The sequence below is a fragment of the Lissotriton vulgaris genome, chromosome 7 (genome assembly GCF_964263255.1).
Source record: "Lissotriton vulgaris chromosome 7, aLisVul1.2, whole genome shotgun sequence".
NCBI classification, from domain to species: Eukaryota; Metazoa; Chordata; class Amphibia; order Caudata; family Salamandridae; genus Lissotriton; species Lissotriton vulgaris.
The window spans coordinates 388,214,567-388,286,655 of NC_141695.1; the positions used below are offsets into that span (position 1 = coordinate 388,214,567).

Here is a 72,089-nt window from a genome sequence, read left to right on the forward strand (position 1 = left end):
AGGCCTCAGGGTAGCCAACGTGCTTTAGAAATTTCATTTCATTAATTAATTCATTTGGATTGAGAAGGATAGCAGAGGGATAGAAGAGGGAAAAGGTTTGCATTTATATTGCACTTGTTACCCCTGACGGGATGTTATAGCGCTTTTTTCTTTCTTTTTGGCGAGTAGCACGCTACTCTGGAACCTATTAAAGTATTAGTGTTGAATTAGTATAGTAAAATATGAAAGTAATTTGAGTGGATTATGTTAGTCAATTATTTGGATTGATAAGGGTAGCAGAGGGACTGAAGAGGGACAAAGGTTTGCATATATATATATATGTATACAGCGCTTGTTACCCCTAATGGGGTTTTGAAGCGCTTTTTCGGCGAGTAGCACGCTACTCCGGAACCCATAAAGGATTAGTAGTGAATTAGTATATTGAAATATGAAATTTTTGAAGTGGGCATGTTAGTCTGTGATTTCAATCGAAAAGGATAGTAGAGGGATATAGAAGTGAAGGCTTTAGTTGTATGTCTTTTTGTATGGAACTTATAGCAGTAGTGGGTGCGTTGGGATGAGTAAAAAGGGATGTGGAGGGAAATAGACAGAGGGAAGAGTTTAGAAAGGCTTGTTTTGTGGGATCAGTATAGTAAAAGCGGTGTCAGGTGGCGCAAGGAGGGGTAGAGTAGGGGAGAGTCTAGAAAGGGCTATTTTGGGGCTATTAGTAGTGGTAAGGGGTTTGGGATGAATGAGAGAGTGGATGTAGTGGATATATTGATAGAGGTATAGGGAGAGAAATAGGCAAGTGCATTGGAAAGAGGAGTAGAAAGAGGTTAGTGATGAGTCAGAGAGTTGAAGTAGAAGATATATTGAGAGAGGTATAGGGTGAAAATAGGGTAGTTCATTGGATATGCTGAATTAGAAGATAGTAATAAATATATAGATACATAAGTACATGGAAATATAGATGCATAAAGGAAGTAAGTATATGTAGATTAAAGATATTGATAGAGGTATAGGGTGAGAAAAAGGGTAGTGCATATAATATTTATTTTTTGGGGAGGAAAGTAATAAATATATAGATGTAAGTACTTGGAAGGTATATAGATGCATAAAGGAAGTAAGTATAAGTAGATTAAAGATGCATTCGAGAAACTCTGGTTTTGAAGTACTCAGGGCAAGAGGTTAGAGGGATTTTATAAATAGAAATCTACTTTTTAGGTCTCACCTACACACCAGGTGGTTTGGTGAGAATTTTTATCATCACATAACACACACTACACAACATACACATAAATACATCTTAGAGGTATATAGAAAGGACCTTTTATTCAGTGCCTTTCTGCCTTTGGCTTCCCTGGTTCCTCTGCCTTTAGGCACTGTCACAGGGCTGTCCATCAGCCAACAGCATTTCACAAATGTTAAACAGGAAAAGTAGTACAAGAACACTCACAGACATGCATAAGCACGAAAACACACACAACGTTGGTTGAACTCACTCCTGTCTCATCCCTGTCCCATCCATTGCACAATTGCCCTCTTAGTCCTGCTCTGGATACCCTCTACCATCCCCTACCTGCTCCGGAACTCGCCCTCACTTTATTCTTTATTTTCACATGTACAGTGCTTGGAAGCACTCTGATGGCTTCACCGCTGCAACCACTGAGATTATGACAGTAACAAAGACTGGCTTTCCATAAAAATGGCTGAATAGACAGGACTGAACAAACAATGCAATGTTGGTGGGGCTAAAACTCATCAGCCATGATACTTTAATAAAATGACATCTAGGTAGGGTTTCAAATTGCCGAAGTCTACAGTGAGCAAAAATGTCAAAACATATTAGAATTTAATCACCGAAAAAGGTAGCTACATATGAAAAATAAGTATGTTTCAATGCTGAAACAGAGATTGCTAAGTATTTAAAAGAAGTGTGTTTGAAAAGTACAATAACATCTAACTTAGTTAGGTACTAATGCTTTTGCAACTGTAAGCTCACTGTGTGGCGCTTCTCAACCTCGTTCTTGGAATGTTTCAAGTGTGCATAATAGTGCTAGGTCTGTACAAGCGACCCATGGCCCACGTCTTGGGTTCTTCGTTTCCAGTGATAGTAATAACAGACGTAAATAATGTCTGCAGCTACAATCCTTTGTAATCCTTTGCATTTCACAGTCAGACCCACTTGATGTGACTTCATCTGGTCTGGGGAGTCTCCATGCTGCCAGTAGTCCTCAGAATTGTTGAAGTCATAAGGCTAAGGATATTAAAAAGATGCGATGTCATTGTTGCTGTGCATAGTGGCTTATTCTTGGGCTGCTTTAGTGATGCTAGACCGGGTACAACATCCAGAAAGAATTACGAATACGCACAAGTTCTGGCTACCCTGCCTGTCCCCTCTTGCTCATTTGGTGCTCCAACGCTGATCCCCGCCCCACTCATTTTTTGTTGTTGTTGATAGAAACATTTTTATTTTTAGTGAAAACAGTACAACCAGTTGTTCATCTGGAACAACCAGGGTTTACATGGTACATCTCAGTCCCCTCCTCGCCCCCCAGTAGCATCTTGCAGATAATCAATCTCTCATTGTGCTCTTCCATCTTTATCCATCTAGTCTGTGGTATCACCATCATTTCCTCCAGACGTCCTTGTATTTACGGGGTCATCCCCTCGCCGAGTATATTGTTTGGTTCATCTTGGCACACCAGTCCATGCCATTTATCAATGCCATTATCGATGGGGCTACAAGAGAGTTCCGCTGTTTAGCTATATCCCTTTTAGCCACCAATGTACCAAACCCACCAGTTTCCTGTCCCTCTATGGGACCCCTAGATCTTCCAGTATGCCCAGCAGGTGCAAATCTAGAATGTGCTTGAATATGCAACCCAACTATGTGGGGGAAAGTAAATATGACGGTGTTCCAATATACTTGGATAACTGGGCACGACCACAACATATGAGAAAAATCTCCACTGGGATCTTGCCATCTGCCACATGCTCAGGAGGCACGGTTTCCCAACTTCCACAGCCGGAGAGATGTTAAGTATGCCTGATGAAGAAACTTTAATTGTACGAGCCGGAGCCTCACCAAGATCAGCAAAACGTGGTGGAGAATACATGCGTCCCACCGGTCTGTCTCGTCCGGGGCTCCCACCCATCCTTCCCATTTCTCCCTCAACTGACCCATCAGGTCGGGAGAGTGTGACTTCAGGGTCTTGTAAATCTGCAAAATTTCATCCCCATCCCATATGACCCATAAGCAAGCGGTTTTCAAGTGGACTACAATCCAGGACATCGTCCTATCCAAATCTGCTTGGTATTCCAATAGTGTGTCAAAGCTGTAAATGGCAAAAAAACTGTGAAGTGGGCATTTGGAAATCAGCACGGAGGTCTTTAAAGGATTTAATACGGTCCCAGTCCCATACATCTTCCAGGCGAGATATCCCTATATGGTCCCAACCCCGGAAACCCTCCAGGGATGCTTCCTGTGCCAGCCAGCGACCTTCCTACAAGGGATTCTTGAGCATGAGTTTGCAGTCCCGGCCCATCCACCTCAGCACTTCCCTCCACACCCAGAAGACCACCTGAGTCAGTTCTGGAAGGGTTGTTGCCATGGGTGCCTATTTAGGATCCCCACCACCCAATTTAATTCAAGGAGGGACAACTCTCCCCAGTATGTCGTGTCCCCCATCCTTCATTCAACCAGTCATTTACAGTCAGTAGGTGGGCTGCTCAGTAGTAAAGCCAGATGTATGCCATGGCAAGCCTTCTCTAGTACACGGAGCATACTCACTTGCCAAAAGCCTCTCTCGGGGCTTTGTTTCATAGCCAATCATCATTTTGAAAAGATCTATTCTGCCCCAACCGGACATTTCTTCTCGGGGTTTTCTCGCCTCAGGACAAAGATTGAGACTCCAAGTAAGTTCCTGTTGACTGGAAATGTATATACCAAGATATAAAAAGCTCAGTCGGCATATGGAGATCTTGGGATGCCAAATTTAATCTTGACGGTCACCTCGTATGGGCACCAGTAGGGACTTGTCCAATTAACCTTCAGATCGGAGGCTGCCCCAAAGGTGTTTAGGATATGGATAAATCGAGCCCCTGTCTCAGTAGGAAGAGAGAGAAACAGTAACATATCATCAGCATATAATGCTATTCGGGCTTCTGTCGTCAGGCCCCAGTCAAAATCTCAGACCTGTACACCGCAGTGGACCCAGACCGTTAGAGATTCAATAGCCAGCACAAAGAGGAGGGGGGAGGGAACAGCCCTGTCTGGCGCCCCGTGTGATAGGTAACCTGGGAGACAGAACCCCATTAATTCGCACCTGAACATGCCAAGAAGCAGAGAGGACCCTGACATATGCCCGTTATTGGTCCCAAGCCCCATCTTGGTAAGGGTTTCATCCAGGAACGACCAACTTATGGTGTTGAATTCCTTTTCAAAGTCTATCAGCAAAAAAGCTGATGAACCTCCCAGAGACTTAATCCGGCTTAATGCTATGTGCTTCCTTCGATTGCAATGGCGTGTGCTACAACGGGAAATAGACTTGCACAGGTCCGGATGGACCAAATACGGTAGCACCTGCAAGAGGCGATTGGCTGGGGAGTTTGACCTCCATGTTGATAAGGGAAATCGGCCGGTACAAGGCACATTGGCCACCCTGGCTTAGGTAGGATGACCAGAGTTGCCAGGTCTATTTCATGTGGGAAGTAGCCTTTGGTGCATGCCTTATTAAATAAGTCCAAGGGGGGATATCAGGTCGGAGTTTCTGATAGTATTCCACCACATAACCATCCATGCCTGGTGTTTTCCCAGAGTTCAGGCCCGCTAATGCAGTTCCAACTTAGATAAGCGAGAATGCCTGATCTAAGGCGGTTCTTTCTGCTGTGTTCAGTCGGGAAAGCTGGAGGTCTGTAACCAAAGGAGTTGGTAAATTTACAGTCAGGGTGTACCTGTTCCACATAAAGCATTCCATAGTATTTAGAAAGGACAGAAGCAATCCCTTAGAGTCCTCCACCACCCAACCGATCCTTCCACTATAATGGATACCATCCTGCCTTCCATATCTTATGTAGCTAGCCTGCGCAGGAGCTTCCTCAACATTTGCCCCCGTGATACAATCTCGGATTGGAAGCCATCCAAGATTTGCAGTCTTCTTCCATGCAGTGTGGTGTGGGGCAGGGCTTTTCCCTTAATAAGCCGCGCCCAAGGGCAGGAGGCTGCTTAGCGTTCTAGGTATTCCGAACTCCAGCCTCCTGCCATCGCTTCACTAACCAGACTTCCTGTTCTCCTTCAGCGTAGCCGGCGGAGTTCTCCCCATACCTGCTCCCGTCAGCAGTGTTGGGTTTTCCTCTGATACGCTCAGTTGCGGCATCGGACTCCTGCACCTCTAATGCTCCTTGTCCTTGGTGTTGGGTGTTTTCAGCATCCTCTTAGAGTCGGCCCCAAACTCCTGCATTCCTGGATCAACAATAAGAGACAAGAATCACAAGTACCAATACTAGAACAAATGGATAACGCGCTTCTGCGCAAAACTGCATGCAACCTGAGTCTAATTATATACTTACCTGATTGTAAGCCTGATTTGACTTTGCTTGAACTTTTCAGGCTATAAACCACGCGGAATCTAAAGGAAACAACATAAGGACTATTATATATGGACACATGACATCAGGACTATATTTAAGCATATTGTACAAAGCTATTTTGTTTGTTGCATATAAGGCTATTTTGATATATATATATATATATATATATATATATATATATATATATATATATATATATATATATATATATATATATATATATATATATATATATATATATATATACCACCAAAGAGCCCTCGCGCTCTGAGAAGGCACACAGCGCTCTCCCCACTTCAAGAGTTGCTTGCCTCTCTCTCACTTGTGATTTCGCCATCCAAGCATTTCTCCATTAGTCAACGCGTTTCGAGGCTGGTTCGCCTCTTCTTCCAGGACAGGGCAGGGAGGGGGTAAGAAAACAAACACTGCTCGCTTCATTCTCTATTTATTTCATTGAATGAAACACCGCCCTAAGTGGGCGTGGCCTCGTCATCACATCCAGCGGCATGCTGGTACTTTTAGTCCAATGAGCAGTGAAATATATGTAACCTATAGTAGGCTCTGTCCCCCTTCCTTATTATGCCGTATTGTGCACCTTATAGTAAGGAGGAAAGTTCAAAATTCACGAGTTTTTAATTGCCTGGGAGGGCGCGCTGTCCCTGGAAAGGATCGTCCCCACCAACAGCCTTCCGCACTCAGCTGCACAGTGCAAAACTGAGCCGGAGTCGGTGCTCTTCTCCACGGCTAGGGTCAGCCGTGCAACAAATAAACCACCAAAGAGCCCTCGCGCTCTGAGAAGGCACACAGCGCTCTCCCCACTTCAAGTGTTGCTTGCCTCTCTCTCACTCGTGATTTCGCCATCCAAGCATTTCTCCATTAATCAACGCGTTTCGAGGCTGGTACGCCTCTTCTTCCAGGACAGGGCAGGGAGGGGGTAAGAAAACAAACACTGCTCGCTTCATTCTCCATTTAAGAAGAGGCGTACCAGCCTCGAAACGCGTCGACTAATGGAGAAATGCTTGGATGGCGAAATCACGAGTGAGAGAGAGGCAAGCAACACTTGAAGTGGGGAGAGCGCTGTGTGCCTTCTCAGAGCGCGAGGGCTCTTTGGTGGTTTATATATATATATATATATATATATATATATATATATATATATATATATATATAAGAGCAAGAATCCTGACGCGATGAGGATCACACACAATCAGATACAGACCACACGAATGAGGTAGAAGGTGAAAAAGTGCTTTATTCCTCCATTGATGGCAGCATGACGCGTTTCGACCGGGTAAACCCGGTCTTGATCACATCACATCTATAGATATATATATCTATATATATCTATATATATATATATATATATATATATATATATATATACATATATATATTTTGTCAGTATGTAATTATAGTTAGGACCAAAGTTTCCATAGGAAAAGCGTTTTTTGTTTTGCCGATAACTTTGGCGCTGCTTGCCGAATCTTCACCAAACTTTCATAAAACTTCCTCTTTGTAGTTCAGCTGCTGTGTTGTAAGGTTTAGGGTAATCCGTCAAGCGGGGCTGAGAAAAAAGGGGGTCCCAAAATGCATTTTTCCCCTTGTTATGTCTATGCAGTGTTACACCAAATTTGGCAGAAAGCTCGATGTTTGTCCAGCTTTTTGTGGTTTGGTGTAAATCGGTTCAGTAGTTTCAGAGATATTTAAGTTAAAAAAATATAGATCGCTGAAACCATGCTAAAATTTGATTGCCAATACTTCAACCAGGAAGTGTTGGCAGCCATCTTGGTACTCGGTTGAACCGAGTTCCACAATTTTTTTTTTAAGAAAAGGGGGAAGTGTCGACACTCCCTGATACCTAGGCCTCTTGGCGCCCCAGCCAAAAAAGCATTTTTTTAAAACTTTTGACGGGATGCGTGGATCTGGCCGATGTTTGAAAAAAAGACAAAGACAGCTTTTGTGCCTCATTTATTATCCCCACTGGGTGCGCCAAGTCCCGGGGGCAATGTTTTAATAATGATGGGGAGAGTTCGGGCACCCCCTCCTGGGGCTCACTATTGCCCCGGGGACCACCACCTCTTTAAAAAATAAAAAAAACGGGGGTCCTGTACAGCCTTCCCCAGGGAACACCACTTCCCTGGGGCTTATACATTTATAAATAGAGGGAGCTCTTGGACCCCCCCCAAAGCTCCGGGGACCACCACCTCCCCAGGGCTTTCAATTTAAATTATGCGGGGCACATGGAGCCCTCGATGCCCCTGGGACAGCCACCTCCCTGAGGCTTTAGCCAAAACCAATGCTGTTCGTGCACTACTAGTTGGGGGATGAAGTTCCCTTGGCTGTTGAGGGTCCCTGGGGGCCAACAACCTCTTCCGTTACCTCCAGTAAGTCCCACACAGCTGGATTGCTGAGAGCTGGTCGGGACCCGCCGCTTTCTCCATCACTCTGCAAACGCCATTACTACTTAAAAACCATGGAAATTCCCTTAAAAAAATTGAAAGGTTACAGCGATGTTATAGTTAGGAATTGGTATTAAAAAAAATCTTAGAGGTTCATAGAAAAAACTAAAGGTTATGGGGACGTTATAGTTAGGCTGAGGTTTCACTCGTACAAAGCCAATGAAATTCAGCAGTCATAGTTAGCTGAGCTAACTATAACATGTGGCCCCGAAATGCACTGTTGATGACCTCACATACTACATAACTCATAACGTGTTCAGTGACATCACTGATGGCATCCCTGATGACATCCCAAATGACACCACTGAGGATTCTACCTTCTCTAGATTTTTCTAACTCAGAAGGTAAGCCTTTTGCAGGACTAACCTTGTCCTTGTATCCGACTAGGGCTCTATCGCAGTTGGCTTCAAAACTTTCCTTTGCCCCAGTCTAGCGCGATCAGTTGCCTGTGGTTGGTGCTTTACTCTTCGTGGTGCAATTTGTATTTCAAATGTTAAAAATGTACATCTACGGTTTCTCATGAATTTTTGTCATTTTGGTGTTATTTTGTTCATTAAAACATTCACTATTTTTCGAATTTAGAGAGGGATTTTGATAGTGTTGTGTTTTTTACTTTTTACCTGTTTTGGTACTTCTAAATGCTTTACACATTTCCTTATGTTAACCCTGTTTGCTCTGTAGCATAGGGGTTGAGCTGAGCTCAGCTTTATATTACTGAAACCTTTGCTCCATCTAAAAAAAATATTAACACCATTATTTGTGGTGGACTACCATCCACCCCAACTAATAATCAATTGTCTCACAGTTATCTTTCAATTCTATATTTGTATGGCCACAATAAGAGTGATATTTGTTAATATTATTCTGCACAAGTTTTGTACTTGCTTGCCTTCTTATAATTTTAGTCCATATGTTGAGCAGAGGTAAACTGTATTGTCTAACCCAAAGCATTCTTCAACGTATGCACTAGCTCTTATATTGACAAAGTTTCGGGTAATTGACTTGCAGTATGCTGTTCCTGTATTTTACATTCAATAGCTAAAATTAATTTACAGTTTTTAATATTTGTATATTGTTATTTTTATACATTCAATGGTTTCTTTAATTTCGCATGATATAAATAAAATGTGAAAAACAGTCCATGTTATTTTGGAGAAAGGTTAAAGGGAACTCCGAAAAAATATATATGTTGCCTCAGGCAGGTTTGACAGCTTCTAACGTGGATCCTTTGATTAGTTTCACTTCACTCACACTTAACACTGACATGGCGGATGTATTTACTTTTTACAAAGAAGCATCTGAATGAAAAATGGATGGTGGCCAACCGGTATAGACAACCTCCCCCCGTCCCGGCCATCTCAGTCGGCAACTTAGGTTTTCGCTTTATTCAGTCTCTTTCCTTCTCTCAAATCAACCCAGTATCCTTCAACGAAAAATATTTCTTTCTGGTCATCAAATGATTGTCCAGTCCTTATCTTGGTGCAACTATTACAATTCCCTTCATCTGGGTCTCCCAGCCTATCAGATACCCAGACTCAAAGAACTGAAAATGCTGCTGCGCTTCTTGTTCTCAGCCTCCTTCACCATTTCTCACATTTCATATATCCGGTGCCTTTAACTTGCGCATGCGTTTTTATCTCCAATTATTTTGCTTCAGGAATATTCTACTATACGGTATGCTCAAATCTTACTCTCTTTACCTGTAGCCCAGTATTTCAAGAGGGAGGGCATTACTTTAACCTAGCTGGGAGCCAAACATTGGAATAGTCTCCCTGTCGTCATTTATCTAATTGATGACCTATCTTTGGTAGGACTTTCTGCTCTCTCACCATGGCTAACCAGCTGGCGGTCCTTACTGTCCTTCATTGCTACAATTTCCTAGCTGCAGAATACCTTTATGAGTAATAGTCCACACTTGTAAATATCCCCTAACATAACATACATTTGGAAAAGGTTCACAGGACACCTATCTGTTCTTCCTGCTCCAAATGTTTTAAACTGGCGTATTTGCCAAGGCGTGCCCAAGATTGCTCGGCAATGCAACAATGGCCAGGTCTAATGGTGGGGGTTTTGGGGGGGGATGTCGTCCTTATTCTCTTACCATAAGAGATGCGGGGACAAAGAACAAAAATATCATTGCAGGAGCAATTCACAACTCTTCTGGTGCATTCTTCCAAAATGTAATGATGGCACTGGAACACTTGTGTGCTGTCCTGGTCCTCGTGTGTTGTATAATGGTGCAGGAGACTGTGGCCCAGGCCATAACACTACGGTTCAGATGCTGCCTGCCTGGCAGGAATCTCTTTGCTTTAAAGGGAGCTCCCTCCAGGGCAGCTCCCTTTACAGCACCGAAAGTTTGTTGAGCAGGTGCCATGTTTAAAGCACCTGCTCAGCAAACCTTTAAGTTCAGAGAAAACAGATGGCCTTGATGTGCGGGGAGTTTGCTCCCTGTTCATGGGAGGAATTTAACATTTTCTTCGCCCATTTCATATCGGAAACTTGCTGGCAAAATAAGTGACGGTCAGCCCTGTAGCAGATGAATCACTAGGCCAGGGGGTTGTTTCAGCAGAGCCTGTGGAGGCTGCGCAAGAGGAACACTGGCTAACAGTGTTCCTCCTTATCTACCAATCCCCATGTAAGGCCCAATGTGGAATACACCACTACCTGTTACATCCTGGTAAGGAATTCCAGAAGACTTGGATAGGTTACAGATGATAAGTTTATTCTTCTTAGATGGTTAGATAGGTTTTCCAGTATATATGTAATCAAAGCCCCACCAGGAGCATCCTCTCTGCTGCTCAGCCCAGGATCCAACTCACAGACCACTCACAGCATACCAAACATTCCAATGACATCACATTCACACTAACATTCCACTCACACTGGCTGAACAGCAGAGGCAGAGAAACAGGGAAGATGTAAGGTAGAAAACTTGGATATAACACTACCTCCATGAAAATCATTAATGATCTAAAGTTGCATGGAAACTGCCTAGTAAAGAGCTCCTTAATTCCTCAGACCAGGAAAATAAAACTGCCTTTACACTCACTGACCAGTTGCCCACTTTTAACGCAGTAGTCCACATAAGCCACAAGGAGAGGCTCGACTAGTTTGCTGGCAAATCCCATTCATGCTACAATGGGTCCATTCATTCCCAAGTCACAGCAGGATTATGTTATTTTATGGTATGTGTATTTGTAAAACACACTGTAACCCGAGCTGAGCACTGAGAAGGTGTGTGTGCTTCTAGCCCTGTCTAGGGTAGGTTGGTTAGCTGACAAGCCAGGTCTACAGCTTCTTATGAAGTTCAGGAAGAGAGTAGGAGGCTCTGACGTGGAGCAGAAGGTTGTTCCAAGCTTTAGGAGTGATGTAAGAGAATGTCCGTCCTCCTGATCTGGTTCTGTATATTTGTGGAAAGTTTGCATTACGAGTACTGTGGAGTGGAGGTGTATGGGTGGTTGGTAGAAGGAGTCGCAACTGTTGAGGTAGGTGGGGGACTGAGTTGTGTAGTACCTTAAATATGTGTGTGAGGAGCTTGAATTGAGCACATGTGTGTATCTGGAGCCAGTGTAGCTCCCTGAGGTGTGGTGTTTTGTGGGTTCTGAGGATGAGTCTGACTTCCGAGTTCTGGATGATTTGTAACCATCTAGTAAGTTACTTGGTAATTGAGGCGTATACAGTGTTCCCATAGTCCAACATTCTGGTGACTAGGGCATAAGTGACAGTCTTTCTAGTGTTGATTAGGAGCCATCTGAAGATCTTCCTCATTATCTTCAGGGTATGAAAGCAAGATGCAGGGACTGTGTTGAATTGTGCGGTCACATCCAATCTGTTGTCAATAATTCTTCTGAGGTTCCTGGTGTGGGTTTAAGAGTGAATCAGAGTTTGACTGGCCACCAGTTGGAGTCCCATGGTGAGGTGCTCTTGTCGAAGATCACTTCTTCTTTCTTGTCGATGTTGAGCTTGAGACAGTTGCATTCATCCAGTTAGCAACTTCAGTCATGCTGGCAGTGAACTAGTTCCTTATGTTGGGGATCTTGTACCAGAGGGAGAGTAAAAGTCTTGTGTTGTCAGCATAGGAGAAAATGTTGATGTTGTGTGTGTGGATTGGAATTGGAATTGGCCAGAAGGATTGTGTAAGCTTTGAAGAGGGTGGTGCTGAGCGATGAGCCTTGAGGCACTCTGCAGATACGTTTACGGGCTTTCGAGGAGTAAGGCTGACATTTTGCGTTAAGAAAGAACAGTTTGAGTGGAGAGTAGAATTTTGTGCAGGTGCTGGATGGGTTGTGAGACCATGTCAAATGCTACAGAGAGGTCCAGGAGAATGAGGGCTGTTGTGTCTCCTCTGTCGATTATCATGTGGATGTCATCTGTGGTAGTGATGAGAGCTACTTCTGTAGTTTGGTTGAGCTGGAATTGGTGGTGTCAAGGAGTTGGTGGTTGCTGAGGTGGTCGGGGAAGCATCTGTTGATTAGTTTCTCTAAGACCTTTGCCAGGTATAGTAGGAGGCAGGTGGGTCTGTAATTGGAAAGCGGGCCGGGTCAGCTGATGGTTTCTTGTGCAGGGGCATGATGGTGACATGTTTTCAGGTGTCCGGGAATGTGGCTGAGTCGATGGAAGCATTGAGAATGGGTGTTAGTGCCTCGCTGATCAGTAGGATTACTTTGGTGAAGGGGAGGTGGGTGAAATGATCAGATGGAGCACCTCAGTGGATGGTACTCATGGTAGAAGCGATTTTGACGGTGTTGATGGCAGGGCACAAGTTTAGTGTTTTATCAGCCGTGATGAGAAGTTGAGTTGGTCCGGTGATGAGGTCCAGTAGAGGGTCAAAGTTGCTGTATATTGAGGTGATTTTGTTACAGAAGAATTATTAGACTTTATTGCAAAGGTCTTGTTAAAGGGGGATGGTGGAGACAGCAGGAAGCGCAGTGAAAACTTTGATGAAGGAAAAGATTTCCTTGCTGCTGTCAGTGCTGGCACTGATGCAATCGGCAACAGCTGAGTGCTTGGTTTCCCGTAACTGCTGGTGCTAATGTCCTAGGACCGATTTGAAGATGGCTTTATTTGCAGTGCCTTGACTGGTTTTCCATTTATTCTCCATTTGCTTGCAGTGGCGTTTTGTCATCCTGAGTTCTGCTGTTTACCAGCTGGCTGTGGTTGGGGTGCAAATGCGGTGACCTAGCCGTTGAGTTTTTTTTATGGTTTTCAGCAAGCCGCTGGTGTATTCAGACCAGTGCTCAGAGAGTGCAGAAGCCCACTCCTCTTCTGAGATGATTTTCTAGTTAAGGCGGTTGGTTCCATTAGTGGTAGGTCAGTGATGGTGTGGGAGAGGTATGCTGAATGTGACGAGGGTGTGGTCTGTTCAGGTCATAGTTACAGGCTTTTTGACTGTGATGTTGCTGAGTGAGAAAAAAATCTGGTCCAATACATGTCTGCCATTGTGGGTGGGTCCAATATGTGCTGGGTGAAGCAAAGGTTTCTGAGATTTTCTAGAAGGGCCATAGAGTTTGGGCCAGTACAGTCTTTGAGGAGAAAGTTAAGGTGTCCGAGGAAGATGAAGATCCTGGTTGATATTGAGAGCGATGGGTGAGAAGAAGTCTGTGATGTCACTGGTGAACTTGGTGCGTGGTCCAGGTGGTCTATATATGAGCACTGCACCCAGGGAGAAGTTTGTTATGATGCGTATCTTGAATATGAGTTGTTCCATCTAGCTGGTGGGGGTATCCGTGTAGGTGGTGCAGCTGATGTTATCCTTGAATATGGTGACTCCACCTTTGGGCTTGTGCTGATTGTCTAGCTTAATGATCTTGTAACTGTCAGGGATGGATGAGCCACTGATTCCAGCTAAAGTGGTGCGCAATTTGGGGGTCATGGTGGATGAAAATCTACATACAGATGGTCTCCCAAGCGAATAAAACAGCCGGCAGGCTGTTTCAACTTGCTGTGTATGTTACGGAAGGTTCTTCCGTTACTCCCAAAGGATACTCGATCTCTCGTAGTGAGGAGTGTAATCCTGAGTAGGATGGACTACTGCAACTCCCTGTATATGGGGGCACCACAATATGTTATGCAGGGTTTGCAGAGAGTCCAGTCTGTGGCAGCAAAGTTGGTACTTGACAGACACTGCAGGTCCTCTACGACCGCAGCTTTGAGAGACCTTCACTGGCTCCCTTTCAAAGAGAGAATCTGCTTTAAGTCTCTCTGCATTGTATATAAAGCAGCACACGGTCATGGTCAGGTAGCCTTGCAGGAGATGTTTACCTGGTACAGTCCTGGGAGGCAGCTCCGCTCCTCAAATGTAAATCTGATAACATCTACCAGATTTAAGAGATCTCGGCTGGAGGGCAGAGCTTTTGATGTGACTGCCTCGCGTGCCTGGAATGAGCTACCTCTGGATCTCAGACAGGCTGACTCCCTGATTTGTTTCAGGAAGAGCCTGAAAACGTGGCTATTTCCCAAAGGCGGTCCTTAGACTGTCATATTGACAATTGATTTTGCTATGTGGTATCTACCTGATGATCCAAGAGCCAGGATACCCGAAGGGTGGCAGCTGCGCTATATAAGAGATTAATACAATACAATACAATACAATATAATACAATACAATGGGTGTAGAGATGTAAGGTGCCGAAGTTAGGTTTATGTTTCGATGAGAAATGGCAGGTTCGGAGCACGGTCATGCAGCAGTTCCCATAACTCTGTGGTATGTTTAGTGAGCCAACAGGTGTTGAGGAGCATGCATGCAAGTGTGTCATGTTGTTTGGATGGTGTTTGGTTTGCATGAGTTGGTGACTGGTTTGTGTGAGTGTGAGCAAGTGGGGTGCTGTTGTTGAGTGAGCGGTGGGCATAGAAGAGTGCATGGGAACTTGCTGGAGGTGCATGTGAATGCTCCCTCCATGTTGTGTGGTGTGGTACAGTAGTTGTGTGGTGAGCGGTGGCTGGGGTTAAGAGCATGAAGGAGTGCAGCAGGGTATCGGTGGGTAGGAGAGAACAAGAGTTCCAGATGCTGGACGCAGTCCAGGCACATACAGGCACAGACTGGCTTTATTTTGCACCACTGTCGCACCCGCTGTGCATATCTTCGCTGTGACCGCCAATAAATAGTTTGAGGGATGAGCGCAGGGTTCAGTGGGGAGAAAACCAGTGCCAAAGGATGATGGGAAATAAATACAGCGATGTCCCTTCCTGTCCAGATGATCAGTGGAAAATTAAGTCCTCTTATTTGGCCTCTTCTTTTGATAGCTGTTTAGGCAGGAAATCAGTGATGTTACGTCTTATCCAGATGGATGATGGGAAATCCAATGATGGCACCTCGTGTGCAGATGGGTGATGGAAAATCTAGTGATGTCATTTTCTGTGCACATGGGCAATGGGAAATATGTTCATATTATTGGAATCCTCCATCTGTCCAGAGTACCTCAAGGATTAGCCCATTCATGCTTTTATGTCGTCAACAAACTTCCCCTGGATCTGTCACTACAGCCTCACCAGGAGAACTTCCAAATGTATGCTGAAAACACTGAAATTCAGTTCCACATGGATAATGGGCTACAGAACCCAACTAACATCACTTCTTATTTGAACAAACTATTCACTGGACAATGGATTGCTTCCTCCTCATTAATGATACCAAGGAAGAGATCCTAATAGCAAGCGTCACTGGGCCAAGGTCACTACCATTTGTCTTGACCTTCATCCTTGGATCCTTCACCCTCCACTACACCAGATGTGAGGAACCTCTGAATTTTCCTTGGTGCTCCTTAAATCAAAGCGGTGTCAAAGATAGTAAATATGTAGGTATCTATCCATAGAATAATGTTTCTGCTCCTCATCAAAATCCACAGTGTCAAACTGACACAAGCCCTCAGCCTAGTGTGACTTGACTACTAGAATATTTTCTACTCTAGCTTGTCCAATAAAACACTGCAAGACTATGAAGACTGCATAAAAAGGCAGCCAAAATCTTAGCAAGCTTAACCACATCATATCCACCCTCAAGGCACTCCACAGGCTCCATGTTGTATCAAGGAGCAAATTAACACCCTGTACACATACACAAGGCATTCTGGATCAAAGGTCTACAAAATCTGTAGAAAATGACACCCCAGTAAGCTCAAACAAAACTCTATGTTAAATAAATGATCACCCATCAGATCAACTAACAATCATTTAAGACGATGAAGCACAGAGGGTAATCGCTGGGAATACAAGGGCATAGACTCTAGAATGCCCTCAGTCAGGTCACAGACTACAAACGCAACTCGATGCTCTTAACATAACATGTGTATTTGTAAAGCACACAGTCATCCAAGGGTAAATTGGCTCTGAATTACAGATGTTTATTGTTACCCAACTCAATAGTACCCATTTTCTTGACCTCAGACATATTAAGGGCTGAGCAGACCTACCAGGATCTGAACCTGTGACCATCAGGTAAAACACATGCCTCTACAGTGGAGCATTGGTCCACTAAGCCACCAGATCCGACCTCTTCAGAAATCCTCTGATAACTGAACTATCTAAGCTTGCCTTCATTGAATTCAACCCTGAAGAGGAATGGTGATCGAAGAATGCTTTATACAGATATTAAAATATCCCTTAGAGTTCTAACCCACCCACCCTTTCATTGTGTGTACTTTTTCTCTCCTCTGTCAAACACTTTTAAGTAAGCAAAAAGAGGTGTGTACTCCTTTTAAAAGCTTCTTAATAAAAAAAAATACAAATTTTGACTTTTTACAGCCCACAACTTATTATTGTTTGGCGGCATTGATGTTCTTCGCTGCCTAAGTCCATTGGTGACAATTCCGCTCACATTACTTAGTACATTAACTGGTAAATTTCTCATTGCTTTTACTCTGCATTACACATGCTACCGGCCAGTAAATGCTAATTAAACTTACGTTGTTTTCAGTGTGTGGAAAAGCAAGGTATCAGAGACTCATACTAATTATGCCAAATTTGATGTAGATTGGGTGGGAGCAAAACAAATCTTTCCTCATCTTGACCACGGGCCATGCGGGGCTCCACTGCTAGGGACATATGGGCATGTGACCACAGCCTTGTTGTGAAGATTACAATGTTGATAAAGGCACTGTAGCAGCTGTCGGTTGCCCAAGACCTTCTTCTTTGACAACCTTATGCTGGAGTAAAAGGACCACGGCAGAAACAACCTGATTTCAAAAAGGAAGCTGGTTCAGATTTTAGTTACACCAGTCCTCCTTGTCTCACATCTTTTGTAGGGGAACGAGGACTGTGTCAGTTGAGAACTGCTTTAGATACTCATTACTGTAAGGGCCAATGATGCTTTCTCCTACCTAGGGCCATTCATGCTCATTACTTGCTGAGGAAGTAATGAATCTTGACCAAGGTGAGAGTGGTGCATGTTTTAACACACTATATGCTGATTGTCATTAATTGTGTACCCCATGACACTGAACCTGATTCTACTGAATATTTATAACATTATTCAAAGCATTACACATTTTACGGAATACCTTTGAACAAGGTATTTCCAGAAGCCTACAAGTCTCACAGTGGCGTTTGCTAAACTTGCATCCGACAAGCAAGTCGTTCCCTTGAACCCCAGGTACCACTCTTTCTTTATTGCATCATTAGTGGTGTCTGTACCTTGAAGACTGGGGGCAGGTGACAAATTATAGTGCAGCAAATTATTACATCCATGCTAAAGTGGCAGAGGTGACATTTTGACACCTTTTCGTATAATAAATAACATCATTTGTGTTTCTTTGTGTGCGCTAATATTCTACACGCCTATTACTTTTCAAAAGGGGTTGTATTTGGCAACTGTAAACCATGTAACTCATAAAATGAATCACAGGGGGACGTGGCTATGGAGCGGAAGAAGGACGACGCGTGAGCTCAGAGCTCCGCACCAACCCTGCTAATTATCCTGGATTGGGACCCTGAGGAGCACCCCCAAGAGCTTGAAAGGTCGCTGGCTGGGAGCTGGGGACGAAAGCAGGTCCAGCCGCGAGAATTGGGAGCCACTGGCCAGTAGGCGGACATGGCGACTCGATCGCTGGTGGAGGGCTCAAGATGGCGACGCTGGCGAAGAAACAGGACCTGAGGAGGAGCTGCGAGGCAGCCAAAAGATACGGGAGAGAGCAGCGGTATCTGGCGGAGTGTGGCATCGACATTGCTGGCGGAGCTGCAGCTGATACCACGGCAGAATAAGATTGGTGACCCGAGGATTCCTCCCGGCAGATCCGAGTTGAGGGAGCTTTCAGCATTGACGTGGGAGACCGCGGCGGCGGAGGAGGTGTGTGTGAGGCGAGACACGGGTGCTGCAGGAGAAAGCACATGGAAGGGAACGGAGCCATGTGTAAAGGAATTCTACGGGGTGCGGGAGGTCCCGGTGCGGGTGCTGCGCTCTGGACCTGGGCGAGCCGCCATATTGGGTGCCTGGTGGGGTGAAGAGCACACTGTCTGAAAGTTGGAGTCCCGCATTGCTGTGTGCGTCCATGCTGTTGGGCATGAGAGCCTATTAAAGTCAGCCAGAAGCAAGCATTGGAGCGGGCCCTGGAAGGTACTGTGGACGCTGCTGTGCGAGCGCAGGGATCATACTTGGGGATTAACGACTAGAGGAATCAGCGGGACAGAATGCACTGTTGTCAGCACTGCCTAGCTTGATCGCAGATTTCGGAATGGCGCAGGTGCGATCGGAGTACGAGGAGACTGTGTGGCGCTATGTGTAGGGGCCAGCGCTACCAAACTACTGTTAAAGGAGAGAGGCAGAGGAAAGGAGCGATTTGGGAAGGTGCGGACCGCCACTTGGGGGAATCTAAATTAAAAAGGAAGGTGGTGCTGGACGGAGTTTAGGAAGGATCGGTAGGACGTGGTCATACTAAGAGAGACGGACCATTGGAGGGCTCCTGAACAATGAACTGTAGAAAAGGCCAATTAAGCTGGAGGGCCTGATTTTGGTCAAGGAAAATTTAGTGGGCGCAGACGCTGATCAGCAGAACGCTAGGTTGCTGTTGGTATCAGCAAGGAGGGGTCGTGAGACATTGGGAGACGTGGAGGCTAGGCCCGGATGTCCTGCACAGCGGGTGGCGCTACAACACAGTAGGATGGAAGCACTGCCCACAGACTAGGACGAATAGAAAGCTGTCTAGAGCGGTGCGGCGTGCCCTGGGACGGAGGCTGCATGCGTGAAGGAGTGAGTGGCCATCTGGGAACGGGAAACTTGGTCTGAGTGGTGGACAGCTACATGGATAAGTCAGGGACGGGACGGCAACGCGGATACAGTAAGAGAGGCCCTGGAAGGAACAGAGAGTGCTGAGTCAGACTCTGGACGCATCACCCCTGCCTCTGAGAGTGGCTGCAGGGGAATTGGGAGAAGTCTGGTTCCTCAGTGGAAAGTGGCGCTGAACAGGGTCGGCGACAGAGGGAAATCACTGGGAGGAGGACTGCTGGTAAAAGTGAGCTACGATAGGAGGTGCTTGCAGGGAGAGCAAGCAGAGTGGTAGCTTGCAGGGCCAGGAGGCAGAGCTGTGTTGGAGAAGGCTGTTTAGATTGTTAGAGGCACATGCTCACTACAGACGAGGTGCAAAAATCATTTTGGAAGCCGCTCGGGGGACCGCCTGGGTGCTGGAGAATTCTACACCGCAATTACGGATGGGGAAGCAAGGAAGAAAGCAGATAGGAGTGCCCCCTGACCAGGAAGATGATGAGGGCGCACCAGACAAATCAGAGCAACCCACGCAGCAGGCAAAGGGGATGATGCAACAACAGGTGGATCAGATACTCAAAGCCATAACGGATACCAAGGAAGCTCTTCAGCTGGACATTGCGCATGTGGCACAGGGATTGGGCCTACTCCGAGCCGACCATGCTAAACTTGCCGACAGAGTGAAGCAGACAGAAGGCACCTTGGAGACGCTAGAACCTGCCCAAAAAGCGGTGGAGGCCCAGATGGAGGATGTCCAGAGATGCTTACAAACCTAGGAACGGAGAGCGGAAGATGCTGAAGGGAGGAATCGAAGGAATAATATTCGAGTGGTAGGGCTGCCGGAAGGAGTGGAAGGGGCCAATATGGTGGACTACCTAGAGGACTGGCTAAGGAAGGAGGTGGCACCTGAAGGTTTGTTGTCATTTTATACTCTGGAAAGTGCGCATAGGGTACCAGCTCGGCCATTGGCGCCCGGGAAGCGGCCAAGACCGGTGGTGGTTAGACTGCTTCACTACAAGGACAGAGACTTTCTGCTGCATGAGACTTGAACTGCGGCCCGTATCAGGTGGACAATGGTAGGGTGACGCTGTTCCCGGACTACACGCTCTAAGTACAGCGCCGGCGAGCCTCGTTTTTAGAAGTCAAGAGGGCGCTTCGAGGTGAAGGCATCCAATGCTCCCTGATGTTCCCTGCATGCCTCAGGATAGTCATGGACGGGAAGACGTGCTTCTATGACAGCCTTGAAGAAGCCTGGAGTTGTCTGGAATTGTATAGAGCCGGTACTGGGGAAGCAGGGTGAGGAGCGAGTGGATTGGTGGAGGGGCTGTTCCCGCGCCACTAGCGACGCGTGTGCGAGCGACGCCCCCTGCCCAAAAACCCAAGGGATGCAGACGCTCTTCAGGCTGTTACAGCCATCTTACACAATCATAGACCAGATTTGCAGGTGGCATCAGAATCGGAGAAGGGCTCGTTGGGATCGGACACTGAAGAGTCAGACACAGGAAGTGTACATCTGCCACATGTGACGGCTGGGACGGCGGATGAGATCGCGGATACGTAATGATGCGGTTTGTTCTGAAAGACCAAGAGATAGAGATGGGGACTGGGACCGGCGCTTCCCCCAGCCCAGGCTGGTGGCTGAGTGAGGGTGATTGGTGGGGCTAATGCGGAAATATGAGTATATGCCATCGGTGTACCACCATAGAGTGCCCGAGATGGGGCTGTTTAACTTTCTTGGGTGGTACGGTACAAGCGGTTGGAGGATTAGGTAATCAACCTTTTGAGGCTTTGGGCCTACTCCTCCTGAAGTTGTGTGGGTGTGATTCCTTGGTTTTTACTGGAAGAAAAGTTGGTTAGACGTTTGGATGGGTACTAATGTTGTAGCACCTGTTGTGGCGTGGGGAAGGCAGGGTTATTATGGGAGTAGAGTTGGGGTAGTTAGGTCCACCGGTGTGTCACAATGCAAGGGCATGATGTTCAAAGGAAATTGGTCACAAGACGGGAACATTACTTGATTTGAAATGTGTTACATGGAATGGAGAAGTGTGGCTCACTGGTTAGAGCAGGCAGACCCTGAAGCAGAGGTCAGACCCGGGACCAGGGTTCAATTCCCGATGCGGCAGGGTCTTGAGCTCAAATGTCCACGGACTCAATAATTCTCGCTTCGGTGCCTGACCTAATCATGGGTTCACACTCTGCAACTCTGGGCATTAAGCTTGCTTAATCTCCACAACGGCCCCCCGCAGCGGGATGCCTGGCTTTCACCTTGGGGATGCCCTGACGGGGCTATCTCACAGGGAAAAGCCAGGACGGGTTCCCAAGGCAAGCGCTTAGAGACCCCTGGGTGATAAGCGCTATATAAATCCAACATACAATACAATACAATGTGCGGCAGCTCCACACAATGCTGAGATGTCATAAGGTGCATGCTTACCTGGTACGACAATGGACTCACATAGCCTTTCTCCAGGAAACGCACATCAATCTGACAGAGGGCCTGGCACTTAACTCCTTCCATGCTCATGACGAGCTCAGCTCGTCATGAGGCACAGCGGAGCTGCACTCATGACGAGCTGAGCTCGTCATGAACAATGGAAAATCTGGGATCCCAGCACCGGGGGGGAAAACCCATAGCAGCCATGGAGTTAAGGCCAACTCTGATAAATCGGAGGTGTTGTTTTTTGGCTGCTCCCTCGACCCTGATTGTCGGGCCTGGTGGCCGGCGGATATGTGTCCCCCTGCCCTGGCATCGCTGGTGGCAAAGAATCTGGGTGTGAAGATGGATAACAGCTTGACACTGGAGCAACATGTTCGTGGTCTAACGGGCATTTGCTTTGGGCTACTCAAGATGCTCCGGAAGTTTCTGCCATTGCTCTCGGAGGAGCATAGAAAGATCACTGTGCAGGCCTTGGTTGGCTCCAGATTGGACTACGCTAATGTCCTGTACAGTGGTCTCCCGGACTATCTTGTTCAGCGGCTGCAGGCTGTGCAGAACGCTGCAGCGCGCGCTATTTTTGGCCTCCGTAGGCGAGTTGGAGCCTCTGGTTTGTTGCAGTCGCTACATTGGTTGCCCATCCGGAAGCGGATCATGTTTAAAGTTTTGACGCTGGCGCATAAAGCGCTTTCTGGCGTGGGCGCGAAATACCTCCAACGCAGGCTTGCCTTCTACCGCCCTGCCAGATCTTTACGATCCGAATCTCTGTTCTTGGCTGTGGTTCCCCGACTTAGGAAGGCACGCACCGGAGGGCGCTCCTTTAGTCTGAAGGCCCCTCAGTTGTGGAACACCCTTCCTTTGGCCCTACGGTCCTCTACTAATCTGCTTCATTTTAGGAAAAGCCTGAAGACTTGGCTTTTTAACCTTTAGTACCTCTGTTGTTCTTTCTCAGTTGTTCGCTGTATGGTGTTATGTTTTTTATTCTGAGCTGCCTCGATAAAGCGCCGGGACACTCCTCTGGAGTAGCCGTGCGCTATAAAAATAAATGTATAACATAACATACCATAACATAACATAACTACAGCGCAGGTGGGAGGGGGCAATTGTTTCATACAACTTATTCGGCCTATGCCAGGGGAGTACTAATTTGGGTTAGAGCAGGAGTCCCATTCCAACCGTTGCAACAATCGGTGGGCCCCGAGGGGAGGTTTGTAGTGATGGCAGGTCGCTTGAATGGCGTGGATGTGACACTAAGTAGCCTTTATGCTTCTTTTTGGGCCACCTATCAGAGAAATTAGCACCATATATGATATTGATGGGAGGGGACTTCAACTCGATCGCAGATGTAGAGCTGGATGGGTCCCACCCTCCACTCTCCGAGGCCCCAATACATAGATTGTCTAAAGTTAGATGTGCGTGGCAGCATAATCAGGGGTTAGTGGACACTTGGCGAGAGCAGCATCCAGAGGCACAAGTTACTTACCTTCGGTAACGATATATCTGTAAGAATCAGTAGTTAGTATTAGATTCCTTACCTTAGAATATCTCCAGGCGTCAGACTGGATCCAGAAAATTTTGCGTAGCAGTACCACTGCTCGTCGGTAGGCGTCGTCTGCGGCTCCGCGTCCATCGTCGTCGGCGCCGGGATGACGTCGGCGAAGTACTTAGACGCTGCCCTCGCGCGCTGTCAGTTCTTATACATAGCTTTTCAGTGCCAGAAACGCAGAGCCATGATAAAAACCAACACTGGTGCCATGAAACTAGGGTCCTGAAAGGGGATGACCTTAACCCTAGATATCGGTTTGCAGAACGGGGAGGATGGGTGGGGCGGTAAGGAAACTAATACTAACTACTGTTTCTTACAGATATATCGTTACCGAAGGTAAGTAACTTGTGCATCTGAAAGAAACAGGTTAGTATTAGATTCCTTACCTTAGAATAGATACCCCAGCAATACCAACCCCGGTGGTCGGTCTTTGAACCAATGATCACACCAGAAAGTCCTGGAGAATGGAACGGCTGAAAAAGCCATCTCTCCGGACTTGGCTGTCCAGGCAGTAGTGTCTTGCGAACGTGTGCAGCGAGGCCAACGTAGCTGCCTGACAGATGTCCTGCAAGGGGATTCCCTGACCCAGGGCAGTAGTAGCCGCCGTGGCCCGAGTTGAATGGGCCCTCAGCCCAACAGGAGGCTCCTTTTTAGCCAAAGAGTAGCATACCTTGATGCACAACACGACCCACCGAGAGATGGTCCGCTTGTGCACCGCCCGACCTTTCTTAGCGCTCACGTAACCAACAAATAGTTGGTCATCCACCGGGAACTGGCGTGTGTGATCTAGATAGAAGGAGAGCGTACGTTTTGGGTCCAGACGGTGGAGCTTCTCTTCCTCTTTCGAGGGATGCAGAGGCGGAAAGAAGGTGAGCAAGGTGATGGACTGCCCGATATGGAAGGCTTTGACTACCTTGGGCAGGAAAGAGGGTCCCGTCCGCAACACAACTTTGTCCAGATGGACAGAAAGGAAAGGAGGTTTAGAGGAAAGAGCCTGGAGCTCACTCACCCTCCTGGCAGAGGTGATGGCAACCAGGAATGCAGTCTTGAGAGTAAGGAGACGAAGAGGACAGTTATGAAGTGGCTCAAAAGGAGCGCACATCAGATACATCAGAACAAGGTTCAAGCCCCACTGAGGCATCACGAAAGGAACAGGAGGAAACATGTGAGTGATGCCCTTCAAAAACCTATTTACAACTGCGGACTTGAACAAAGAGGGCTGATCAGGGAGCCTTAAGAAGGCGGAAAGAGCAGAGAGGTAGCCCTTGATAGTGCCCAGAGCAGAGCCCTGCTGGGCAAGAGAAAGAAGAAAGAGGAGAACCTCTGAAAGAGGGGCAGAGAGGGGATCCACAGCCTTTGCTGTGCACCATGCCACAAATTTGTTCCACCGGCAGGCGTATACCGATTTTGTGGAGGGACGCCTGGTGCCAGAATCACATTATAGACTTCAGGAGGCAAGTCAAATGGCCTCAACTGCCGCAGCTCAATCTCCACAAATGTAAGTGGAGACTGGACAGGTTCAGGTGGAAGACCGTCCCCTGCTGCTGCGACAGAAGTTCCTCCTGAAGAGGCAGACGAATCGGGGGATCGACAGACATGCTGAGTAGCTTGGGATACCAGTATCTTCGTGCCAGTCCGGAGCCACAAGGATGACTTCTAATCGTGTCATGAAGTCGTAAGACACGCCGGCCCGCAGTTAATCTAAGATCAGGTGATTATTATGAAGCTGAAGATACAACTTCAATTTTCATGAAAGGATAAACAAAATTTTGAAAAGGAGAGATTGATGTTCTGTGGTAATAACCAACTTAAAAAGCTTTTGAGAAATTCGTCATCTCATTCTGTGATGGCACCGATCGTGAACCTTCATAAATAAACGATATCACTACATTGGGGGGAGCCAGAACTTTACCTATTGAATTAGGATTTATTTTATTTATTTTAGGTTTTTATAGAGCGCGTAGTCACCCACGAGTATCCCAGCGCTAAACCTCAGGTTCCTAAGGGTTGAAAGTATGGGATGTTGACGACTCAGGGGAAGAGTAGGGTTTTAAGGGACTTCCTGAATCGTAGGAGGTTTGGTTCCGCTCTAAGACTCGGGGGGAGCGCGTTCCATTTTTTTGCTGTATTGACTGAGAAGCGGCGGCCACCTGCGCGGGCCTTCATTCACCCAGGGAATCATGATAAGGTTTCCATGTTCTGACCGAAGCGCTCTCGTAGGTCTGTAGGGTGTGATCCAGTTGTTGAGAATTGGGGGGCCTGCGTTGTGCAGTACCTTGTGGGCCAAGCAAAGGGCCTTGAAAGTTACTCTTTCCCTAATTGGGAGCCAGTGTAGCTTCCTCAGTGCAGGTTTGGCTGATGTTCTGGCTGGAGTATTCGTAAGTAGTCGGGCTGCGGCATTCTGGGTTTTTTGCAATGTTTGGAGAGTGGATTCCGGTGCTGCCAGGTAAATGGCGTTGCTGTAGTCCAGCCTGGATAAAATTAGGCCTTGGATCAGCAGAAGTCGGGACTGGAATGGGAGTAGGGGGAGCACCTTTCTGCATGATCTGAGTAGGCCATAGCAGATGCCGGCCGTTTTTCTTGCCTGTATTCTGAAGGTGAGATCTGTCTCCAACCACACTCCCAGACTCTTAACCTCCGTCTTGGGGGTAGGGGGTTCACCCATACAGGCGGGCCAGATGTTAGGGGGAAGGTTCATGGTTTTGTGTCCTAGGAGCAGAATCTCCGTTTTTGATCCATTTAATTTTAGGGCTGAGTCACTCATCCATTGATGGACATTGGAGAGGCAGTCACGGAGATTGGAAGGCTCTAGCTTGGGGTGGGAAAGCGTCACCACCAGCTGAGTATCGTCAGCATAGCTGACGATGGTGACTCCAAATGGTGAGACCAGCTCCTCCAGTGGGGCCATGTACACGTTAAACAACGTGGGGCTTAGTGATGAGCCCTGTGGCACACCACACCGGAGGGGGATGGAGGGGGAGCGGCTTTCACCTTCCCAGACTTGGAAGGAGCGTCGGGAGAGAAAGGACGTGAGCCATTTCAGCGCTCTGTCTTTCACTCCGATGTTATCTAGACGTTGGGTTAGGACCTGGTGGCTGACCGTGTCGAAGGCCGCGCTCAGGTCTAGGAGGACCACTGCCACTGATCCTCCTGTATCGATAATTTCCCTGGTCTTCTCTACTGCTGCGAGGAGAGCGGTGTCAGTGCCCTGACCTGGTCTAAAGCCTGTCTGTGAGTTTTTGAGGAGTTGGTTTGCTTCTAGAAAGTGTGACAGCTTTTTATTCGCTAGCTTCTCGGCGACCTTACCTATTCAAGGGAGGAGCGAGATTGGTCTGTAATTGGATAGATCCGCAGGGTCTAGCGATGGTTTCTTGAGAAGCCCTTTTATGACTGCCTTCTTCCAGCTCAAAGGGACTTCTCCTTGGGCTAACGAGGTGTTGATGAGGGCAGTCAGTTGGGGCACTATGGTCCAGGTGATGTCTTTGACGAACCGTATGGGAACTGGGTCACTGGGGGCGCCACTCTTAGTTGATGCAAATGTTGCTGCCACTTCCTCTTCAGTGACTGGGCCGAACGACGCTAGATAAGGCGTGTCGGGTTTCGCGGGGGAGTTCCATGGTAAGGGAGGTAAGTCCTTAGCTTTCTCTGTGGTGTCGGGATTAGCAGCAGGGAGGGAGGCAAGGATTTTTTTAATTTTTTCGTCAAAAAAGGTGGCCAGATTGACGCATTTTTCTTCTGCTGCTTTGGGGTCCATGGGTTTCTGCGGGGGGTCCGGGACATGGAGGAGCTCTTTAAGGATAGAGAAGGTCTCCTTGGCTGAGCAGGAGGAATTCTTTATTTTTTCCTCGTAGAAGGCACTTTTCGCGTTGTGGAGGGCTTGTTTATACGCTTTCATAGATAATTGATAGGCGTCTTTCTCCGTCACCGACTTGTTTTTCCTCCAAGTGCGTTCTGTCTTTTTGCACTCCTTCCTTAAGGCATTAAGGGAGGGTGTGTACCATGGAGCGGGGTTGATCCTTTTGACGTGTTTTAGAGTGCTGGTTAGTGGGACAAGGCTATCCAGGGGGTGGGTGAGCCAACCGTTAAATTCTCTGTCAGCTGTGTTAGGGTCCGCGGAGAGAGGGCCAACAGATTCCCGTAACTTCGCTTCCCATTCCTCTGGTATTAGCTTGTGCCACCGTCTGGCTCGTATCCTGGTTTTCTGTTTGAGTGCTGGGGTGGTCTGGAGAGACCAGTGCATAGGGACCAGCATATGGTCTGTCCATGGAAGGGGGGTAGGATCTTGGGTTTTAAGGTTCCTGATATTAGTGAAGATCGGGTCTAAAAGCTGTCCTTTCTCATGGGTGGCTTTTGAGTTCAGGAGGTGGAGGTCGGCTGATGTGAGATCTGCTAGTAGGTTAGCTGCGGTATTATCCGCAGGGTCTAGGAAGTGCAGGTTAAGGTCCCCTAGGAGGAGGAAGTTGGAGGCTGAGATTGTTTTTAGTAGAATGTGATCCATCAGGGTGCTGGAAAATTCTCCTAGCGAGCCTGGCGGTCGGTACACTAAAAGTCCCGATAGTGAGATAGTTGGCGAGATCTGGAAGGTGAAGTTGCAGTTTTCACAGTCTTTGACAGTGCCACATTCGATCCTACAATTGAGATGGTCTTTGTGGAGTATGGCTAGCCCGCCACCTCTGCCGACCGGTCTGTTCAAGCAGCAGATTTGGTAACCGGGTGGGGCTGCATTGACCATGTCGAAGTCACTGTTAGGGGTCAGCCATGTTTCGGTCAGAAACAGTACGTCTAGCGTAAAATTTTGGGCGAGGATGTTTATTTCGTGAGCGTGTTTTACCAGGGACCTGCAGTTCAAAAGGCCGAATCGAAGCACTTGGCCGCATTCCGTTTCCTCTGACGTGTTACAGAGGATGCATCCTGTAAAAGGGGTGTCTTCCTTGAGGATGAATTTACACTGAGGATGTTTTTTTGTGTTCCAGGCTCGAAGCGTATCTTGGGTGTAGGATATACGTTTCTGCGAGTTGGGCATAGTGTCTAGGCCTGAGGCCATCTGGGCCCGGACGGGCCCAGACGGGCTTGCCTTTGGCGCACCTTCGGTGCGCTGACGGCGCGCCCGCTGCGCCCGTCCGCTGCGCGTCCGGTGGTTGCACATCTTTTGAAGGGTGGAATAGGGGTGTGTGGGCGTGGCCTAAGGGTAGGCGTGGCCTCGTCCTCGCCGTCAATGGCGGCTGAATTACTTTGTAATTGGGGGGTTCGCTACAGCGATGAATCCGCTGTGTAGGCGGTTTTAGAGCAAGCTCCGGTGGTGCCAGAGGGGTGAGTGCAGCTTAAAATACAATTTTCGGTATTACGTGACACAAGAAATTACAATTTTTAAAAGGAGTAAGCTCCCGGCTTCCGCCTCAGGAGTGTGCGAGGTTCTGATCCGTTGCGCTGTCAACAGCGTTTTATGCTCCGGTGGGCGAGTGGGCGTGGCCTAAGGGTAGGCGTGGCCTCGTCCTCGCCGTCAATGGCGGCTGAATTACTTTGTAATTGGGGGGTTCGCTACAGCGATGAATCCGCTGTGTAGGCGGTTTTAGAGCAAGCTCCGGTGGTGCCAGAGGGGTGAGTGCAGCTTAAAATACAATTTTCGGTATTACGTGACACAAGAAATTACAATTTTTAAAAGAAGTAAGCTCCCGGCTTCTGCCTCAGGAGTGTTCGAGGTTCTGATCCGTTGCGCTGTCAACAGCGTTTTATGCTCCGGTGGGCGAGTGGGCGTGGCCTAAGGGTAGGCGTGGCCTCGTCCTCGCCGTCAATGGCGGCTGAATTACTTTGTAATTGGGGGGTTCGCTACAGCGATGAATCCGCTGTGTAGGCGGTTTTAGAGCAAGCTCCGGTGGTGCCAGAGGGGTGAGTGCAGCTTAAAATACAATTTTCGGTATTACGTGACACAAGAAATTACAATTTTTAAAAGGAGTAAGCTCCCGGCTTCCGCCTCAGGAGTGTGCGAGGTTCTGATCCGTTGCGCTGTCAACAGCGTTTTATGCTCCGGTGGGCGAGTGGGCGTGGCCTAAGGGTAGGCGTGGCCTCGTCCTCGCCGTCAATGGCGGCTGAATTACTTTGTAATTGGGGGGTTCGCTACAGCGATGAATCCGCTGTGTAGGCGGTTTTAGAGCAAGCTCCGGTGGTGCCAGAGGGGTGAGTGCAGCTTAAAATACAATTTTCGGTATTACGTGACATAAGAAATTACAATTTTTAAAAGGAGTAAGCTCCCGGCTTCCGCCTCAGGAGTGTGCGAAGGTTCTGATCCGTTGCGCTGTCAACAGCGTTTTATGCTCCGGTGGGCGAGTGGGCGTGGCCTAAGGGTAGGCGTGGCCTCGTCCTCGCCGTCAATGGCGGCTGAATTACTTTGTAATTGGGGGGTTCGCTACAGCAATGAATCCGCTGTGTAGGCGGTTTTAGAGCAAGCTCCGGTGGTGCCAGAGGGGTGAGTGCAGCTTAAAATACAATTTTCGGTATTACGTGACACAAGAAATTACAATTTTTAAAAGGAGTAAGCTCCCGGCTTCCGCCTCAGGAGTGTGCGAGGTTACATCGCATAACAGGACCCAACTGTTATAATCGTCTCCTTTGGGCAGGATTAGTAATCTATGACCTTAATGCCCCCTGGGTACATGAGTTTGCTTATCTGGAAGAGGTCCTGTAGAAGGTGGCCTTGCGCCGCCGAAACGCGTATCGACCAAGTGCGAAGTCTCAGACTGCGTTTTGAGATTTACCGATTGGCAGGGTGCCTCTGCCAATTGGATCCGGTCCCCTTTTTCAGATGTTGTAGTTATGAGTGTGGTGAGAGTATGACTGTGTGAGTATGTTTGTGACAGATTGTTGGTTACCAGGGGTATAACTATTTTTGTGATTTATACCTTTTGTATATAGACTTGTGTCTTATATTATGTATATATTTCTGTGTTTCTTTTTTCTCCTTTGAATGAAATACTAATGTATTCGGATATTTGAGATTTATGCATCTATTATGAAATTAGTTATAAATCAGAAAACAAAAAACTCTTTTAAAAAAAAGGAAACTTTTCTTCTTGAATGAAAAAGGATTATCACTGAAAGAAATAATAAGTTGGAAATAATGAATAAAACTTTTTTAAAGAAAGTAAATAAAATTGCTGCGTATTTGTCACCCATACCTAATTGATTGCCAAGCATAGAATAGATAGTATATATTTGTACTAAAATATTGTGGCCATTGAGGGAAAATTGTTCTTCTTATTGTGTTTTTTCATTCCCCTCCCTTTCCCTGGCCTAATTCAGTTTTGAGGGTCCCATAAATCTTGCTACAAGGATGACTTGGGCCCGGTCGCGCCTGATCTTCTTCAGCACCCTGGGCAGAAGTGGTATAGACGGAAAGGCGTAAAACAGACCTCAGCTCCACTCGCGACGAAAAGCGTCGCCGAGCGAGCGCCGCCTTGGAAATTCCAACGTGCAGAACTGATGACATTGCGCGTTCTCTTCTGTGACGAATAGATCTAACCAAGGCTCTCCCCACTGCTGAAAGAGGCCTTGCGCTACGTCCGAGTTCAGACGCCATTTGTGATCCATCATGCATTGACGGCTGAGTTAGTCGGCCCTGGCGTTCAGGGAACCTGCCAGTTGTTGAACCACCAGGGTAACGCCCTGATGTTCCAGCCACTGCCAGAGGCGCAGAGCCTCCTGGCATAGGGTCCACGACCCCTCCCTGCCCTGTTTGTTGAAGTACCACATGGCGGTGGTGTTGTCCGTGAACACCTGCACTACACTCCCCCAGACAGAGGGGAGGAATGCCTTCAGTGCAAGCCGGATCGCCCGCAGCTCCAGAAGGCTGATGTGGAGCCGGGACTCTGCCAGAGACCAGAGGCCTCTGATCTCCGCCTCTCCCATGTGGACCCCCAGCCCTGGAGGGACGCGTCCGTCACAACTACGTGCTCCGGTTGCGGTAGGGAGAGGGATCTGCCACTGACCCAATCGCGGTCCGTGAGCCACCAACTTCAGGTCCCACTGCAGAGCCCGCATTCGCCACCTGGCGTGATGCACCAGAAGGATGCAGGAGGCCATCAGCCCCAGAAGCCGCAGCGTCAACCTGACCGAGACTCTGGATAATGGCTGAAAGATTAGAATCAGAGCCTGAATATCCCGAACCCGCTGTTCCGGCAGATAAACCCGAAACTGCGCAGAGTCTAGAACCTCTCCGATGAAGAGGAGCTTCTGAGAGGGACACAGGTGTGACTTCGGCACATTGATGGAGAACCGCGCAGGTGCAGGACGTCGGCCGTAGTCTGGAGGTGGTTGACAACGGTCTGGGACTAGCCCGCCTTCAACAACCAATCGTCGAGGTGGGGGAAGACTGAAACCCCTAACCTGCGCAGATGAGCTGCGACCACCCCATCACTTTCGTGAACACCTGTGGGGTGCTGGTAAGGCCAAACGGGAGCACGGTAAACTGAAAGTGCTCGTGGCCTACCGTGAACCGCAGGTACCGCCGGTGGGCCGGCAGGACGAGGATGTGAAAATAAGCATCCTGCAAGTCCAACGCTACCATCCAGTCTCCCGGGTCCAGGGCAGCTAAGACCTGAGCCAAAGTCAGCATCTTGAACTTCTCCTTCCGGAGGAAGCCGTTGACGTTCCACAGGTCCAAGATAGGGCGTAGGCCCCCTTTGCCCTTCTTGGGAACCAGAAAGTAGTGGGAGTAACAACCACACCCTACTTCTGGCCCAGGAACGCGCTCGATGGCCCCCTTGGCCAAGAGGGCCGTAACTTCCTATCGCAGAAGATTCAGGTGATCCCCCGACATGCGGTGGTACTGCGGTGGCATGGCTGGAGGGGTTGCCTCCAAGGGGAGGGAGTAGCCCCTTCGGACGATTTGCAGCACCCACCTGTCCGAAGTGATGTTGCGCCAGTGATGGAGGTGATGGCGAACCCTGCCCCCCACTGGCGTCATGTGGGCCTGAAAGCTCGGACTAGGTAGGCTTTGAGGCGGATGCTGCGGGGGTGGATGTGGACTGGCCTCACCATTGTCCCAGGGCACCGCCACGGCGCTTACCACGTTCGCCACCGCGCTGGATGTTAGTCTACAGCCCGTGGCTGGCAGGACGTGTGGGGGCGCCCCTTCCTTGGCCACGAAAGGAGCGAAAGGCAGCGGGCTGCTGGCGCTAGCCGACAGGCCCAAGGACTTGGCCGTAGGCCTGGAGTCCTTAAAGCGTTCAAGCGCACTGTCTGCCTTGTCGCCAAAGAGGCGACGGCCATCAAACGGCATGTCCATAAAGGTGTTTTGGACATCAGCCGAAAAGTTGGGGGACCTCAGCCAGCGTGGCGACGAATCGCCACCGTCGTTGCCATCGCTCCACCTAGCGAGTCCGTTGTATCCAGTCCAGCCAAGGTTCTTTATAGCGAGTACCTCAGTAGGACAATATCGGACCACAATCCACTGTTAATACAGATAGATGGGTCCAGGAGAGAGCTGTGATACCGACTTGGCAGCTGCAACCGGAGGTGCTGGAAGACCCGGCCTTCTGTACAGAACTTGGAACGGGTATAGATCGATATTTTGATGAGACTGAGGGCACGGCGACAACAGTGGCAGTGGAGTGGGTGGCCTTCGAAATAGTGGTGCGGGGTATATGTATCACCAAAATGGTAGGAGTGAGAAAAACGCTATTAAAGGATATCGAGACAGCTGAACGCAGACTGCGTGGGGCTGAAAGGGCCCATCCTGAGGGCATAGGAGCGCAGGGGGAGATGTTAGAGGCTACCGAGGCAATGGCGGTCCAAGTGGAGACGCTGCATTCTTTTGGTCATACAGCATACCGGGCGAGGATGCATGCAGAAGGGGATAAGACTGGGGCGCTGTTGGCATTGTTGGCCAATCCAATTCCTCGAGGGACAACTATACTCAGACTTCCTGCCCCGACAGGTGAATTAGTATACACACAACAAGGGATAAACGGCCTGTTTCACTCAGTGAAATTAGGTGTGCTATTAAACAAATGGCACGTAACAAAACTCCAAGGGTATATGGCCTGCCAATAGAATTCTATTCTGTGTATGTTGATCACCTGGCTCTGTGACTATTGGCAATATATCAGGCAGCGTAGAAAGAGGGGAAATTGCCAGAGACAACTCGAGAGGCTATTATTATCCCATTGCTGAAACCTGGGATAGAGCCACTTGATATGACGGTGTATCGTCCATTATCGATGTTGACCACAGATTATAAAATCCTGAGCAGAATTCTTGCCACTTGACTCCTCCCGTACATGACGCAGCTGGTATCTCGGAACCAGGCGGGCTTTATCCCCACGTGTAATACATCTGGCAGCGTGCGGCGGCTGCTTCGGATCTTGGAAGGGGACCACAGTTTGACACCCTCGGCGACAGTCCTATCGATTGACATTGAAAAGGCTTTTGATAGCCTGGAATGGCTGTTTCTGTTCCAGGTTTTACGAGCAATGGGCTTGGGTGAGGCCTTCGTAGGGTGGACTCGGATTCTGTATAGCTTAGCGACGGCCAGAGTGCGAACGTGGGCGATTGTTTCACTAGCCTGTACAGTAGGGAGGGGAATGAGACAGGGGTGCTCACTATCCCCATTGCTTTTTGCGCTTGCAATCGAGCCGCTCGACGCGCTTGCCACGTCGGGGCTGTACTATACTGGTCCAGCGATACATGGAGACATGCAGTACATCTCGCTATACGCGGACGACCTACTCATGTTTCTGGCTACGACGGGGGAGGCCTTGACAGGGGCGAAGGAGTTACTGCGTACGTTCAGCACTGTATCGGGGCTTCGGGTGAACTAGACAAAGACTTGTCTGTTTCCCGTGGATCGAACAATGGCGAGTCCTATCCGGGAGGGAGATGTATGATGGGAGCCTCATTGTCTGCCCTACCTTGGAACTAATATTTATCATACGCAGGAGGATCTGCCAGAGGGTAACATGCGCAGAGCACTAAGGGGTATCAAAGGGAATATGGCATTCTGGAGCACATTTCCGTTGTCGTGGCGGGCCGAGTGGCACTGTTTAAGATGATGGCATTACCCAGGCCTCTGTATTACTTCCGGACACTGACGATTTGGATCCCGGGATCCTTTTTCAGAACGCTCCGATCATTGGTGGGGGGTTCCTTTGGGGGAACGGCAGGAGGTGAGTGGCTTTGGCCACAATGATGCTGCCTCGAATTGATGGCGGATGGACGGTTCCGGATTTTGAACTTTATTATCTGGTGGCCCAGCTGCAGTGGCTTACTCAGGCGGTGGCGAGGGAGTATCGAGGCCCAGACAGCCTGGCGGGCTGGTGGATACCACAACACGCGCTGTCCTTTGTCATACTCAGTCAGCGGCTGAGGCTTGGGTCATTGACTCATGAGGAGAGGACGTTGCGGTTGTGTTGGATCCGGAGCCAAAGCAGGGAAAGGGTTGTTAGGCCTTATGCACCGGAGATCACTCCAGGTATGTGTACAGCTCTGCCGCATGGGGGGGATTGGTCAGCGCTGGTGAGGTGGGATGATCAGGGGTTACAGGTGATGGGAGATCTATATGAGGAGGGGATCCTATTGCCTTAGACATGGCAAGACAGATACGGCCTTCCCAGGGGGGACTTCTTGTTGCATGCAGCCCTTGTGGCGGCAATACAGCGCCACTGGGGAGGGGGGTTATCAAAGCTGCAGAAATCATTGGCTTGCCAATATGTAGTGATGGCAGCGGGGACCTACAAAGCCATAACGTGCTTATATAGGTGCATGTTGACTGAAGGGTTGCAACCAATGAGCCAGTTGCAAAGAAAATGGGAAGCAGACCTGGTCAGAGAGATCCCTGATACAACGTGGCCCAGGATAGTAGAGAGAGCATGGAAGTGCACGCACAATGCCAGGTTCCAGCTTATCCACTTTTATGTGCTGCATAGGGCATATTTGACATCAGCCCGAATCGGAAGAGGTTGACTTTATACACATGGTATGGAGTTGCCCGCAACTGGTAACGTATTGGGAGGAAGTAGTGGAGGTCCTATGCGAGGCAACGGAACGGCAGATTGAACCAGATGTGGGTGTGTGCCTATTGCACTGGTTTCCTCACAAAGCCAAGACGAAAATTGCAAGTAAGTTCCAAGACCTGGGCTGCTCTTAGCCAAACGGGAGTTGATGAGGCATTGGAAATCCAAGCAGGGACCACACACTGAGCACTGGAAGGCAGAATTAGTTCAATGGGCGGTCGGTGAGAGTATGGTGCAGTTTCAGCAGGCTAGGAGAGACAATAATGAAAGGGCATTGGAGGCTGCTAAGGCATGGGAGACTATAGTGGTGACGTTGACGCTGCCTGGGTCGGGGTCGGATGGAGACACAACGGACACACTAACAGAAATATCCTAATCCAAGGGACTCGGGTGGGGCCACTAGCACTATCAGGGGGTGCTGATGTAGAACTAGGATTGGCCCGGGGCAAGGATCACTAGGGCAGATGCAGGAAAGAGGCACATCCTGTGGCACTGTTAATTATTCTTGCTTGCTTGTTCTAATAAACTGTGACGATGAAAGGCACACCGGTGGAATGGGTGGGGTGAACCTTAGGGGTGGGGTTACTAGTTAGACAAGCAAATTTGGGCAGTCCTGGGCTACTGGCACAGTTGTTGGAACTGAATGGACCACTGAGTTAATCCTACATGCCACGGACATATAATCAGAATTGGATGAGTAAATAGGTAAGGTTGGTACAAGCTTTGTAACATGAAAATGAACAGATGGTACAGTCACAGAATGAGATTAACACTAAGGATTTTGCCGGTGAACATTGTTAGGCAACAACTGCCAATGTTTGTAAGTGGAAAAAAGCTAATAAAAATATTTTAAAAAATTTAAAAAAATGAATCACAGCCTTATGTGTATGATGTATCTGAAAGAAATAGTTAGTTATAGATTCCTTACCTTCGAATTTCCCCCCGGCGTCAGACACGATCCGGAATGTTTTTTGTCAGCAGTACCCCTGCACGTCGGAAGGTGGCGTTGGTCGACTTCGTGTTCGCCGTCCGTGTCGTGTTTCCCAGACTGACGTCGCGGTAGCTACATAGACGCGGCCATCACGCGCTGTAGTCAGTTCTTTTTTTTTTTCCGCGACAGCAAGCGCAGATTCCGAGAGAGAGGTACCCCCAATAATTTTTTGACTGAGCTTTTTTCTCGACTTTTGTTGACTTAATTGTTTTCTGAGTCTTCCGACTCCTGGTGCATGAGGGGTGCCCGGCTTTAAGGTTAGTGGTTCCTGTAACCGGCTGATGTCGGTGACGGATCCGCACCACGTGTGCCTCTACTGCCTAGAGCGCAACCATGACCCAAAGTCGGGCTCCGACTGCTGGACCATTGACCGAAGTCTTTGTGGGAGCGGTCCCGAAAGCAACCCGAGGCCCAGCAGTCCGCTCCGTGTTGTTCGAGGTCCCAGTCATGGAGGAGGTCAAGGGACCAGTCACGGAGCCAACACTATTCTTCTTCTAAGTCTTCGCACTCGGGTCAGGTAAGTCAAAGCACAAAAAGAAGTCGAAGAAGCATCGTCGCTCTTTGACTTCTCCCCGTCCGTCGGCCGACGCGACAAGGAATGCAGGTGGTGCCTATCCGGGTTTCCCCCCTTCCCGGGACCGGTAGCGACCAGATCTCAGAGGGCTGCACACCAATTGCAGTGTGGCTTACGAACCAGGATTGGGTTGAAGGAAGATCCCTCTCCCTTCCCCAACCAGAGTTCACAGTGGTGACCGAAGCATCACTTCTGGGATGGGGCGGGCACATGGGAGAGGCATAGATCAGAGGCCTCTGGTCTCCGGTGTAGTCCGGGCTCCACATCAACCATGTGGAGCTTTGGGCGATTCATCTTGCACTCAAGGCATTCCTTCCCTCTGTCCGGGGAAGAGTAGTGCAGTTGTTCATGGACAACATCACTACCATGTGGTATTGTAACAAACAAGGCGGGGCACGATTGTGGACCCTATGACAGGAGGCCCTCTGCTCTGGACATGGCTGGAACATCAGAGCATATCCCTGGTGGTTCAACCCCTGGCAGGTTCTCTGAATGCCAGGGCAGACAAACTCAGCCGCAGGTGCATGATGGATTACGAATGCCATCTTCACTCAGAGGAGGTGTAAGGTCTCTTTCAGCAGTTCTGAGCGTTAGAATTTCCAAGGCCGCACTCGCTAGGCAACGCTTTTCATTGCAAGTGGAGTTGCGGTCTTCTATACGCTTTTCCACCTATACCACTTCTGCCCAGAGTGCTGAAGAGGATCAAGTGTGACTGGGCCCAAGTCATTCTTGTGGCTTCAGATTGGGCGAGAAAAGTCTGGTATCCTGAGCTGCTCAACATGGCCATCAGTCCTCTGACTGACTCTTCGTGAGGATCTTCTGTCGCAGCAGCAGGGGACGGTCCTCCACCCGAACCTGTCCAGCCTCCACCTCCTTGCGTGGAGATTGAGCGTCGGCAGTTGATGTCTTTTGACCTGCTTCCCGAAGTCTGCAATGTTATCTTGGCAGCAAGCCGTCCCTCCACTAAGACAGTATACGCCTGCCGATGGAATAAATTTGTGGCATGGTGCACAGCAAAGATCCTCTTTCTGCCCCTCTTTCTGAGGTCTTCTTGTTCCTCCTTTCTTTGGGCCAGCAGGGCTCTGCTCTGGGCACTCTTGGGCTACCTTTCAGCCATTTCAGCCTGTCTTCGGCTTCCTGGTCAGCCTTCACTTTTCAAGTCCCCTGTTGTAAATAGATTCCTTAAGGGCATTACTCATCTTTTTCCTCCTGTTCCCTTTGTAATGCCCAAGTGGAACTTGAACTTGGTACCTACATTTCTTATGTGCGCTCCCTTTGAGCCACTACATAACTGTCCTCTCAGGCTTCTCAATATGAAAACTGCTTTTCTAGAGGCCATCACCTCTGCACGCAGGGTGAGTGAGCTACAAGTTGTTTCTTCCAAGCCTCCCTTTCTGCCCTTTCTGGCTATCCACCCGAACAAGGCCCTCTTACCAACTAGACCGTACTTTCTTCCAAAGGTGGTTCACTAAACACTACTTCCTGGACAGCCAAGTCCGGAGAGACAGCTTCTTTGGCCGTTCTGTTCTCCAGAACTTTCTGGTGTGAACTTAGTTCGCAGACCCACCACCGGGGTTGCTATTGCTTGGGTATCTATTCTAAGATAAGGAATCTATAACTAACTGTTTCTAACGATATATCTGTAAGAAACATAGGTTAGTTATAGATTCCTTACCATCCCACCCATCCTCCCTATTCTGCGACCAGACTTCTAGGGTTAAGAACATCCTTTCAGGGCACTAGTTGTGTGCACCAGTGGTCAGTGTCTTGCATGGCTCTGTGCTTCTGGCGTTAAAAGTCGTGTACAGAACTGACGTCAGCACGCAATGGGGGCGTCTATGTAGCTACCGCGATGTCATCCCGGCGACCACGACGCAGGCGACGAAAGCGGAGTCGACCAACACCACCTTCCGACACGCAGGGGTACTGTTTTCGGATCCAGTCTGATGCCTGGGGGTAATTCTAAGGTAAGGAATCTATAAATAACCTGTTTCTTACAGATATATTGTTACCGAAGGTAAGTACCTTTTTCATTGTGACTCGTATCACAAATTACACACATTAAATATAGTTATGCCAATACAGTCACTTTTAAAAGATATTAAATGTATAAACCATCATGGTGAAAATTACAATTAACATATCATACTTCACTCGCCATACATAGCATAAAGGTAGCAAAACATCGCTTAAGAACAATTTAATACCGAATTGAAAAATACCACCATCAAGTGTAATTCACCAGTGTATGTAATCCAGGCTATATTATCCAAGTTTGAGGAATTACCAGATTGATTTACAACTGCAGTAGTGAGCGAGACAAACAAACGACGCTAATGTAGTGATGAGCCGTTGACTTTATTAGAAAAGTCAAACATTTTCATAAACTATAACCGTGGCAAGGGAATCTTGGATCGGTTTAGAATTCACAATAAAAAAATACTGCAGCAAAGGGTTGGAGAGGAGATATTGAGAAGAGTAGAAATGTGCTCATGTGTCTCTATGTATAAACATAAGTAATAGTTTAACCCATGTAAGAGTTGGTGAAGATGACAATATTTCTATTTGTTTCTCTCAACCCTTTTTAGGACTGGATAGATGTTAAAAAACTATGAGCGATTTTTGCCAATGATTTAGCTGGACACAAAATTTCTGCTGCATCTTCTAGCCACCGCCAAGCTGGGCAGCACTACAATTATCCCAAGGGGCCCCCTTGCTATGGGGGTGGCCCGTGCGATTCGACGTTTCAGTACCAGTAATGAAATTCCTGACCAGCTGCGAGAGGAGGAAGAATCAGAGTTGACCCAGACGATGAAGCCGACAGCCTACCACAATGGCAAGGCACACTCAAAGCCAAGCCGCCAACACAGTCGCTTTGTGAAGAAAGATGGGCACTGCAATGTCCATTTCATTAACTTGAGTGAAAAGAGCCAGCGCTACCTGACGGACCTGTTCACCACCTGTGTGGATATTCGCTGGAGGTGGATGTTCCTCATCTTCTCGCTGACCTTCATCGTCTCTTGGCTAATCTTTGGTTTATCCTTCTGGCTTATTGCTTCCTTGCATGGTGACCTGGCCCCACCTCCAGATGCATCATCTGAGGACAGTCCTCCTACGCCATGCTTTTTCCAAGTAACAAGTTTCATGGCTGCTTTCCTCTTTTCCTTGGAAACACAGACATCCATTGGTTATGGTTTTCGGGGCGTAACCGAGGAATGCCCCTTAGCTGTGCTGACTGTGGTGCTGCAGTGCATTGTAGGGTGCATTATTGATGCCTTCATTATAGGAGCCATAATGGCCAAGATTGCCAAGCCCAAGAAGCGGAATGAAACTCTGGTCTTCACCGAAAATGCAGTGATCGCCATGAGGGATGGAAAGCTCTGCCTCATGTGGCGTGTGGCCAATCTCCGAAAGAGCCACTTGGTTGAGGCACATGTCCGTGCTCAGTTGCTGCAGGTAACTACTTATATAATTTAGTGTGTGTGAGCTTCAGTAGGCAAAACCACATCTGATATGCCAAGTGTGATGAAGAGGGAGTTTGCAATAATTAAGAAAAGTCTGCAAATCAAGATGCATTTCTAGCGAAGTTTAATTTCAATGAAAAAAGCTAATCAACAATATTCTGTATGTGTTATAGTCATTTGGTTTAACCTATATTATTGTTTCATCAAATATTAAAGAGAACAACATTTAAACACGTATTTACATGTACATTTAGCCTTGTACATCAAAGTTTCCGAAGTTCAAAAACATCCTTTTACATTATTCCCAACCTGCCGCATGGCCACTTGGAAAGAGATGTTCCATACATTGCCTTGCTCTTCTCTAAATAAATGTTAAATTCTTTTCAGCCACCGCCGAAGGGAGAACCGCATGCTTATTTTATTAAATGTATTTAAGTCTCTTTCCTCATGATGGTTGGGGGCTCTTAAGGATGGTAAAGAGAATTTCATTGTTGAAATAGACAGGCTTGTGTATAACCTTTAGCTGCCTTGTCTCTTTTGTTTGCTCTTGATTTTCAGTCTCATACTGGCCTCTGGTACTTTGTCGGGCCTGCTCCTGCCTGGGCTACCTGCCCACCACTAAGAACTGGCCAAGAGGGAATGTTCAGCTAGGAGAAATTACATTGCTCGTCCCTGGAGCCTTTCCCCCTGCCTCCCGCCCTCTATAACCACTCCTCCTCAGATGTCCAGCTTGAGCATCATTGTAAAGAGTGTCAGACGAAGGGCAATTTATTGTAAAGACCTAAAAAGCCATTTTTGGGCTTGTTAAGTTCTTGGGACGAAACTGCTGGTACATTACACCCAGACTTCATCAAACAGATAACTTTACAACCGCTAGATTCCCTTTAGCCAGAGTAATTGACATGTAGCTCATACAAGTCTTCTACAAGCAGAAATTCTCCCCTTTTCTTATCCAGCAAACTTTTCCTTAAACCATGACTCCCAATCAGCACCCAGAAAACCATCACACACACCCTGCTCACAAGCAAGCTGGACCCACCACCTATTCCCTATGTAGCCCCTCTATACTTATTAACTGGTAGAACCTGGTATCAAAGTTCTTCACCTTACTGCATTTCTTATCCTACCTTACTCCCTCCCCTGCTGTCACTTCTCCTTCTGCACTCAATACCCCCATGCACCTCAAAACTGTGTAAACATCCATCCACAACCTGACCTCGCTACGGAACACCCCCCTAACATCTCCACACTCTTACCTTTACAGCCACATCAGGCATCAATTCCACTCTTCCCATCTCTAACATATGCTTCTAGCCCATTACTCCCAAAGGGTAAGGAATCTCCTGCATCTTCCAACCTTTAAAGTAGAGCTTAACCAGAAACTCCACCCCAATTTCCCACGGTTGTTTCACGTTACATTGCATTCCGTTGGAATGCATGCCTTTACAACTCATGCATTACAACACAAATGCCATTACAACGCAAAACTTTACCAAGCATATTTTTTCAACGATTATGTCTTTACCGCGCATGCCTTTATCTCATTGTAAAAGCATGTATGATAAAAGCATATGTGTGGTAAAGGTTTCCCTGACCCCTACGTTAAACCCCAATTCCAGTCCCTGGCGCACCCCACCCCAGCCCCCAACCCTTCTTATAAAAATACCCTTCCCCTGCCCTACATCCCTGAAACCATACCCCAACGCGACTCCCCAGGCACCCAGCCCTTCCCCCTGCTCTAAACCCTAAAATACTACCCCTATGCGACCCCACTTGCCCCCAGCCCTTTCCCAACCCTAAACCCTGCAACACTACCCCTGCACGACCCTCCTGGCCCCCAGCCCTTTCCCTACCCTAAACCTTAGAAGACTACCCATGCACAACCTACCCTGCCCTGCCCCCAGTCCCTAAAATGGTAGCACCCAGGCCCAATCCCACTTACCTATCTCCTCGTGTTTCATGCAGGAAACTTGTCTGAGGGGCAGCGGTGCACGTCGTTGTGAGGAAGCAAGAGTCTCTCCGTTTCCTCTAACGTCGTGGATTGCCTACCAACAGAGCTGTTTCCGCACATATAGTTGCCAACTGTCCCGTTTATTTTTGTACTACACATATGCCTTTAACATACATACCTTTACAACGAACTTCGGTGTAAAGGCCTGCGTGGTAAAAGCTTATGCATAGTAAACAAAATGGGTACCAAAGTCTACGCATTGTAATGACGCATGCGTTGGAACGCCTGCTTTGTAACGGCATGCGTGGAAACAGCCGCGTTGTAATGGCTGTTTCCATTCCCACACGTCTCAGCTTCACCATAACAAATCACAAATCACAATTACATACACCCATAATGCAAAATATTATTCAATGCAGAGCGACATTAACTGAATAACCAAAAACAGTACAAAAACTGGCTATTTTAAATGTCTAGTCTCTTTGAGTAAGCAGGTGACTTCACATTCGCCAACCACCTCAACACACGCTACACCCAGCAAACCTTTTAATTATCTCACTGAACAGCACATCAGAACTGCACTCAACCTCCCTTATTTGCTAACCTCCCCCCAACAAAACATCGTCCTCACATTTCCTGGATATTGATCAATTCACATTAAAAGGGAAAGCTCAAACTATACACCTTTTATCCATAACTGACTCAAGACCAGACCTATTTTTCATGACTTAAGTATGGCGTGGCAATGACATAGCACCAATTCTGTAAGAGGCAATCGCATGATATTGAAGCCTTACACAGAATCTCCCAGGAAGAAAAAAAGTTTACCAATAATATTCGAGGAATACATTTCTGACACCACAATTGAAGAAATGCAAGTACCAGGCTGTGAGTAATTACTAATATGTTGCAACTCTACCCTACTTTCACCTGCACATTCCTATCACTGTACAAATCTCTACCAAATCAACAAAGCCTTCACAAATGGTCTCCTTGATGCCATATCAGGCATAATTATAGAATATCCTAACATGTGCATCTTACGTGACTTGAACATTTGGGGCCTCATTCATGAAAAGTGACGCATTGCTGTGTGAAAAGAGCGATGCGTTACTTTTCATTGCACCCTCCTTGCATCATGCTGGATGCGTCATACTTACAGTATGACACATCATGTCGCAAGGAGTTACAGATAAGTCAGTATTTCTGACGTATCTGTAAGAGCAAAAATGACGCATTTCTGGAGTGTGTCACAAAAGTGACGCAGCTCCATCAATGGGTAATTTTCACATGGGCAAGTCCCATTTCAAATGTTCCTACGTCAGTCTTACGCCTGCTGTGAGGCTGGCATAAGATATTGACGCATTTGTGTCCTAGAAGTGACGCAGTGAAATCTCATAGATTTCACTGCGTCACTTCTACGAGGCTTACTTGCGTCAGAACACCCACCCTTCATACATTATACCTGTCGCAGGTATAATGTGGTGCAGAGGTTTACAAAGGGACGCATCTACCTAGATGTGTCACTTTGTAAATATGACGTAACATGGTGCATTGTTTACGCTGCTGGTGCGTCACAAAAAGTGACGCACCGGCAGCGCAAAATTGAAGCACAGGCTCATAAATAAGCCTCTATGTGTGCAGAGCAGACAACACCTATAGAAAATTGTACAACTGAATGAAAAAACACATTCAGCAAAATATTGTCACTGAAAAATTCTTCATGGGCAAAAAAGAAACAGAGACACCACTGTGAGTGATGAAATACAAAAAAAATATTAAAAAACAACTGGGTCCACTCCAACGCCAAATGTACAAATCAAAAAGGCCACTAGACTAGTATGCTTCCATAGGCTCAACGTGATTTATAAATCTACCATGCAAAAGAAAGAGCTCACTACTTAAACAGAAATTCAAATGTCACGTGCCCCACTAAGAAACTTCACAAAATGCTTTTAGAATTTTACAGCCCAGGCTGTATGTAACATCTTCAACAGAAGATGTTACTAGCCTAATGGCAAACCACTACATCAACATAGCTAAAAAGAAAAAAAAGAGATCTCCACCTACTAAACAAAAGAACTAAAAACTAAAACAACCCTACTACTCCAAAGAGAAAATCCCCAGATTTAACCTCCTTCAAACATCTGTCCCTTCCTTGTGTAGTTTCAAGCTACGGTGAAAAACAGCAGGTAATCTAACTTGCCATGGGACCTATTGCCCCAAAAACATAAAAAACATACTATCAACTGCAGCTTCCATGACTTTCCAAGGCGCTTAGAAACAAGCAACTGCCCTCCAATTGTTGAAGAAACCCTCTGCGGACCCTTAAGCGCTCACCAACTATAGACCATTCTCTCAGCCACCATTCCCAGCCAATGTCTTAGAGAAAATCATCAACAGTGGCCTCATGGAATACCTCAGCGACTACCAACTCCTTGACGCCACACAGCCTGGCTTCTGACCCAACCACAGCATAGGAACCGACGCATTACTGCCACTGATGACATGAGCATGACTGTCAACAGAGACACGGCTGCTCTCATCCTCCTGGACCTCTACGTAGCATCTGACACAGTCTCCCACCGCATGCAACACCCACATGACATCGTAATCCAAAGACATGCACTCCAAAGCATCTGCTCCTTCCAGACTGGAAGGCCCCAGTCAATCAGCCCGGCACCGTACACTTCAGGTGCCTGCGACATCATCTGTGGATTTTCTTAAGGATCCTCCAGATTACGGAACTTGTTCAATGCATACATTATCCCTCTCACCAGCATCATTCGCTATCACAACATCAACATCTTCTCCTATGCCAATGATATGCAACTCATTCTCATCCTCACAGACAAGATGCCTAGTATCCAGATCAAGTTCAATGCCAGCATGACTGAAATCGCCCACTGGATGAAAACCAACTGTCTAAAGCTGAACACCAACAAGACCAGAATCATAGCTTTGGGTAGAGCAGTTCTCCATGGGACTCTACCTGGTGGCCAACACAGCTGAGACGTTTACCCACCCCCACCACCATGTCAAGAACCTTGGGGTCGTCATCAACAGCACATTCAACATGGCTGCACAAGTTAACACTGTCACTGCCTCATGATTCCATACCCTGAAGATGCTGAGGAAGATTTTCAATTGACTCCCAATCAGCACCCAGAAAACCATCACACACACCCTGCTCACAAGCAAGCTGGACTACTGGAACACCATCTATTCTGGGATCAACAAAAAACGCACCAGAAGGCTGCAGACCATTCAGAACTCAGCAGCCAGAATCACTCTCAACCTCCCATGCAACACTTACATAACAACACACCTGAAGGAGCGCCACTGGCTCCACATACACAAACATGCACAATTCAAACTCCTCACCCACAATTTCAAGGCACTACATACCACTGGCCCAGCATACCTCAACAATCACCTTGCTTTCACAAATCTTACAGACACCTCAGCGCATCTGGACTCCTATTTGACACATTCCACACATATGGAAAACCAGATCCAGCCTTCTCCTACATCGCTCCTAAAGTGTTGAACAACGGGCTACTACACATTAGAGCCTCCTCCATACTTCTTGAATTTCACAAGAAACTGAAGACCTGACTAGGCTTTACATTTGGCTAGACTCACACATGCTCGGCATGAGGATACTATGTTGGGTGATAGGGTGCTCTACAAATCTGAATAACAACATAGAACTCTGTGCATTTTACCCCTGCTAACCACTAATAACGTGACTGTGTTGTACCTTTGAACATTGTTGAATTGGTGTACACTAATTGGCATATTCCACTTACCTATAATTCCCTAATAATATTTTACAAGGTGCACCCAGGGCATGTAAGTGAATGGGCATTAGTGGCCACTATAATTGGCACCACAATGGCTTCAGGACTACTACTGTAGCCTGAGTGAAGCAGTTTTTTAAATGGAATTCGACCCGTCAAAATATACACTTTTAACAGGTTTAAACCTTCATTTTAAATATTAATAAGTTACCCCTATGTAGGCCGTGTAGCCCATAAGGCAGGGTGCCTAGTATTTACCAGTAGGGCATGTAGAAATGTAAGCATGTCCTTACAGCGACTGGCACCCAAAAGATATCTTGCTAAGTAAAGCTACTAGAAATCTAATTCTTGGACTCTTAGTAATATTTATAAAAAGTCAGTTTTTTCTGGTGAAGTTGGATTTTTGATGAATATTGACCAAAAGGTATGATATCCAGCACTTTCTCTACTGTTGCACTCACTGGATTTGGGAATAGTAATGTGTACCCCTCCGCCACCCAGCTCTTTCCCTACTGTTGCACTTATCGGAGTAGGAATAGTAATTTTTGCCCCTCCGCTATCCAGAATTTTCCCTACTGTTGCACTCACTTGAGTGGGAATGACCATTTTTACGCCTCTTCTTTCTAAAACTTTCCCTACTGTTGCACTCACTGAAGTGGGAATAGTAATTTTTACTCCTTTGCTATCCAGCACCATCCCTACTGTTGCACTCTCTGGAGTGGGAATAGTCATTTTTATCCTTCCGCTATCCAGCACTTTCCCTACTGTTGCACTCACTGGAGTGGGAATAGTAATTTTTACCCCTCTGTTATCCAGCACTATCCCTACTGTTGCACTCACTGGTGTGTGAATAGTAATTTTTACCCCTCCGCTATCCAAAAGTTTCCCTACAGTTGCACTCACTGAAGAGGGAATAGTAATTTTACTCCATTGGTATCCAGCACTTCCCCTACTGTTGCACCTATTGGAGTGGGAATAGTAATTTCTACCCTTCCACTATCCAGCACTTTCCCTACTGTTGCACTCACAGGAGTGGGAATAGTATTTTTTACCCCTCCGCTATCCAATTCGTTCCCTACTGTTGTACTCACTGGAGTTAGAATATTAAATCCAATTATTCGGCTATCCAACATTTTTTTGACTGTTGTATTTATTGTATTGCGAAATATACTTTAACATTTTTTTAATAGTTACATATTTGAATTAATTATAAAATGCCTATTTTTTAATTTTTAATTATTGATATATGTATATATTGTATTTTTATATAATTGAAAAGTTTAAAATTAAATAAAGATAATAGTTAAATTATTTTCAAGTAAATATATGTATATGTATAAATTATTATGTTTGTGTGTTTATATTTTTTTAAATTAAGTGTATTTGTTATATTTAGTTAAAATGTATATTGCATTTAATTTATCTATTTAAAAGTAATATTAATATTTAATATATTTTATTTTATGGTATATATATTTTTTTATTGAAATTTTGTACATCTATATGTTTACTTCGATATTTTGTACTTACCTGCTTAAGTATGGGGAGTCGATATTTTTGCATTCTATATTTTTTCATCGATATTTTGTCAGTAATCCACTTTTGAGACAACTCCCATTCATGACATTGTTATGATGACCTGCTCAAATCCTGGACACTGATTGTGTATCCTGGGCACATGTTCTACTTTCAAGATTCGGCTTTTCAAGACCTCCCTGTTTGTTTAGATAAAATATGATAGTTGTATTGTCCGTACGAACCAGAACTGAAGAACCCTTTATCCTTGGAAGAAAAGCATGGAGTCCCAAAGTCACAGCCTTTAACTCCAAAAAGTTTGTGTCTCTTTTTTCCCAAATGTCTTTCTGCCACTCACTTTTAGTTCTTGAAGATGAGCTTCGCATCCTTCCACAAAAGCAACCGTTGTCTTGACATAATGCGTTTTTTAACTAGAAATGTTAGGCTCAATGATAGATTGTGCTTCTTTATCTACCATATCCTGGCTGATTTCATTTTCGGTGTTGATGTGAGGACATCGTCAAACGATCTCGTTGTTTGCGCCCAGTGTTTGTTGATATGTTCCTGTAACAGTTTCATGAATAGGCAACAATTGAGAATTAGTGGAATGCATGATGACACCATACCTTGGAACGACCTGCATTGTCTCACTAAAAAGATAATTTTTCTAGCTAGAACCATAGCTATTGCTTTTATTTTTGCAATTCTTTCCTTCATAGGGAAAGCTTTGCACACATTTGTGTCTAAAACTGCTCCTACAAAAGTAATTTTCTGCTCAGAATGGCACAGGCTTTCTTTGTTGTGCCTTTGAATTGGCAAAGACATCCGGCCACCCCGAATCTGAGATACCTCTTGTGTTTGATGTAAACGTGAAAATGAAAGTACACATCCTAGAGATCTGGGGATGTCATGTAGTCCCCCGGATTGATTAGTTGTAGTATATCTTGCAGGGTAACCATTTTTAATGGGTTTTTGGGGTACTTGTTGAGATTGTTCAAATCCATCACTTGTCTCCATTTCCCTGACCATTTCTTTAGTAGAAAGAAATTGGGCTTAAATCACTTGATTAGCTGGGTATAAGGATTTTCCTCTATGGCACCTTTGATAATAAGTGAGTGAATTTCCTCTTTTAAGAGCTGGACATTTTGATGTGTTTGTGAGGTGGTTTTCTATGAGGTTTTTGAGTAAACTCTAAAGTGTCAATGCAGGATGATTTCTAGCACCCAAAGGACCTGTTGAGATTGAACTCAAATTTTTGTAAAACTTTGAGAGGCTTCCGCCTCCTCTCACAGATGCTGCAGGCAAAGCGGTGACTGATGTTGAAGGACTTTCACCTTCTTAGGGAAAAGCCATATCCTCTTCCCCCACCCAATGGCTTTCGTCTGGGAACCTGTTTGGAGTAAACCACACTCGGTGTTGGTCTGTATTGTTGTGAAAACTGCTGCCAATATCCTTTTTGGGACTCATTGTACAGCTGGAACCTGCTAGGCTGAAACCCACCTCTTAAAGAGTACAGACATTTCCCTCTCGCTCCATGAAATAGCCGAAATCTCTGCTGTTGAAGCACCCCAATGATCTTGCTGTCTCTGTGTCTGTTTTTGACTGGAGAGCCTCATCCACATGTTTTCTAAAAAGGCCATCTCCATCATAGGACATGTCTAATATCTATGCCTGTACTTTTGGTCTGAAAGTGGTCACCTCCAGCCAGTCTTGGTGTCCTAGGGCTGAAACTCCAGCAATTTGTTTGAATCCTGTTATGACCACATCCATTGCGCTGTCAAAGAGCTCCGAAAATGTTTTATCTCCCGCCTGGAGAATAGCTTTTGTTTGTGCTGCAAGGTCTGACCACATTTGGCAGTCATATTGACCCATAATCACTTATGGTCATGGGGGCCATGGCAGAGAAATGCATTTGTATGCTATCCAAATGTTTACTTCTTTATCAGGAGGAGCTAGCATGGTGAGGTAGGATTTTTGGAGCGCCTTTGAGCAGCTTGCATAAGCACAGAATCTGCCTTAAGATGGCTGATTAAACACTCTGGTAAATTCTCTGGAGCATTGTATTTCTTTTCTAATTGAATGAATCAATGCCGCCACAGTTGCAGAGTTTTTCATAACTTCGAGACCTTCTGGCCATGCGTAATTGATTTCAATGACTTTTGGCAGTTTCTTTGAAGTCATATAGAAAGTATTCCATCTGTTGAATTAGTAATGGCAAATCAAACCATTTAGCCACTTGATCCAGGAGATTGTTAACCCCCCAATGTCTTCTGGTGGAGAACTAATAACAGGTGGTGTTGGAGGAAATGAATCTGGTGCAAAATAATCATCCCATTAGTCGCCTATTCTAGTGGACTGGTCCTACACTATTTCTCCTTCTTCAGTTGCAAGGTTGTCATCATCTCCCTCCATGTAGTCATCATGAAGGGATGCAAACGTGGTTGAGAGGGAATACTCTGGTGAATAGCAGAAGTTTTTTATTCCAGAAGTAACGGAAGCAACTGAGGAGACATAACCACTGAGGGTGCTAGCCTATGAATCGTCCGCTGAAGTATATCAACCTTTTCCGGACATCTCTTGTAGTTGTCTTCAACCATATGTCTGATATCTGTAATGAGAGCAATTTGAACCTGCAGAGTACACTCCATAAACTGGTGTTGTTCATACGTCTCCACATAAGGATATTGTACCTGGAATTTTTCGTAAGACCTTGAAAGTTCTCTATGTCTGAATGAGAAATCTCCTTGGAGGTAACCTATTTCCTTGTTATCCTCCTCATCGATGTCCTGACATTTTACATGAAGCTGGGAAGGACTACTTGCAATGCTGAATGGACCATCACCATCCTCCTCCACATCTGCCAGTTCTATGGGATGAACTGGTGGTAAAGGAGACCCCTTCCTTGAGGACATTTGGTTCGGCCTAAATGTAATTGCAGTTGGTTTCATCAAAGGGCTCTTCAGCGATGCCGCAGAGGATGTTGTTGATCGCTGTCTTCGCTGCAAAAAGATTTATGTTTCTGTTGACAGCATGACGTTCAGTCATCGATGGTTTCGTCTTCAAAATTGTCATCACCGATATCAATAAAGAAGAGCTGGTCAATGACAGATTGACAGTTGATGGACTCGTTGACACTAAGCTTGTCGATGGTCTCTTTGTCTAAGTGGTCATCGTCTTTATTGATGTAAATATTGACGATGATGAAACAGTACTTGTCATCAATGTGGATGTCGTGATCGTCGACCAAGTCATTGCTGGTTATACAGTCGGCACATGCTTTTTGGTTGGAGGGTCAGAAGAAGATTTTCTCAAACATGAGGAAGTCAAACCTTTTTGCAGAGGAGTAGATGGTACTGACCTAGTTTTTGTTTTGGAAGTCTCGGAGGATGCAGCAAGCTTCAGTCTGAATTTTGAGCCTCCCTTAGGTTTTCTGATCTTTGGTCTTTAAAGTCTTTTTAGGACACCTAACCCTCATGTCTTTCCTTTTTCGAAGCCTTTTTGAATGAAGGTCATGTCCCTCCATCTCCAAAGACTTGAGTTTCAACTGATTTTTTCTTTTGTAGCCGGAAAAAGAAGTCTTGCCTCCCTATCCTTAAGGGTATAAGCAGAAAATGTCCTGCAATAGTTGCACTTCTTAGGCTTGTTACCAGGATGAAGGCAATATAGGCACTCCTTAAGATAGGCTTTGAGAACTGCCTAAATTTGACACAGGACTTACATGGTCTAAATAATCAATTTTTAGAGCCGTCTGACATGGTGATTTCAGTCAGTAAACTTCCGACCCAGTGGGCCCGATTCACAGAATTAACTTAAGACAAAATCCTAAACTTACTACTTTTGGTATTCACATAATGCACTTACTACTTTTGGTATTCACAGAATGCACTTACTACTTTTGTTATTCACAGAATGGAAATTCTAGGTTGGAAGTCAGCGTTCCGGGGAGTGTCAATGAGATTAGCGGTGGAGGCAGGTTGTGTATGTGGGTGTGCGACGGCAGAAGGGGAGTGGGCAGTGATAACACGGGGGAAGTGTCTCCTGGATTGGAGAAGACGTTGGACATGGGGATGTCACAGGGGTTGTCAATGAGGTAAGCAGTGGAGACAGCTTGTGTCTGTGGATGTGGGACATCGGAAGGGGAGTGTGCAGTGGTAGTAGGGGGGAGTGTGACCGCTGGATTGGAGATGACGTTGGACAAGGGGGAAGTAAGGGTCGGGGGGAAAAGTGTCTGTGATGGAAGAAGGGGTAGTTTGTGAGGGAGGGTTCAGATTATCAAAGGTCAAGAGGGGAGTGCCTGTGGGGATTTCAGTTGCTGGGAGGTTGAGGTTAGAGTCCGAGCTGTCAAGATCGAGATCAACCTTGTGGTGTTTGTTAATTGTGAGTTTGTTGTTCCTGGTGTGATCAGTTGATGTATTAATGGCTAGTGTTTGGCGACGGAGGGTAATGATAGGTGTAGTGTGATTGTAGTGAGTGATGGTGGATGTCCTTGTGTTGAAGAGAGGTTCTTCAGGGTAGGGAGATTGTATCGGTTCCATGTTATTAGTGAGGGTGGTTGGGGATAGGGGAGATAGGGTTTGATGTCTCAGTTGGGTCAACGAGGAGAGAAGTGTGGGGAAGTGGCGGTCAAAAGTGGTGAGGTGCGGGCCCGTGGAGTGTATGAGAATGGTTCCAGTTCTGTAGATGGAAATGGTGAGGTTCCCTTTGAAGGTCGGGGAGGTGGTAGTGGAGATTTTTTTCACTATAGGGAATGATTACTGACTTGGCAACTTGAAGGTGAAGAGAGAAGGTGTTTTTCCATTTAGTAGGGCGATTAGTGTAAAAAATGAAGTTAGTTTTCGTGTTGCTGTTGGTCGCTGTGTGGTAGTAATCTACAATGAGTGTTTCCGGGTGTTTGTTTTAGAGTACTGTGCTTGAAGTTCTTTTTTGCATTACTGGTCATTTTGTCTGGGTCGTTAATGGACCAGTAGTTGGGTCCATGACTCACGAGATTAGAGTTCCGGGTGGGGTTAGCGGGCGCATGGTTGAATGGTAGAGATGCCGAGTCACAATCAGGAATCAAACAGTAGGCTGGGGTGGTAGTTATCATACAATTATATGCAGTGTATACAATAAACTCTAAAGTGCCATATTAACTGCAGTATAAAACATTTATAGCAGTGTACACCCTAAACTTAAAAGAGATCAGGGCACCACCAACCATGCTTTTACAGTAAGCATCATTTGGCTCAATCCAGGAGGACACTCCAAACGCAGGAGGTGTATCAGCACTTTTCAGTGCCTGCCATATTTGGAGGAGAGAATGTCCACAAGCCAACTCCAGTAAAATTCCCATAAGCAGGGAGTGTAGGCAGTTAGCCCTTATCAGATTCTATGGTCTGAGCAGGTGTGAGACCCAGGAAGCAAAAAAGAAAAAAGAAAAGTTCCGGATCCAGTCTGACACCTGGGAATATTCTAAGGTAAGGAGTCTGTGGCTAGAAGTCTCTATCAGATGAACAGGGTACCATTTGCATCAAAAGCCTTGACAGCGAGCAAGTCAGCACCGATGTACTTGACACAGACCGATGCTCCCATGAATGATGAGAGTGTTTTGAATGATTATGATGATGATGCTTTTATGTTTCTTTTCTTTGGATTGCTCTCTTTGGCCAAATTTTTCAGGGGAAAAGGCTAGAGCGGAAAGTCCCTTTGTCAGTTTTTTATGTTCCTTCACAGTCTTAAGATCTTTGAGCTTCCATCTCAAACTAATTCACTCTCTGTGCTTGAGGATCCTTTTTGACATTTTTAGACCAAAAAGACAGAATACATTTTATTTAAACTGACCACACACAGGGCATGTGAGTCGGAAACAGCCTTTTCTTCTCACACAAGGGGGGCAGTCACAAATAGTGAAGGTATTTTGTCTGTAAAAACATTCCTGTGTTTAAAATCAGGAAATGTATCAATGTCTGCAAAAGATGTCAAATGAAAATTGAAAATAGAAATCTCTGAAGAAAAAAACTCAGAAAATACAAGGCTGTTAACATTTGCCTCTCTAAGGTCTTCTCGAAAATACAACGGTTTATCACCCTGCAGTGTTCTGAAATCCAGTCAGCACAAGCCCGAAAAAAAAGAGTTGAGCCTCTGAGAATCTGTCAGTGCAGTATGCTATGAGCAGGTAGTAAATGGGAGCCCTGCATTCACCGGTTGGACAGAGGCGCAGGAGTGAGACTGGAGGGTAGTGGAGGGAAAGGGAAGACTAGTTTTCCATGTGGAGAATTGCATGCTTCCCCCTTGCCAAAGAGAAAATAATTCTTAGAGGTCTAGAGACAAGATTTGGTGGCACTTGTAGCCAATGCCAAATTACTTTTACCTGCAAGAAGTACCAGCTGGCAAAAGTGGGTCCAGTATTTCTGCACTGTTGGATCTGATTTCCTTAGTGTGGTTTTTCCTAACTTTTTACCTTCAACCCCTCCAATTTTTGCACTTCTAACCAGTGCTAAAGTGCTTGTCCTCTCTCCCTTAAATATGGTAGAATTGCTTTCACCCAATTGGCACATTTAATTTACTTTTAAGTCCCTAGGAAAGTGGGACTACATGTACCTAGGGCCTGTAAATTAAATACCACTGTGGCGGCCGCATCCTAATATTACCCACGGGACCCCTGCACATATGGCGGGCGGTTCCTTTTACCGTCACGCCCGCCATCCTAATGATGCCTTTTGTTTGCTAAATAAGGTTGGATTTCAGGAAAGCAGATAATGTGTTGCTATCTAATGGTAAGATGATGCTAATGCAAATGTGTTTTCTTGTGTAGGTTTGTGTACTCAGTTTACAAATAACTATTATTTCACTCTTTGTTGTCCTTTCCCTTTGTCTCCTATCCCTGTTCCCTAACAGCCGAGAATCACTCCTGAAGGGGAGTACATCCCTCTTGACAACACAGATATCAACGTTGGGTTTGACAGTGGCACGGACCGCATTTTCCTGGTTTCTCCAATTACCATTGTTCACCAGATCGATGAGGAAAGCCCCTTATATGAGGTTACCAAGGCCGAACTGGAGGCGTCGGACTTCGAGCTGGTGGTGATCCTGGAGGGCATGGTGGAAGCAACTGCGATGACCACACAGTGCCGTAGCTCCTACCTGCCCAATGAGATTCTCTGGGGCTACCGCTTTGAGCCAGTCCTCTTCGAGAAGCGCAACCACTACGAGGTTGATTACTACCACTTCCATAGAACCTACGAGGTGCCCAGCACGCCTACATGCAGTGCCAAGGAGCTCGCAGAGAGAAAGTACACCCTCGCAGGTCACAACTCCTTCTGCTATGAAAATGAGGTAGCCCTGAACTGTCTCGCTGAAGAGGAACCTCCAGACGCCAATCTCTGCACTCTGGTTATGCCTCCTGAAATAGACTTGAGATCAGCGAATCCCATGGAACATTCTCTCCTGACATGATGGGTCTATTTGTGTTAAAGCGTTGTTGAACAGTGCTCAGTTCACTACTATACTTGCAGAACCAGCTGCTTGGGAGAGGGACTTGCTGCAAGCTGAAGGCTGTGGGATGGAGTTGGGATTGGACAGCAAAGGTGGGCAGTCACGGTTCATTTCCGTTTCTCCTTTTCTGTCAAAAAAGGCGTACTTTGAGGAAATGGACACAAAATGGACCTTTAAAAGCTACATCAATAATACCTCCATTCTCCCAAAAATCTTTGATTGAGCTGGAAAAGGTCACAAGCGATGGTAGAATGCACAAACCTACTGCAGCCCTACTTCCTGTTGCCACAGGAAAACCAAAGAGGAAGCACTGTACTCCTTGACGTTTGGCTATGTTACTTCACAAATTCACTGTTCGAAGGAAAGCCGCTAGAGCCGCTTCCCTGACTTCAAGGGCATTCCTGGTAGAATGACAGAGTATTCACCGTTCCTGAATTTACTCCTTGACTTTGCTCAGTGCAGCTGTCTTTTTAATACACTCGACCCTGCATGCCACCTGGTCAGATACATAGTCACTGAGGCTCCCATTTCAGGGCATGCCCTAGCACTAGTGCCCACATCTCATAACATCAACACCATTCCTGTGATTAAAAGCTGTAGCAACTGCACTGGAGTTATTTATGTTCTACGTTTACTACTCGAAGCCATGGAGTGCCACTCAGAATAAAGTATTTCATTCTGCTGCTTTCCTTGAGCAGTAGCTGGGCTTCGGCATTATGGGGTACCAGGCAGTTCACATCTGATTCCTTTATAAAGTAGCTCTGATATATGAAGTCTGATTTATTTGCATAAGCATGGTGTAAACACGCGTAAATTGTGGGTTCAGGCACGCCCTTCGAGATATATTTACACTAAAGTGCACAACGGCACTCCTGGATGGCAATCTTTTCCTAGCCTCACTGCTGAAGTGTAGGTCAATGCTTCCGGGGCTGCTTGCTCTATGATACTGATGTAAGAAGAGGAATGGTCAAGGGATGGCTGCTTTCAAGGCCACATGAAATGTCTGTGCATAGAAAGGACTATGGCACTAGAAAGGGGTCACAGGACCGGAAATAACCCCAAAGAATATTAGGTAAAGACATAAGCACTTTATTGCCATGTTACAATGTAATACGAGACACTGTGAAGATGTTGTATAGCACTTAATGCCTTCGAAATAAATTCCCAGAACGTCAACATTTTGGTGGCTTAAAATAAATGAGCAATTGCACTTAGAAAAGGAGCACGTGTGTCCCTCCCCAACCACCCAGGTCCCCCAGAGCTAAGGCATACACCAGGTACACAGATACAAATAATTGTTTTCATAAAGTTTCGTTTTCTGAACGTGAAAAAGAATGTGAGAGTACAAGCAGACGGACTCTGGTGTGTGTACATGCCAGCACAGCCTTTTACCTTCCAATGAAAAGGTCTCCACCATAGACACCCATCGGTCTGTCCTGGCTCCTTCTAGAGAAAAGGCAGTATCTAACTTGCATAATCTATCTAGGAACGCTCATTCTAAAAATGTGTAGGAAATGGGAACTGGATTTCATAAACATCTACTTGTTATGCAGCAGCTCGTACTAAGGTTTGTTTCTAAGCACTAACATTTTAGTAAAGGAAAGGGAGCGAGGCCAGGGAAATAAAATGATTTTCCACATAATTTTAAATATAAAAGAAAGGCAAAGTCAAACAGTATGTCTACCGGAGCAGCCGTGCTTAGAATGGCTAGATGTCTAAAGCAATACAAATCTTTGTCCCTCACGGGTGAAACGCATGGAAATAGCTGGGGCCACATGGATCAATGGGAAATACCCATTCTGTGTCAATGGAAAAATGTGTTTGTACATATGGCCCTTGGTCTCGCACTGAACGTTTTTTTTCTTCATTTTAGGAATGTACCAATCAGTGCCCCAATGGGGGTGATTACTATTAAATTTGAGATGATCTCTTAGGTGCTCGTAAGTATGGGACTTTACCATGCTACAAAGGAGAGGAGACACAGAGATAGATGATCATTGACAGCAGCAGGACAGGCAGTGTTCAGATCCATGTTGTGCGGCTCAGAGCTATGCCCAGGTGTTCTGAAACGTACACCTAGGGAATAGAAAGGGGAAGTTGGTGATACAGCAATGCTCCACCAGTGCCAACGGGGAAAGAACTCTTGTGAAGTATGTAGAGATGGTAGAAAGTAAAAGAAGACAATAACTTTGGACCTAGATAATAGCCCCTGTTAGATACTTGGAATTCTTGGGTGCACAGGTTAGCACAATACTGTGCCCCATGACTCCATGCCCAATAATGATTTTCCGACTCTTGCGCCCTTCTTGACAAAAATACAATTTGCTCTCCCAATTCTTCTGAAGCGATGGAGCAACCGATGACAGCAGCAAGCAGAATGCCAGGGAGTGGCATTCTATGTCAGTGCTTCTGCAGGGATTTGTTGCTGGCCCTCCCTGCCCTCTGGGGTGGTCCTCGACTCATTTTAGGGTTGTATCAATAGGTGGTTTACATTCTTCTGTCATCTTACAACTTCCGTGAATGTTTCAGGGATGCTTTAAAAATAAAGATCTGTTGTGGGGGTCAACAACCGTTTTGAAGTGTTTTTTCCAGGCTGAAGGTGAGCAGTATATGAATTGATGAATGGCATGAAAGTATCCAACATGCAGTAGGAAGGCAATGTGGCGATGAGAAGGTGCAGTGTCAGGGATATGGTAGTGTTAAGGCGGAACAACATATCCGCACCTGTATCTAACGCAGAATAATAGCTTCATTTAGTGCCTTGTTCAGTGCTCACGCCCACTTTAATACGTGCCAAAAAGTAGTTTAGATGGCAAATGTAAAATCACAGGTAGGATAAAAGCTGTTTCCAGTGTGTGCCACGTCTCTTATGGATGCAATAGGTGAAAACAAAACTTTTACGGGGTCATAGGGTGGAAATGAGGGGAAGAGGGTTTGAAACTGAGGAGGAAAGTTTCAAATGGACAATAAAGAGCGACTTTGGGCAACCTGAATGGAAGTCAATGACAGGGCACTGTCCGACAAAGGGATGAATGGAAAGACTGGGGCAGTACAGGGTTGGACAAGACTTAGAATAAGACTGGAGCAAGGAGATCGATGGATGAAAAGGCAGACTGATAGAGAAGCAGTGACCGAACGTGAATGGGGGTTGAGAATGCAATAAGAGACAGGGAAAGATATGAAACTGGCTAAAAGATAGATGTACAAGGAGGTCAAAGACACAAGAAGAATGACCAACAACGGATGTATTAAAGCATGGCCCATATTTGGGGCCAGAAGTGGTGAGTAGAAGTGCACAATGCAAGACTGGGATGGATCTCAGGATCTCATTGTGCGCAATGTACTGTGACAGTATGCCGACCTGAAAATGCACTGCATAATGAACAGAGAAGCTGCAGGACATCCTCATTAATTATAGTGAACGGCTTAGGGTAGGGTTAACTATTTTTTTTGTTGAAAATATTTTTATTGAAACAGCGCGGTCACCAGTATACATTGATGCACATCTTGTCAGCACTGAAGCAGTACATATATGGTGTCTTTTGCAGTATAAATCAAACATTGCAATTTTCCTTTTTCTTCGTTAGTGATTATTACAACTCTTCGAACTCCCCCCTCCCTTCCCTCCCAGCACTTACATATTAGACAAATTATTCTCTTCCTGGCAATGTCTCCTCGTTAGGTAGGGTTAACTATGACCAGAGAGAAGAGCAACAAAATTGAAATAGAGCCACAGGGACACTGATGGTAAGTACAACATGTTTTATTGTTTAGACACACATTCAGGCTTTCTCCTCATATTACTGATGTCAAACTTCAGACATTACCAACAATCCAACAAAACAAGTTTCTCTAGGACGCATACAATTGGACGTTGATATGCAGGGCACGTTAAAACTGCTTGAACAAAATTATCTGTCACAGACACAAACAAACAGACACACATTTTGTATATATAAATCAGAGAACAAAATAGCAGCACAGTTTGTGATTCCCACCAGGGCCGGCTCTAGGCTCATGGTGGCCCTGTGCAGGGAGCGTAGGTGGGGGCCCCGGAAGAGGGGGTCCGGACCCTCATGGACATCGATTCGCCTAAATGTTATGGGTGACAAAAACGACATGTCACTCCCTTTCACACCCAGTGACATCACAGGTGTGTCTAACCTTGGACTTTCGACGGCCTCTTATTTACTGCTTGAGATGTTATAACAGAAAAGTAAACAAAGCTATATGGGCCCTCTTTAGTTTCTGTTCTCTCTGTCAGTCAGTCTCTCTCTCTGTCAGTCAATCTCTCGCTCAGTCAGTCTCTCTCTCTGTCAGTCTCTCTCTCTGTCAGTCTATCTCTCTCTGACAGTCTCTCTCTCAGCCAGTAAGTCTCCAAGTCTCTCTCTCTCTCTCTCTTAGTCTCTCTCTCTGTCAGCCAGTCTCGCTCTCTCCCAGTCAGTCTCTCTCTCTCCCAGTCAGTCAGTCTCTCTCAGTCAGTCATTCTCTCTCTACCTCAGTCAGTCTCTCTCTCTCTCTCTCTCCCTGTCAGTCCCCCTCTCAGTCAGTCTCTCTCTCTCAGTCAGTCAGTCTCTCTCAGTCAGTCAGTCTCTCTCGCAGTCAATCAGTCTATCTCTCTCAGTCAGTCAGTCTCTGCCTCTCTCTCTGTCTCTCTCTCTGTCAGTCAGTATCTCTCTACCTCAGTCAGTCAGTATCTCTCTACCTCAGTCAGTCTCTCTCTCTGCCAGTCAGTCTCACTCTCTCTGTTAGTCAGTCAGTCACTCTCCTAGTCAGCCAATCTTGCTCTCTCTCTCTGTCAGTTTCCTAGCCAGTCAGTCTCTCAGTCAGTCAGTATTCAGTCTCTGAGTCAGTCAGTCAGTAAGTCTCTCTCTCTCTCAACTCTCTCTCTCTCTCCATTCTCTCTCTCAACTCTGTCCACTCCATCTCCACTGTCTCTCCACTCTCTCTCCACTGTCTCTCTCTCCACTTTCTCTCTCTCTACTCTCTCTCCACTCTCTCTCCACTATCTCCCTCCACTGTCTCCCTCCACTCTCTCTACTCTCTCTCCACTCTCCCCCCACTCTCTCTCTCCACTCTCTCCACCCTCTCTCCCTTCACACTCTCTCTCTACTTTCTCTCCACTCTCTCTTTCTCTCCGCTCTCTCTCTCCCTCTCTCTCTCCACTCTCTCACTCCACTCTCTCACTCCACTCTCTCTCTCCACTCCCTCTCTCACTCTCTGTCTCACTCTCTTTCCACCCTCTATCTACTCTCTCCACCCTCTTTCTACTCTCTCTCAACTCCCTCTCAACTCTCTCTCCACTCTCTCTCCACTCTCTCCACACTCTCTCTCTGCACTGTCTCCTCCACTGTCTCCCTCCACTCTCTCCCTCCACTCTCCCTCCACTCTCTCTCCTCTCTCTCTTCTCAATCTCTCCACTCTCCACTCTTTCTCTCCACTCTCTCTCTCTTCTATCTCTCTCTCCACTGTCTCCTCCACTGTCTCCCTCCACTCTCTCTCCACTCTCTCTCCACTCTCTCTCCACTCTCTCTCTCCTCTCTCTCTCTCCACTCTCTCTCTCCACTCTGTCTCTCCACTCTCTCTCTCTCTCTCCACTCTCTCTCTCTCTCTCCACTCTCTCTCTCCCCTCTCTCTCTCCACTCTCTCTCTCCACTCTCTCTCTCCACTCTCTCTCCACTCTCTCTCTCCACTCTCCACTCTCTCTCTCCACTGTCTCTCTCTCCACTTTCTCTCTCTCTCTCCACTGTCTAGCTCCACTCCCTCCACTCTCTCTCTCTCTCTCTTACTCTCTCTCTCTCTCTCTCTCTCTCTCTCTCCACTCTCTCTCTCTTCACTGTCTCTCTCACCACTTTCTCTCTCTCCACTCTCTATCCACTGTCTAGCTCCACTTTCTCTCCACTCTCTCTCTCTACTCTTTCTCCACTCTCTCTCTCTACTCTCTCTCCACTCTCTCTCCACTCTCTCTCCCTCCACTCTCTCTCCCTCCACTCTCTCTCCCTCCACTCTCTCTCTCTCTACTCTCTCTCCACTCTCTCTCTACTCTCTCTCCACTGTCTTTCTCTCCACTCTCTCTCCACTCTCTCTCCACTGTCTCTCTCCACTCTCTCTCTCCCCACTCTCTTGCTCACTCTCTCCACTGTCTCCATGCTCTCTCCACTCTCTCTCTCTCCACTGTCTAGCTCCACTCTCTCTCCACTCTCTCTCTCTACTCTCTCTCCACTCTCTCTCTCTCTACTCTCTCTCCACGCTCTCTCTCTCCACTCTCTCTCCACCCTCTCTCCCTCCACACTCTCTCTCTCTACTCTCTCTCCACTGTCTTTCTCTCCACTCTCTCCACTCTCTCTCCACTGTCTCTCTCCACTCTCTCTCTCTCCACTCTCTTGCTCACTCTCTCCACTGTCTCCATGCTCTCTCCACTCTCTCTCTCTCCACTGTCTAGCTCCACTCTCTCTCCACTCTCTCTGTCTACTCTCTCTCCACTCTCTCTCTCTCTACTCTCTCTCCACGCTCTCTCTCTCCACTCTCTCTCTCCACCCTCTCTCCCTCCACACTCTCTCTCTCTACTCTCTCTCCACTCTCTCTCTCTCTCCACTCTCTCTCTCCACTCTCTCTCTACTCTCTCTCCACTGTCTTTCTCTCCACTCTCTCTACTCTCTCTCCACTCTCTCTCCACTGACTCTCTCTCTCTCTACTCTCTCGCTACTCTCTCTCTCCACTCTCTCTATACTCTCTCTATACTCTCTCTCCACTGCCTCACTCCACTCTTTCTCCACTCTCTCTCCACTCTCTCTCCACTCTCTCTCTCCACCCTCTCTCTCCACCCTCACTCTCTCTCTCTACTCTCGCTCTCTACTCTCTCTCTCCACACTCTCTCTCCACCCTCTCTCTCCACCCTCACTCTCTCTCCACCCTCTCTCTCCACCCTCACTCTCTCTCCACCCTCACTCTCTCTCCACCCTCACTCTCTCTCCACTCTCTCTCTCTACTCTCGCTCTCTACTCTCGCTCTCTACTCTCTCTCTCTACTTTCTCTCTCCACACTCTCTCTCCACTCTCTCTCTCCACTCTCTCTCTCTCCACTCTCTCCCACTCTCTCTCACAAAGTAGTGTGCGTTCCATGGGCATCCGCAGAAATGTTTCCGGGGGGTGGGGGGGGGCACATTTTTAACTTCATCTCCATCCCCCTTGCACCCTTCTCCCCTCTGCCTTGCAGCACCCTTCTCGCCCTCCCCCTTGCACCCTTCTCCCCCTCCCCCTTGCACCCTTCTCCCCCTCCCCCTTGCACCCTTTTCTACCTTGCACCATTCTCCCCTCTGCCTAGCACCCTTCGCCCCTCTGCCTTGCACCCTTCTCCTCTCTGCCTTGCACCCTTCTCCCCTCTGCTTTGCACCCTTCTCCCCTCTGCCTTGCAGCACCCTTCTCGCCCTCCCCCTTGCACCCTTCTCCCCCTCCCCCTTGCACCCTTCTCCACCTCCGCCTTGCACCCTTTTCTACCTTGCACCATTCTCCCCTCTGCCTTGCACCCTTCTCCCCTCTGCCTTGCACCCTTCTCCTCTCTGCCTTGCACCCTTCTCCCCTCTGCCCCTTGCACCCTTCTCCCATCTGCCTTGCACCCTTCTCCCCTCTGCCTTGCACCCTTCTCCCCTCTGCCTTGCGCCCTTCTCCTCTCTGCCTTGCACCCTTCTCCCCTCTGCCTTGCACCCTTCTCCCCTCTGCCTTGCACCCTTATCCTCTCTGCCTTGCAGCCTTCTCTACCGTGCACCCTTCTCCTCTCTGCCTTGCACCCTTCTCCTCTCTGCCTTGCACCCTTCTCCTCTCTGCCTTGCACCCTTCTCCCCTCCCCGTGGCACCCTTCTCCTCTCCACCTTGCACCCTTCTCCCCTCCGCCTTGCACCCTTCTCCCCCTCCCCGTTGCACCATTCTCCCCTCTTCCTTGCACCCTTCTCCCCTCTGCCTTGCACCCTTCTCCCCTCTGCCTTGCACCCTTCTCCCCTCCGCCTTGCGCCCTTCTCCCCTCTGCCTTGCACCCTTCTCCCCTCTGCCTTGCACCCTTCTCCCCTCTGCCTTGCACACTTCTCCTCTCTGCCTTGCACCCTTCTCCCCTCTGCCTTGCACCCTTCTCCCCTCCACCTTGCACCCTTCTCCCCTCCGCCTTGCACCTTTCTCCCCCTCCCCGTTGCACCATTCTCCCCTCTTCCTTGCACCCTTCTCCCCTCTGCCTTGCACCCTTCTCCTCTCTGCTTGCACCCTTCTCCCCTCTGCCTTGCACCCTTCTCCCCTCTGCCTTGCACCCTTCTCCCCTCCGCCTTGCACCCTTCTCCTCTCTGCCTTGCATCCTACTCCCCTCTGCCTTGCACCCTTCTCCTCTCTGCCTTGCAACCTTCTACCCTCTGCCTTGCAACCTTCTCCCCTCTGCCTTGCACCCTTCTCTACCGTGCACCCTTTCTACTCTCTGCCTTGCACCCTTCTCCCCTCTGCCTTGCACCCTTCTCCTCTCTGCCTTGCACCCTTCTCCTCTCTGCCTTGCAACCTTCTACCCTCTGCCTTGCAACCTTCTCCCCTCTGCCTTGCACCCTTCTCTACCGTGCACCCTTTCTACTCTCTGCCTTGCACCCTTCTCCCCTCTGCCTTGCACCCTTCTCCCCTCCGCCTTGCTCCCTTCTCTACTTTGCACCCTTCTCTACCTTGCACCCTTCTCCTCTCTGCCTTCCACCTTTCTCCCCTCTGCCTTGCACCCTTCTCCTCTCTGCCGTGCACCCTTCTCCTCTCTGCCTTGCGCCCTTCTCCTCTCTGCCTTGCGCCCTTCTCCTCTCTGCCTTCCGCCCTTCTCCCCTCTGCCTTGCACCCTTCTCCCCTCTGCCTTGCACCCTTCTCCCCCTCCGCCTGGACTCCAAAACGTAAGCTGATCACTTTCTTCAAACAAAATAATTTTGACCTAATAGACAAGCTTTTTATTTTTAGTAAATGCATGGCAGGTGCTCTACTATCAGTTTGCAGTTTCATCCAGTATCCATATGTACTCTGGCTATACAAGGAAAGTGCCACCATCCCAAGCCAAGGATACACACTAAATACTAAGAACTACCAACAATATATCGGCCAAACAAGGGTGGGCAGAGAGCACATCACCCTCACATGCATTCATGTTTTAATGAGGATGCTTTTCTCTCACAATAATATTAATGTTTGTACAAATGCCATTTTGACACCTCTATGTGCTGTACATAACGATTGTCACTGTAACTCAGCTTACCGAACTCAGAGGGAAGGTTGACTTGGTACACCAAGAGAATAACAAATGACTCGGAGGACTTAAACAGATGTCAGGGTGAGCGTGAAACGGACTACGATAAAGCAAGCAATTAAAATTGTATTTTGTTTAAAAGAACCATGACTTGTTGGAAAACACAGTTTCTATTATGTAGAAAAGTTCCTAAAAATGTCACAGTGATTACAAACTATATTACACAGGCACGTATGTTGGAGAAATGACCTACAGGCTGTCTCAACAGAGATCAGATAATCTTCCCTTACTTGCAGGCCCGTTATCCCATTCCACTGAGACCTCTGTTTCACCTTTCAACAATAAAAATAAACTTACTCACTGTCTCTACCTTGTCCCAAACTTGGTGGCTGAGGAAGTGCTTCTGCATCTGGAGCGTTCTTTCTAATAATTCTAATTCACCATAGGCCAATCTGTGCACAAGCACACAGCAGAACACTGCGCCCTCGCCACATTCCAGCATGCCAGCTCTCCACATTTACCGAGGCCCACTCAAGAGGGCTGTGCAAATCGCTTTCACTTTCGCAAGTTTGACATGCGTAGTCGAGCGGCTAAAAGCATCCAGAAAATGTAAGCATGCTTTTAAAATGCTGATGTGGAAACACAGAGCCAGCTTCAACATTGTAATTATGTCTTTAGATAACTTGTAGGGGTGGCAGGGAAGCAGTTTTTTAAGGGTGCCACAATCACATTAAGAGGTCCCCAGCCCATGTAGGCCCCCAAACCCTGACAACCCCTCACCCCTCACAGACAGCCCTGGCCTCCTCCCTTCTCCAAGGAATAGTGCCCTGAGGAGAATGCACTATCTCAGGGCCCCCACCCCCTCCTCTTTCCGGGCCTGGCTCGTGGCTTTGACTGAAGAGAAACAATGGAAGTTGATACTTTGTTTCTCTTCAGTCAAAGGTCAGCAGCGCGAGGAGCTAGGAGCTCCTAGGAGCAGGCTGCAGGCAGCAGCAGCTGCTTTAGAGAGAGAGAGACACAGCTCTCTACCGGAGGGCTCAGCTGAGGGGCCCCCTTCAGCTACTGGAGACTGCTGAGACAACACGTGCTGAGAGATGGAGAGAGAGACAGGGGAAGCGCAAGATATCCTAAAAAATAATAGTAGCCGGGAGGCTGCCAAATCCTGCCAGGGGGCCGCCAGTGATCCTTCTGATCTGACCCTCGTCGTGGCGGCCCCTGGGGTTTGGCGGCCCTGTGCAGGTGCACAGTTTGCACATGCCTAGGGCCGGCCCTGTTCCCACACTGCTCATTTCATGCTAATGCTACTTACTGTTCACTAGTCCTCTCTTGGGCTTTCTAAACGGAATCAGATTACGTTCTAAATTAAAAGTTTTTAGTAATTGAACCCTATTTGAATATCTGTCAGAATATCTTACCTAGTTCAGCATGGGTTTATCTGACATATAATGTCTTTTAAATAATGCTCGTATAAGGTAAATAACAAATTTTAAGTCTGTGTAAATATATATTACTTTCAGTTTAGAAATTAATTTATAACATGTTAAAATAAACACTAATCTAGAACAATAGGAGTGGCATCAGACACAAACCAAACTTTCAAAGGTAATGAAAAGTTAATCTTTAAAGAAAAAAGGAAAAGACTTGCTGGGTGACTTGTGCAGAGCTAGAGCTCTAGGAACTAAGGCCCAGATGTAGGTAATAGCAAATTACCGAATGGTAAATACCGAATTTTACCGATTCGGTATTTACTATTCAGTAATTGCTATGTAGGTAAAAAATTCGGTAAAAATACCAATTCAGTAAGATTCGATATTTACCGATTCGGTAAATACCGAATCGGTATTTGCTATTGAATCCTATGGGCCTTAAAGCCCATAGGATTCAATGGCAAATACTGATACAGTATTTACCGAATCGGTAAAAATACCGAATTGCAAAGGGGGACAGATGTGCATGTACACAAGAATTCGTTATTTACCATGCAATTGTATTACATGGTAAATAACGAATTCTAAAGGCCCTGTAGCACTGTTAGAAGTAAAATTACCCAATCTGTATGTTTTCAGTGACCCTACATACCAATGTCAAAATACCGGTCGGAAACGGCCGAAAACCTGTATTTTCGGCCGATTCCGACCGGTATTTTGACACCTACATCTAGCCCATAATTCTTTCTTCCAATCAGAAAAACAATTACATGAAATGGTTTCATCTCCTTCAAGAAAAAATGCATCACACACAACAGCAGCAGGATGCTGTTCATGTGTGTGTTTGGGAAGCAAGAAATGGTTGCCCCCTGAGCTGCTTAAATACCCATAGTGAGAAGATAGGTATTACTCTTCTTAGAAGATGACTCATCAGTTTTGTTTTCACAGAGCTCTGCAGACATTGAGATGATTCATACTCTGACGTCATCCCAACATTTTTACTAGACCTGCAGGTCTAGTGACTTAAATAATTTACTTGACCTAATCATTATGCTCTTAACCCATAAACTGGATTTAAATTATGTGATCCTTCGAAAGTATTTTTATTCACTGAGACGCCACTTTCTTCTTTATCGCATACGAGAGCACTTCAAATACGCATGTCTGTTGTAAGGAAAATTCTTGTTTGGTTTAATAGTCTAAACTCTTGCTTTATATGTAATACAAATCTAGTCACATCAGTGGTGGATGGTGAACTTTGGGAGTGGTGGGGCTGGGCTTGGCTGAAGGGACGTGGGGGGTCGTTAAGGGGTCATGATATTTTTTGGTAGGCCGGTCGCCATTTGCCAGGCAAACAAAATGTACACACAAAGTATGCCACACACCGGCTGCACACACCATACATAATATACATTAAAGGCATCAAATTAAAACATTAATAATATACACACATTATATTGTTCTTATGCATAGCACACACACAAATATACAAAGCACAGTGTGTGTGTGTGAGGACTAAACTAAGCTTTTGCATATATTATTCTGAACATGAATAGCATTCTCATATTATATACTATAGGAAAATTATCTACAAGCTAATTCTGCACATAATATGCTGAACAAGTAGGACGTGTAAAAATACAGCATGCTTACTGAACCGGACAGATACATACTGAATATGATTAGTCAATAGTGTTTTATGAAAGCATACCGGTCGTTTAGACACAGCAAAATGGAGCAAGCAGAGCTAAATTAAAACAAGTCTTTTTTTTATCTCAATGTGCCAAGACAACTTGAATCTACAAATTGGTGTGCAAATCTGCCCATGCAAAAAGCGCAAAAGGCATTCAGAGACTGTGTCTCGATGACGAGTACTAGAAATTAAAAGTCCAGAAAAAGAGACAGGCTCTCACATCATAATCAAGAGTCAACAGTGAATACTAACTACAGGGAACAACGAAAAATATATTGAACAGCATTTTCGAAGACTACAGAGCAGCTAAAATTCCTTTGTGTGGATACAGCTGAGATTTACCCATAAAACTGCCACAATATCAATGATAACAGCATTGGGTCTTCCACATTTCCAGCAAAGAGGCCATGTATTGAATGGCCATAGATCATTGACCACAAACTTTTGGTTGGTATTATGAGAAGCTGGAATCCTTGTCTAGCATGAAATTTTGGCAAAGGTCGCTACTATTAGGAACTCATACTGATCATAAGAACTTTAGACCACCAAGGCTATTAATTCAGCATTTTTCAGCAAAACCAGATGCCCTCTGTGAAGACAGGCAAAGACCATGGTGCATACGTTCACAGGGCAATATCAAAATTTTGATATTGGATACTATAATATTCACTGATCACCGCTAATCTCGTCCCATAATGCTTTACAGGGCCTTTGGTTGGGATTGTTTTTTTTGCCAATAACTGTGCTTAGGGTGGCCCTGAGAGGATGGGGCCACCACCGAAGTTCAACAAGATGTGCTTTTTGTTTATGCTCTTAATGTTCAAGGCATCTGCTTGGTCCTACCCCTAGGTTAGGGGGCACCCCAAAATCATCACCTCTCTCAATATGTAATTTTTTCATTGAAAAAGTTCACTTTTGTGAATTGGTTATATGCTTTTTTAGCATGTTAAATTGCTTTATCAAAGCATCTGAGGGTGTTGTTGATTTAGCTGCTACATGATTAAGCTCAGTTTTTGTACTGTGCTACGTGCAACTTGCAGAGTGTGAATTTGTGCAAACTACTAGGGTTAGTCCTAGGCTGTAAAAAGCAGACTTTGCACTATCGTGGTATCGTTATGAGTTAATATTATCATGGTTGCTGGAAAATAGAACCTGGGTATGACCCTACTCCCAGTTATATCCACAGTAATTTAGAAAGGTGAAGCCGCACACCAGAATCGTTTTCTAAAATAATTAACCAATCTTGGTCGAAATTGGTGTGCGTTGTTTAATCAACAAATTTACGTGCTCAGCCACAACTTGTTTTGCTCTTTGCCATAACCTGTTAAAATTTAGCACGGCGTCATGCAACACCAAATACAACCCTAACTGCAGACCACATTTGAGGTGACCTGTACAACAAGAGTATAAAATCAAATTTAAAAGTGGACTAGTCCAATTTAAAACTCACTTACTATATACAAAATCCAACGATTACACTTAAAGGGTTAATAAAGCCACAAATAAACACGTTTTTTAAAGAATTTAAAAGAACTTCCTCCTCGAGAAAATATTGAGGTTAGTGCAAGATACATGCAGGGGCTATCCAATATGTTTAACGTTTTTTTCATAGAAAACTATACCTGATTAAGGATAGTGTTACCGATAATCCTACAAGAATGTCTGAGCCATAGATGGAAGTCAACCTGTTTCCCTAACTTGTTTTAATGAGATTGCAGAGGAACCCTTGAACGAATTAGCATTTAAAGTGAGATCTGGGTCACTAAGGGACCACTACCTTCCTGCCATCTTGAAAAGCCTATCCTCAGTAACAAATAATCTGTTGAGAATGCTACTTAATAAGTCCTTAAACCAAGGCATGGTACTGCAAGTACTCATGCATGTACAAGTAATTCCTTTGATGAAAGAAAACCAAGGTGAGCACCCTGTGATATTAAAAACTATAGATCTATATCATCACTCTCATTTCCTGCAAACAAAAACTCAGAGGCTCATGCAGCCTCAAAAAATCTGTAAACAAGATTGCTGACTTTGTCCATCCTCCTCAAGCTGGCTTTCAACCCTTGCAAAGCACAGATTCTGTAATTATGGCTGCGTGGATGATCTAAGATGGGACGACGATCGAGGCCAGGTATCTGCCCTGGCACTATTAGACCTAGCAGCAGCCATTGACAAGGTCAAACATAAGATTCTGGTTGATCATGTGGAAGAAACAGGAGTTCAAGGAAAACCTCAGGAATGGATCTAATCCTTCTTGATAGAGCACACTCAGGCAGTGAAACTGGAGACATTCTATGCAAAACCAATACATTAGCGTGAGGTACCAGACAGCTCCTCTCTATCATCTCATTTACTCCACTTGTATACCAAACAATTGATTGCAGCGCAAGTACCTAAAGGCTGTAGAATCCACAGATGTGTCACAGTTATTATTCTGTTTTGATGGTACTGCCACATCACAAGATACATTTCAAAATGCAATGAGATTTCTCGTTAGTTGGAGAAGTTCTAATCAGCTAAAACTTAATGCGGATATAACAGAGATAGTTATACTTAATACCAGCTAGCCTGTGGAACATGTTTTACTGGCCTTGCGAACTGGGTTAAGTGCCTACACTAACAACCACGGCAAAAAGCTTAGAAGTTGCCATCGATGGTAAATTAACAATGCAACGTCAAATATCATCACTAGTGTCCAAATGTACCTTTTTGCTAAAAATGCTGAAAAAAATGGCACCGCTACTCTCCTTCAAGGTTCAGAACATAACAATGGTGAGCATCATTTCCAAACTTGACTATGCCAACTCTTTGTGCCTGGGCCTGCCTATTTGTAGTTAAAGTATTAAAGTACATCCCTATACTAAACGTGGCATCTACTCATACCAACCGAATCATGGTCCCAAAGTTCCATAAGAACAAATCAAGTGGAAGGAATTTTGCACCATTGCCACCAGCAAGTTGGAACTCCGCGATAAAATTCGCCATAAAACTGACTTTAAATTATTTCGGGTAAAAATGAAAACATTGATAATTAAGCAAGTACTGGGGCCATTCTGACTTTATTTTCTTCAGCTGTTATGTATTGCTATCCGCGCCAAGAAACCGATGGTAAATGTGGGCTAAACAAGAACAATTAGCATAACCTAAGGTGAATACGTGCGGGCAGATTTACAAGCCCCTTGCGCCTCTTTTACGCAGCTGTTGTCTCACTTTTGTGACGCAGCGGCGGCGCAAAGCCAGCGCCATGCTCCAGGGTATTTACAACGTGATGCATCTGGGAGATGCGTCACGTTGTAAAGCCCTGCGCCACATGTAGGCGTTCTGACGCGGTGGGGGGGAGGGGGGGGGGACGTTCCGATGTATTCGGATGCTTCCTAAAAGTGGCTGAGTGAAATCTACAAGATTTCACTCAGTCACTTTTAAGGCAATGCTGGGTCAAAACCCTGCGCCTGCTTGAAGCAGGCGTAAGGATTGATGCAGCATGTTAGGGATAGGGCACCCCCGAGTCTTGCTGCAGCTGCGTCGTGCTTGCGATGCATCTCCAGCAATGCGCCGCCTTTCCGACGGGGAATGCAACAGGCATCTGCCCATCCGTGCACCACGGTGCACCGCATTGTAAATGCGGCACATCAGTGGTGGCGAACGGGTGGGCAGATGCATTGCAACTCTTCTGGCACATCCCTGCTGGTTAGCAGAGATGCGCCAGAAGTAGTACATCTGCCCCTATGAGACTAAAAGGCGCACTAGCTCACTACTGACGATTCCCCACATGACATGTAAACATGACTTAAGTTCATTATACATGAAGCCTTAATATAGTTCAGTGACTAACTGCTCAGACAAAAACACTCGTTGGTTAAAGTACAGAAATGTGTGATTAACACTATCATGCATATTTAAAGTCTCAGTATAGATTGTGCGCAAACGCTGCCTTCCTGGCTACATACTTACAGAAGACGTTTCAACGCGTGATCTTTCATATATACTTAAAACCATGCTAATGATCTGACAACACCTGGTGAACTTATGCAACGCCCTTTTGACATATCGTAGGTAATACAGGCTCTCCAATTTCTTTACCTCTCCCCTACGGTGTGGAGTTATGAAATACAGTCAGCAGCTACATTCATAAATCCCGGTACATACTCAACTTGTAAGATATGTTGCTGTGAAAAGAGTAACCCACCAACATATCACAAGCAACATACTATATAACCCCAGGGTCTCAAATGTGTTCTTAGCTGGTGTGTGTTCCGTTATGACCCCAAACATTGTTTCACTTGCAAGTTTATAAATTACTTGATGACCCATTCCATTACCTGTGGCTCATCAATAACAAAATAGTCGGTTTGTGCCCTCCTGGGGCAAAATAAATAGTCACTTCCTTCTGCCCCATCAGATATGCAGTGATCTCAGTGTTCATGAAGCATTTCTTTCTGTCAAACTATGATAACGTTTTCGGGGACTTGGCAACAAATCTGCCATTGCAAAAAGGGTTCACCTCTAGGAGGGGCTCACCTCTAGGAGGGGCTCTTTAGCGGAGATCTTTTGTATCCAACTGCCCTATGGTGAAGTGCGGGTGTGTGGGCAGGAAAGCAGGTAAGCCTGGTGTAGTGATTAAAATGCAGCAGGGGGTGCCGGAAACAACTTTATTCTGGAGGTCCCCCTACTACAATTAAAAACCGTGAAAAATGGCTCGCTAGGTGTCACCACGTTAGGTAGAGTGACCCTAGAAAAGCCTTGAAG

General features: G+C 46.5%; 1 protein-coding gene across 1 annotated transcript; it reads left to right on the forward strand.

The window, feature by feature from the left end:
* Positions 1-39,375: 39,375 nt before the first annotated feature.
* KCNJ14 (potassium inwardly rectifying channel subfamily J member 14) lies at positions 39,376-56,337 on the forward strand. The gene is made up of 2 exons (XM_086930338.1): positions 39,376-40,227; positions 54,381-56,337. The coding sequence occupies exons 1-2, from the start codon at positions 39,490-39,492 to the stop codon at positions 54,936-54,938; spliced, it is 1,296 nt and encodes a 431-aa protein (XP_086786464.1). The 5' UTR covers positions 39,376-39,489; the 3' UTR covers positions 54,939-56,337.
* The last annotated feature ends 15,752 nt before the right edge of the window (positions 56,338-72,089 follow it).

Bases quoted from the DNA above. Each gene is read 5' to 3' on its own strand.
- KCNJ14 (XM_086930338.1), top strand. From the start codon at position 39,490: ATGGGGGTGGCCCGTGCGATTCGACGTTTCAGTACCAGTAATGAAATT. The intron at 40,228-54,380 runs GTAACTACTTAT...GTTCCCTAACAG, and splicing joins TCCGTGCTCAGTTGCTGCAG to CCGAGAATCACTCCTGAAGG.